The sequence below is a fragment of the Nycticebus coucang genome, chromosome 22, assembly GCF_027406575.1.
Source record: "Nycticebus coucang isolate mNycCou1 chromosome 22, mNycCou1.pri, whole genome shotgun sequence".
NCBI lineage: Eukaryota > Metazoa > Chordata > Mammalia > Primates > Lorisidae > Nycticebus > Nycticebus coucang.
In genome coordinates, this window is record NC_069801.1 from 37,017,983 (window position 1) to 37,090,071 (window position 72,089).

The following is a 72,089-nucleotide window of genomic DNA, read 5'->3' on the forward strand; positions in this document are numbered from 1 at the left end:
TAAATAGGGAATCTTTTACCCACTGAATGTTTTTAATTGGCTTGTCAAAGATCAAATAATGATAAATAGCTAGATTAATCTCTTGGTTCTCTATTCTGTTCCAGACATCTACTTCTCTGTTTTTGTGCCAATACCATGCTGTTTTTTTTTATTTGATTTTCTTTCTTTTTTTTTTTTTGTAGAGACAGAGTCTCACTTTATGGCCCTTGGTAGAGTGCTGTGGCCTCACACAGCTCACAGCAACCTCCAACTCCTGGGCTCAAGCGATTCTTTTGCCTCAGCCTCCCAAGCAGCTGGGACTACAGGCACCCGCCACAACGCCCGGCTATTTTTTTGGTTGCAGTTTGGCCGGGGCTGGGCTTGAACCCGCCACCCTCAGTATATGGGGCCAGCGCCCTACTGACGGAGCCACAGGTGCCGCCCACCATGCTGTTTTAATCACTTTCGATTTATAGTACAGTCTCATTTCTGGTACCATGATTCCTACTGCTGTGTTTTTATTGCTGAGTAATGTTTTGGCTATTCGATGTTTTTTCTGATCCCATATAAAATGAAGTATTATTTTTTCAAGATCTTTAAAATATGACAATGGAGCTTTAATAGGAATTGCATTAAAATTACACATTGCTTTGTGTAGTATAGACATTTTAACAATGTTGATTCTTCCCAGCCATGAGCATGGTATGTTTTTCTATTTCTTAACATCTTCAGCTATTTCTTTTCTTAAAGTTTCATAGTTCTCTTTGTAGAGATCTTTCATGTCCTTTGTTAGGTATACTCCCAAATATTTCATCTTCTTTGGCACTACTGTGAAAGGAATAGAGTCCTTGACTGCTTTTTTGGCTTGGTTATTGTTGGTATATATAAACGCTACAGATTTATGGGTGTTGGTTTTGTAGCCTGAGACATTGCTGTATTCCTTGATCACTCCTAAAAGTATTGTAGTAGAATCCCTAGTGTTTTCCAGATATACGATCATTTCATCTGCGAAGAGTGAAAGTTTGATCTCTTCTGACCTTATGTGGATACCCTTAATTGCCTTTTCTTCCCTAATGGCAATGGCTAAAACTTCCATTACAATGTTAAAGAGCAATGGGGACAATGGGCAACCTTGCCTGGTTCCTGATCTAAGTGGAAATGATTTCAATTAAACTCCATTCAATACGATATTGGCTGTGGGTTTGCTGTAGATGGCCTCTATTAGTTTAAGAAATGTCCTTTCTATACCAATTTTCTTAAGTGTGCTGATCATGAAGGGATGCTGGATATTATCAAAAGCTCTTTCTGCATCAATTGAAAGAATCATGTGGTCCTTATTTTTTAGTTTGTTTATGTGCTGAATTACATTTATAGATTTACGTATATTGAACCAGCCTTGAGACCCTGAGATAAATCCCACTTGGTCATTGTGTATAATATTTTGATGTGTTGTTGGATTCTGTTTGTTAGGATCCTATTGAGTATTTTAGCATCTATATTCATTAGTGATATTGGTCTATAATTTTCTTATCTTGTTGGGTCTTTCCCTGGTTTGGGGATCAAGGTGATGTTTGCTTCGTAGAATGTGTTGGGTAATATTCCTTCTTTTTCTATATTTTGGAAGAGGTTTAGTTATATAGGTACTAGTTCTTCTTTAAAGGTTTGGTAGAATTCTGATGTAAAGTCATCTGGTCCTGGGCTTTTCTTTTTAGGGAGATTTTGTATAGTTTATGCTATTTCAGAACTTGATATAGGCCTGTTCAACATTTCCACTTCATTCTGGCTAAGTCTTGGTAGGTGGCGTACTTCCAAGTATTGGTCGATTTCTTTCAGATTTTCATATTTCTGAGAGTAGAATTTCTTATAGTATTCATTAAGGATTTTTTGAATTTCTGAGGGGTCTGTTGTTATTTCATCATTACCATTTCTGATTGATGAAATTAGAGATTTTACTCTTTTTTTCCTGGTTAGGTTGGCCAAAGGTTTATCTATTTTATTGATCTTTTCAAAAAACCAACTTTTGGATTTATTGATCTATTGTATAATTCTTTTGTTTTCAATTTCATTTAGTTCTGCTCTGATTTTGGTTATTTCTTCTGCTGGGTTTGGGGTTGGAGTGTTCTTCCTTCTCCAGTTGCTCGAGACATCCCATTAAGTTATTAACTTCCTCTCTTTCTGTTTTCTTGAGGAAGGCTTGCAGTGCTATAAATTTCCCTCTTAGGACTGCCTTTGCAGTATCCCAGAGGTTCTGGTAATTCATGTCTTGATTATTGTTTTGTTCCAAAAATTTGGTGATGTCCTTCTTAATCTCATCTATAACCCATCTATCCTTCAGCATAAGGTTGGCTAGCTTCCATGTTTTTATATGGGTATGCAGGTTCCTGTTGTTATTGAGTTCATCTTTTATTCCATGATGGTCTGAGAAGATGCAAGGAATAATTTCTATTTTTTTAAATTTGCTGAGGTTAGATTTGTGGCCTAGGATGTGGTGGATTTTGGAGTATGTTCCATGGGCTGATGAGAAGAATGTGTATTCAGTTTGGTTGGGATGAAATATTCTGTAGATGTCTGTTAAGTCCAGATGTTGAATAGTTAAGTTTAAATCTAAAATTTCTTTGCTCAGCTTCTTTTTGGAGGATCTATCCAGCACTGCTAAAGAGGTGTTAAAATCTCCAACTACTATGGAAGTGGAGGAAATCAAGTTGCTCATGTCTGTTAGTTTCTCTTATGAATAGAGGTGCATTCTGGTTAGGTGCATAAATATTAATAATTGAAATATCACCGTATTGAATGTTACCTTTAACAAATATGAAGTGTCCATTATTATTCTTCCTTATTTCAATTGGTTTAAAGCCTATTGTGTCTGCAAATAGGGTTGCAACGCCTGCTTTTTTCTGCTTTCCATTGCCTGGAATATAGATGACCATCCCTTCACCTTGAGTCTATATTTGTCTTTTAATGTAAGGTGTGATTCTTGTATGCAGCAGATATCTGGCTTGAGTTTTTGTATCCAGTCAGCCAACCAGTGCCTCTTTAGAGGACAATTTAAACCATTCACATTAATTGAGAATATTGATAAGCCTTTCAAGACTCCAGTGGACATTTTTAATCCTTTTGCAACTGTGGAAGTTGGAATTTGATCAAAATTTTATCAAAATAATGTTGTTATTTTGTTTTAGGACATTAAAAGTCAATAACCATCCTCTTCTAGCTTGAAAGGTTTCAACAGAGGGATCTACAGTTGTTCTAATGTTCTTACCCTTATAGGTGATGGTTTTCTTTCATCTGGCTGCTTTCAGAATTTTCTCCTTCATATTAACTTTAGTAAAATTGATTATGATGTGTCTGAGGGTTATCTTATTTGGGTTCAGTCATGCTGGAGTTCTGAAACTGTCTGCTATCTATCTGAATTTCAGAATCTCTTGGCATGTCTGGAAAGTTCTCCTTCATAATCTCATGGAGAAGAGACTTGGTGCCTTGTGAAGCCAGTTTGTTGCTTTTGGGGATCCCTATAAGACGAATATTGATTTTCTTCAAATTATCCCAGAGCTCTCTGAGAGAGTGATCTGTTTTTGCCCTCCATTTCTCTTCCTCTTTGAGAGTTTGGGAGAGTTCAAAAGCTTTGTCTTCAACGTCAGAAATCCTTTCTTCTGCTTGCTCCATTCTGTTACTGAGGGATTCTACTGTGCTTCTCAGATCTTTGAGGGCTGCAACTTTTTCTCTCAATGTCTGAAAGTCTTTGGTCATTTGGTCTTTGAATTCGTTGAATTCTTGAGATGTCTTTTGGGTTACTGCTTGGAATTCTAATTTGATCTTATTTGCTATTCAGATTCTGAATTCGATTTCTGACATCTCATCTATTTGTGCATGGGATCTTGTGCTCTGTCTGCCTCATTGATCCTTGGGGTAGTTGATCTACTCTGATCATTCATATTGCCAGAGTTTTTCTGTTGATTTTGCCTTATGATTGTTTTTCACCATTGCCTCTGGCTGTCCTCAGAGTTGTGGAGGTGTCTCTCGAAGATTAGACCACAGCAAGCTCACTCTATTGTTGCTGGATGTTTGTAGGGAGTGACCCTGTGTAGTTCCTCTGGGGCTGCTGCAGCCAGGGAGTTCTGGTTGTGAAAACAGCTCTGGAGTGTGACACACCCAGATCCAGCAACAGGGCAGGAGGTTGTGTGCACGGTTCTGGGAGTGCCTGGCACGCAGTGACTTTGGCACAGAGAGCCCAATGCCCCAGCAGTCTCTGGCCAGGAGAAGGGCTCTGCGCAGAGGCAGGGAGGGCTCCAGAGTGCACATGGCTACCAGAGTCCCTGGCCAGATGATCAGGCTGGTGTTGAGGCAGGGAGGGTACAGGAGGGAGGATGCAGGGTTGTGCAGCTCCCGCAGTTCCTGCTCAGGGCATGTGGAGGCACGGCAGGCATAGATCGCAGGTCGGGGGTTGCGGCACAGCTCTTATGGAAATCCAGGCAGCGCCAAGCCCTGGAGTTTGAGGTTGCTAAGACCTGTGACACCACAGCACTCTACCCAAAGCAACAGCCCAAGGCTCCACTGTGCCAAAACCAGTCTTACTCTGCCCCTGAAGGTTAAGTCTGTAAGGCAGCTCAGTTTCCCCCTTTGGGCTGCTCAGTCACTAGGTTACTAGCTCCTGCCCATCCTTGCTCTGCGACCCTGAGGGCAGAGCTTGCCAGGTCAGTTCTCTCACAATGGCTTCCTGCAGCCCACAGCCAAACACTATTAGCTCCAGCCAGCTCAGCGGCTCAGTCTGGGGCCCGAGACATGCCCAAAGTTCTCCGCACTCCTTCTGAAGCTCTCCGCAAGGCAGTTCAATGAGTGCCAAGTCCAAAAACACCAAAACAGTTCATAGGTAAGGCCTTTCTGGTTTGCAGTCTCACTGCTCCTTGTACTTACGGCTGCCGGCGGGATTAGGTCAATCAAACACATGCAACCACTTGCCAGTTTTCCACTGTTTTTGTCCTCCTCTTGGGTCCAGAAGTTCCTTGCTGACTCCCTGTATCCTCAAAGGTATGATTATAGGCAGATCCCACCAGCCAGAGATGCCTGGAGTCTTATCTCCCCAGACTCACCATGGCCAGTTGCCGGGAAGCTATTACTTTGCCGACATCTTGCTCCAGCCTCCTCTTCTATTTTTTTTTTATTAAATCACAGCTGTGTACATTGATATAATCATGGGGCATCATTCGCTAGTTTCACAGACCGTTTACCAAGTTTCACATATACCCTTGTAAGATGCATGACTGGTGTAATCCCCCCAATCCCCTTCCATCCACCCACCTCTCCCATCCCTCCCCTCCCTTTCCCCCTTCCCCCTATTCTTAGGTTGTAACTGTGTTATAGCTCTCATGTGAAAACCCTAAATTAGTTTCATAGTAGGATGAGTACATTGGGTACTTTTTCTTCCATTCTTGAGATACTTTACTAAGAAAAATATGTTCCAGCTCCATCCACGTAAACATGAAAGAGGTAAAGTCTCCATCTTTCTTTAAGGCTGCATAATATTCCATGGTGTACCTATACCACAATTTATTAATCCATTCATGGATCGATGGGCACTTGGGCTTTTTCCATGACTTAGCAAATATGAATTGGGCTGCAATAAACATTCTGGTACAAATATCTTTGTTATGATGTGATTTTTGGTCTTCTGGGTATATGCCCAGTGGAAGGATTACAGGATTGAATGGCAGATCTATGTTTAGATCTCTAAGTGTTCTCCATATCTCTTTCCAAAAGGAATGTATTAATTTGAATTCCCAAAAACAGTGCAAAAGTGTTCTCTTTTCTCCACATCCACGCCAACATCTCTGGTCTTGGGATTTTGTGATATAGGCTAGTCTCACTGGAGTTAGATGGTATCCCAAAGTAGTTTTGATTTGCATTTTCTGATGATTAAAGATGATGAGCATTTTTTCATATGTCTGAAAGCTGCACGCCTGTCTTCTTCAGAGAAGTTTCTCTTTAAATCCCTTGCCCAGCCTACAATGGGATCCCTTGTTTGTTTCTTGCTAATGCGTTTGAGTTCTCTATGGATTCTGGTTATTAAACCTTTGTCGGAGACATAACCTGCAAATATCTTCTCCCATTCTGAGGGCTGTTTGCTTGCTTTACTTACTGTGTTCTTGGCTGTATAGAAGCTTTTTAGTCTGATCAAGTCTCAGTAGTGTATTTTTGAAGCAGCTTCAATTGCCTGGGTGTCCTCCTCATAAAATACTCGCCCAGACCGATTTCTTCAAGGGTTTTCCCTGCACTCTCTTCTAGTATTTTTATAGTTCCATGTCTTAAGTTCAAATCTTTGATCCAGTGAGAGTCTATCTTAGTTAATGGTGAAAGGTGTGGGTCCAGTTTCAGTCTTCTACAAGTTGCCAGCCAGTTCACCCAGCACCATTTGTTAAATAGGGAATCTTTCCCCCACTGAATGTTTTTAATTGGCTTGTCAAAGATCAAATAGCGGTAAGTAGCTGGATTCATCTCTTGGTTCTCTATTCTGTTCCAGACATCTACTTCTCTGTTTTTGTGCCAATACCATGCTGTTTTGATCACTATCGATTTGTAGTATAGTCTGAGGTCTTGTAGCGTAATTCCTCCTGCTTTGTTTATATTTCTGAGTAATGTCTTGGCTATTCAAGGTTTTTTCTGATTCCATATAAAACGAAGTATTGTTTTTTAAATCCTTAAAGCATGACAATGGAACTTTAATAGGGATTGCATTGAAATTATATATTGCTTTGGGTAGTATGGACATTTTGACAATGTTGATTCTTGCCACTCATGAGCATGGTATATTTTTCCATTTGTTAACATTTTCAGCTATTTCTTTTCTTAGAGTTTCATAGTTCTCTGTATAGAGATCTTTCACATCCTTGTTAGATAACTTCCCAAATATTTCATCTTCTTTGGCACTACTGTGAATGGGATAGAGTCCTTAACTGTTTTCTCAACTTGACTATTGTTGATATATATAAGGACTACCGATTTATGAATGTTGATTTTGTAACCTGAGACACTGCTGTATTCCTTGATCACTTCTAAGAGTTTTGTAGTAGAGTCCCCAGTGTTTTCCAGATATACTATTATATCATCTGCAAAGAGCGAAAGTTTGATCTCTTCTGACTCTATATGGATACCCTTGATCACCTTTTCTTCCCTACTTGTGGTGGCTATAACTTCCATTACAATGTTAAAAAGCAATGGAGACAATGGGCAGCCTTGTCTGGTTCCTGATTTGAGTGGAAATGATTCCAATTTAACTCCATTCAATATGATATTGGCTGTGGGTTTACTGTAGATGGTCTCTAACAGTTTAAAAAATGTCCCTTCTATACCAATTTTCTTAAGTGTTCTGATCATGAAGGGATGCTGGATAGTATCAAAAGCTTTTTCTGCATCGATTAAGAGAATCATATGGTCTTTGTTTTTTAATTTGTTTATGTGCTGAATTACATTGATAGATTTACGTATATTGAACCAGCCTTGAGACCCTGGGATAAAACCGACTTGATCATGATGTATAATTTGTTTGATGTGTTGCTGGATTCTGTTTGTTAGGATCTTGTTGAATATTTTTGCATGTATATTCATTAGTGATATTGGTCTATAATTTACTTTTCTTGTTGGGTCTTTTCCTGGTTTGGGGATCAGGGTGATGTTTGCTTTGTAGAACGTGTTATGTAGTCTTCCTTCTTTTTCTACCTTTTGAAACAGGTTGAGTAATATAGGTACTAATTCCTCTTTAAAAGTTTGGTAGAATTCTGATGTAAAACCATCTGGTCACGGGCTTTTCTTTTGGGGGAGGTTTTGTATGGTTGATGCTATTTCAGAACTTGATATGGGCCTGTTCAACATTTCCACTTGATTCTGGCTAAGTTTTGGAAGGTGACATGCTGCCAAGGATTGGTCAATTTCCTTCAGATTTTCATATTTCTGAGAATACAGTTTCTTGTAATATTCATTAAAAAATTTTTGGATTTCTGATGAGTCTGTTGTTATTTCGTCTTTGTTGTTTCGATTGATGAGATTAGAGAGTTTACTCTTTTTTTCCTGATTAGGTTGGCCAAAAATTTATCTATTTTATTGACCTTTTCTAAAAACCAGCTTTTTGATGTATTGATCTGTTGTATTACTCTTTTGTTTTCAGTTTCATTTAATTCTGCTCTAATTTTGGTTATTTCTTCTCCTCTACTGGGTTTGGCATTGGACTGTTCTTCCTTTTCTAGTTGCTTGAGATGTCCAATTAAGTTGTTAACTTCCTCTCTTTCCGTTCTCTTGATGAAGGCTTGCAGTGCTATAAATTTCCCTCTTAGAACTGCCCTCTTAGAACTGCCTTCTTAGAACTGCCTTTGCAGTGTCCCAGAGGTTCTGATAGTTCGTGTCTTCATTGTTGTTTTGTTCAAAAAAATTGACGATTTCTTTTTTAATCTCATTCTGACCCAATTATCATTCAGCTCAAGGTTATTTAACTTCCATGTTTTTAATGAGTATGCAGATTCCTGTTGTTACTCAGCTCAAGTTATATTCCATGGTGGTCCGAGAAGATGCATGGAATAATTTCTATTCCTTTAAATTTACTGAGGTTAGACTTGTGACCTAAGATCTGATGAATTTTGGAGTAAGTTCCATGGGCTGATGAGAAGTATGTGTATTCAGTTTTGTTTGGATGAAATGCTCTGTAGATGTCTGCTAAATCCAAATGTTGGATGGTTAGGTTTAAATCTAAAATTTCTTTGCTCAGCTTCTTGTTGGAGGATGGATCCAACACTGCCAAAGGAGTGTTGAAATCTCCAACTATTATGGAGCTGGAGGAAATCAAGTTGCTTATGTCTGTTAGCGTTTCTCTTATAAATTGAGGTGCATTCTGGTTGGGTGCATAGGTATTAATAATTGAGATCTCATCATATTATTGCCCTAAACAAATACGAAGTGACCATTTTTGCCCCTCCTTACTTTTTTTGGTTTAAAGCCTATTGTATCTCAAATAAAATTGCAACACCTGCTTTTGTCTGAATACCATTTGCCTGAAATATGGATGACTGTTCTTTCACCTTGGGTCTGTATTTGTCGTTTAAGTTAAGATGTGACTCTTGTGTGCAACAAATATCGGGCCTTAGTTTTTGTATCCAGTCAGGTAACCTATGCCTCTTTAGAGGACAATTTAAGCGTTCACATTAATGGAGAATATTGATAAGTCTGGTGAAGTTTTGGGTATCAAGTTTTTCAAAAGTCAAGTGGGCATTTTTAATCCTTACACCAGTGTGGAAATTGGCGTTTGATCCAATGTTTCTGAGTGAGTTTACTTTTGTGGTATAGGATTGGGTTGGTCCTTATGGAGGATAGGTCTGAGAATATCCTGAAGAGCTGGTTTGGTTAGGGCAAATTCCTTCAACATATGAATGTCATTAAAGTATTTAATTTCTCCATCATAAATGAAAATCAGTTTAGCTGGATACAAGATCCGGGGTTGAAAGTTATTTTGCTTTAGGAGATTAAAAGTCGGTGACCACACTCTTGTGTCTTGAAAAGTTTCAGCAGAGAGATCTGCACTCATTCTAATATTCTTCCCTTTGAAGGTAATGGTTTTCTTTCACCTGGCAGCTTTGAGGAATTTCTTCTTCATATTAACTTTAGTGAAGTTAATTATCATATGCCTGGGGGATGTCTTATTGGTGATGAGTCGTGCTGGGGTTCTGAAGTTGTCCGCTATCTGAATTTCAGAATCTGTAGGCATGTCTGGAAAATTCTCTTTCATAATTTCATGCAGAAGGGCCTCTGTGCCCAGCAAGGCCACTTCATCTGTTTCCAGAACTCCAATGATTCGGACATTCGCCTTCTTTGAATTATCCCAGAGCTCTCTAAGAGAATGATCGGTTTTTGCTCTCCTTTTGTCTTCCTCTTTGAGAGTTTGGGTGTGTTCAAAGGCTTTATCTTCAATGTCAGAAATCCTTTCTTCTGCTTGGTCCATTCTGTTGCTCAGGGATTCTATTGTATTTTTCACATCTTTGAGGGCTGCAAATTCTTGCTTCAGTGTGTCTAAGTCTTTGGTGGTTTTGTCTTTAAACTCATTAAATTCTTAAGACAACTTTTGAATTTCTCCTCTAATTCCTAATTCCACTTTGTTAATCTTGTCTGCAATCCAAATTCTGAATTTGATTTCTGACATCTCAGCCAGTTGTTTAAGAATGGGATCTTCACTTACATCTGCCATATCTTTCCTTGGTGGTGGTTGATCTATTCTGGTTATTCATGTTACCAGAGTTTTTCCACTGATTCTGCCCCTTGATTGTTTTACTCCCTTTGATTTTTTCCCCTGGGGCTTTGTTGAGGGCCTGTACAGTGTTGCGCCTGAGAAACTGGGGCCCTGTTTGGTGTGGTGGGGCTAAGTGGTTCTGTCTTGTTTTCAGCTGGTTTCTTTTCCACCCTAGTGAAACAGATACTCTGGATTGAAGTCTCAGCTGTGGAGAAATATCAGCAATTAAGTCACCCCACCCCCCCACTGGCAAACAATTGGAAAAGAAAAATCAAACCTTCCTACCACTGTGCACCCAGGGCACCACCTGATTTGTCCTCAGGCGATTGGTTCCGTTCAAAAAGTCCAAATCAATTGTCTCAGTCTGCACCTGTCTTGGGTGAGAGAGTTTAAGAGGTCTCTGGGAAGTGGATCGCAGGTGTGTGGTGTGGCTTGCTCCAGTGCTGCGTGGAGTCAGGAGGAGCCACCCAGCTAATAGATCAGTCTGGGAAGATTGCTGCCTCCTTCCCCACCTTGCACCACTGTCACACCTAGTCACTGATAGTTCTGCAGTTGGCTGACCCAGTTGCCTGTAGTGAACCGGTAATCCAGGAGTTTGCACCTGCCTGAATCACAAGGAAGTCTGCCAGGCCACTGCGCTCTGCCTCTCTCTAGCAGGATGAGGTGAGGCCTGACAACCTCAGGCACTTGATGAATGTTGGGGAGTTTTCAGTCAGGTCCAGTCTCGCCCCTGATTAATGTTACTGACAGAACAGAACAGAACAAGTCTGCGGTTCCCCTGCAGAAGAGAAGCTGAATTGAGTTCCAAATCAGCTTGTCTTTGCTCTTGTATTGTCTATAGGCTGACGATCCCCTGAGGGCCAGGTGCGTCTTAGGTTTAGTAAAGCGGACCTCTGGGTCAGCCCCCCCCCCTGGATTTTCCCTGGTTTGCAAGTTGGAGCTGCCTCAGGCAAATCCTATACTCAGAGTCTCTGATTGCCCAGGGAGATGGGGGTGTGGCTTCAGAATATTCGGTAGTGAACCATATTGCTAGCAAAGGAGGGCTGCTGTTTTATAGCTCAGGCAACCACTGCTCTGGTGTAGCTCCCTTCCAGCCAACCATCCTCTCTCCACTCCTGTACCCCAGAGTCTGCACCGACTGGCTGCAACCCAGCACTGTCTACACCCCTCAAGCAGTCGCCCAAGAGTCTGGACCCCTAGGGGACAGGCCTCCAGACCTTGGAGCAAGAGCAGAGGGGAGTGCAGGGAGCGCTGGGAGCGCTGGGAGCCTGGGGTTGTGGGCAGAGAACACACACAGCTTTACACAGTTTTATGCCTGGCCGTATTGTCACCAAAAGATGGCTGTCGCACTGTGCCTCAGGGAACTGCCACTCCAGTGCGGTCCCCTCTCTGCTGACCGGGACTGGCCTCTAGACCTCAGTGTGAGTGAAATTGAGTGCTGGGAGCTCAGAATTCCAGGTAGAGATTGTATACAGTTTATACAGTTTTATGCCTGGCAGGGGGACTCCATGGCACCCTAGTAGGGGAGGTAGGTTCAGTTTTTAGAGGGTCTCTCCCATGGAGTGAGGAGTACCTTTGAACTCTGCCTGATTGTTTGTGGGGCACTCTGAGCTGTTCTCATGGGGAAGGGGACTCCCGTCTGCTTGGCGATGGATTTTGTACCTTTTGTTTATATCCTTGTGGTCGCAGCTCGCCTAAGCGAGGTTGACGTGCATTCTTCAAGCTTCTCTCTTACTGTAGCTCAAATCCACCAGGTTACTTGCTGAATTTTTGTCCTTTAACTCTCCTACTGGACGGGACCCTCTGTGGAAAGCTGGCTTCAGTCAGCCATCTCATCTCCTCCCCCAGAAGTTGGAATTTGATCAATGTTTTCTGGGTGGGATTACTTTTGTTGTGGAAGATTACACTGGTCTTTATGGAAGATAGGTCTGAGAATATCCTGGAGAGCTGGTTTAGTTATGGCAAATTTCTTCAACATGTGAATATCATTGAAGTATTCAATTTCTCTGTCATAAATGAAACTCAGTTTAGCTGGGTATAGGATCTTGGGTTGAAGGTTATTTTGTTTTAGGAGATTAAAAGTTGATGACCATCCTCTTCTAGCTTGAAAGTTTCAGCAGAGAGATCTGCAGTTATTCTAATATCCTTCCCCTTGTAGGTAATGGTTTTCTTTCATCTGGCAGCTTTCAGAATTTTCTCCCTCATATTAACTTTAGTGAAATTGATTATGATGTGTCTGGGGGATGTCTTATTTGGATTGCATTGTGCTGGAGTTCTGAAACTGTCTGCTATCTTAATTTCAGAATCTCTTGGCATGTCTGGAAAGTTCTCCTTCATAATCTCATGGAGAAGAGACTCTGTGCCTTGTGAAGCCACTTTGTTGCTTTCGGGGATCCATATAAGATGAATATTGGTTTTCTTCGAATTATCCCAGAGCTCTCTGAGAGAGTGATCTGTTTTTGCCCTCCATTTCTCTTCCTCTTTGAGAGTTTGGGAGCATTTGAAAGCTTTGTCTTCAACGTCAGAAATCCTTTCTTCTGCTTGCTCCATTCTGTTACTGAGGGATTCTTCTGTGTTTCTCAGATCTTTGAGGGATGCAACTTCTTGTCTCAATGTGTCAAAATCTTTGGTTATTTGGTCTTTGAATTTGTTGAATTCTTGAGATATGTTTTGGGTTACTGCTTGGAATTCTAATTTGATCTTATTTGCTATCTAGATTCTGAATTCGATTTCTGACATCTCAGCTTTATTTATTTATTTTTTTTAGAGACAGAGTCTCACTTTATGGCCCTTGGTAGAGTGCCATGGCCTCGCAGCTCACAGCAATCTCCAGCTCCTGGGCTTAAGCGATTCTCTTGCCTCAGCCTCCCGAGTAGCTGGGACTACAGGTGCCCGCCATAGCGCCTGGCTATTTTTTAGTTGCAGTTTGGCCAGGGCTGTGTTTGAACCCCCCACCCGCGGCATATGGGGCCGGCGCCCTACTCACTGAGCCACAGGCGCCACCCTGACATCTCACCTTTTTGTTTGTGCATGGGATCTTGTGCTGTGTCTGCTTCATTGATCCTTGTGGGAGTTGATCTACTCTGATTATTCATATTGCCAGAGTTTTTCTGTTGATTTCGCCTTATGATTGTTTTTCACCGTTGCCTCTGGCTGTCCTCAGAGTTGGGGAGGTGTCTCTCTAAGATTAGACCCCAGCGGGATCACTCTATTGTTGCTGGATCTTTGTAGGGAGTGACCCTGTGTAGTTTCTCTGGGGCTTCCCCAGCTAGGGAGTTCTGGTTGTGGAAGCAGCTCCGGCGTGTGACACACCTGGATCCAGCAACAGGCAGGAGGTCGTGTGCACGGTTCTGGGAGTGTCTGGCACCCAGTGACTTTGGCACAGAGAGCCCAAGGCTTCAGCAGTCTCTGGCCAGGAGAAGGGCTCTGCACAGAGGCAGGGAGGGCTCCAGAGAGCACGCGGCTACCAGTATCCCTACAGTCCCAGCAAGAAGATCATTTGAGTCCAAGAGTTTGAGATTGCTGTGAGGTATTATGCCAGGCACCCTTCCCAAGGTGACAAAGTGAGAGTATATCTCAAAATATAAAATAAAATAAAATACCTCCTACAAAAATCCTCCAGTAATACCACACATAGTGAAGAAAGACTAGGTGCTCTCCCACTAAAATCATTACTAAAACAAGGATGTTTGCTCTTACTGCTCCTGTTTAAGACACTACCGTAAATCTTATCCAATGCAATAAGGCAAGAAAAGAGATTAGAAAGAAGACGTAAAACTGTCCTTGTCTCCCCTAGTTATCCATGTAAAACAAAACCAGAAAATTCTGGAACTGGAGACATAGCAAAGTAATATGGGACCTATCCCAAGACCTATGGTATGCAGCAAAAGTGATGCTTAGAGGGAAATTTATATCTGTAAGTGCCTATATTTAAAAAAGAAGAAAAGCCCAAGTGCCCATTGATCCATGAATGGATTAATAAACTACAGTATATGTACACCATGGAATAATATGCAGCCTTAAAAAAAATGGAGATTTTACTTCTTTCATGTTTACATGGATGGAGCTGGAACATATTCTTCTTAGTAAAGTATCTCAAGAATGGAAGAAAAAGTGTCCGGGTACTCAGCCCTACTATGAAACTAATTTATGGCTTTCATATGAAAGCTATAACCCAGTTATAACCTAAGAATAAGGGGAAGGGGGAGAGGAAGGGGAGGGAGGAGGGAGGATGGGTGGAGGAAGGGTGATTGGTGGGATTACACCTGCGGTGCATCTTACAAGGGTACATGTGAAACTTAGTAAATGTAGAATATAATTGTCTTAACACAATAACTGTCTTACAAATGTCTTAACACGATAACTAAGAAAATGCCAGGAAGGCTATGTCAACCAGTGTGATGAAAATGTGTCAAACTGTTTATAAAACCAGTGTAACCATGATCGCATTAATGTACACAGCTATTATTTAATATTACTAAAAAAATAAAAAGAAAAAATGAACAAGAAAAATAAATAAATAAATAAAAAGAAATATCTCAAATCAATACCCTCACCACTTTAAGGAAGGTGGAAAAGCAAACTAAACTGAAAGCAAGGAAAAAGGAAAGAAATAATAAAGATTTGAGTAAAAATAGAGAGTAGAGAGCGGATACTGACAACACTTGAGTTCACCACAGTAGCAATGGGAAGTGGCTATGAAATTATTACAGTAGTACAACAAATGGTACGAGGTGTGGTCTTTAAGTGTTTGCATGGGTTTCAGACAGCTGCAAACACATTTATGTTCTGCTTCTCAGAGGTGATGCCCAGATGACTTTGGAGGCGGAGCAAGATGGCAGCCGAGTAACAGCTTCCTTGCATCTGGGCACCATGAGTCTGGGGAGATAGGACTCCAGGCATCTCTGGCTGGTGGGAACTGCCTATCATCACTCCTATGAGGATGCAGGGAGTCAGCGAGAGACTTCTGGACCCCAAGAGGAGGACTAAAACAGTGGAAAACCGGCAAGTGGTCGCGTGTGTTCAATCCGTCTAAACCCGCCCAAAAATTCCATAGGCACAAGAACTTAAAGAGCAAAGGAAGTGAAAGGAAAATTAGGGCAAGGAACAGATAAAAGGAATCACTCATGAGGAAGAATCAGCAGAAAACTCCAGGCAACACGAAGAACCAGTCCAGAACAACCCCGCCAAGGGACCATGAGGTAGCTACTGCAGAGGATTCCACCTATACAGAAATGTTAGGAATGACAGACAGGGAATTTAGAATACACATGTTGAAAACAATGAAAGAAATGATGGAAACAATGAAGGAAACTGCTAATAAAGTGGAAAATAACCAAAAGGAAATCCAAAAACAGAATCAAATCAGAGATGAATGATATGAAGAATATAAAAAGGATATAGCAGAGCTGAAGGAAATGAAACAGTCAATCAGGGAACTTAAAGATGCAATGGAAAGTATCAGCAACAGGTTAGACCATGCAGAAGAAAGAATTTCAGAGGTAGAAGACAAAGTTCTTGAGATAACTCAGACAGTAAAGGAGGCAGAAAAGAAGAGAGAGAAAGCAGAACGTTCACTGTCAGAATTATGGGACTTTATGAAGCGTTCCAACATACGAGTTATAGGAATTCCAGAAGGGGAAGAAGAATGCCCCAGAGGAATGGAAGCCATACTAGAGAATATTATAAAAGAAAATTTCCCAAACATCACCAAAGATTCTGACACACTGCTTTCAGAGGGATATCGGACCCCGGGTAGCCTCAACTCTAACCGAGCTTCTCCAAGACACATTGTGATGGACCTGTCCAAAGTCAAGACAAAAGAAAAGATTCTGCAAGCTGCCAGGAGTAAGCGCCAGTTGACGTACAGGGGCAAATCCATCAGAGTGACCGCAGACTTCTCTAATGAAACTTTCCAAGCAAGAAGACAATGGTCATCTACCTTTAATCTACTTAAACAGAAGAATTTTCAGCCCAGAATTCTATACCCTGCTAAGCTAAGCTTCAAAACTGACGGAGAAATCAAATCATTTACGGATATACAAACATTGAGGAAATTCGCCACAACAAGACCAGCTCTACAGGAAATACTTCAACCTGTTCTGCACACTGACCACCACAATGGATCAGCAGCAAAGTAAGAACTCAGAAATCAAAGGACAGAACGTAACCTCCACACTGATGCAAAAGATAAAACTAAGCAATGGACTCTCACCAGATAAGACGAATAGAATACTACCATACTTATCAATTATCACCATAAATGTTAATGGCTTGAATTCCCCACTGAAGAGACATAGATTGGCTGACTGGATTAAAAAACACAAGCCATCCATTTGCTGTCTGCAAGAAACACACCTGGCTTCAAAAGACAAATTAAAGCTCCGAGTCAAGGGTTGGAAGACAATTTTTCAGGCAAATGGAATTCAGAAGAAAAGAGGAGTTGCAATCTTATTTTCAGATACATGTGGATTTAAAGCAACTAAAGTCAAAAAAGGCAAAGATGGTCACTTTATATTGGTCAAGGGAAAACTACAACAAGAAGACGTTTCAATTCTAAATATTTATGCACCCAATTTAAATGCTCCCAGATTCTTGAAGCAGACCTTACTCAGTCTGAGCAATATGATATCTGATAATACCATCATGACAGGGGACTTTAACACACCTCTTACAGAGCTGGACAGATCCTCTAAACAGAAATTAAACAAAGATGTAAGAGATTTAAATGAGACCCTAGAACAACTATGCTTGATAGACGCATATAGAACACTCCACCCCAAAGATAAAGAATATATATTCTTCTAATCACCCCATGGAACATTCTCCAAAATTGATCATATCCTGGGACACAAAACAAATATCAACAGAATCAAAAGAATTGAAATTTTACCTTGTATCTTTTCAGACCATAAGGCACTAAAGGTGGAACTCAACTCTAACAAAAATGCTCAACCCCAGCCAAAGGCATGGAAATTAAACAATCTTCTGTTGAATAACAGATGGGTGCAGGAAGAAATAAAACAGGAAATCATTAACTTCCTTGAGCATAACAACAATGAAGACACAAGCTACCAAAACCTGTGGGATACTGCAAAAGCAGTTTTGAGAGGAAAATTTATCACTTTAGATGCCTACATTCGAAAAAACAGAAAGAGAGCACATCAACAATCTCACAAGAGATCTTATGGAATTGGAAAAAGAAGAACAATCTAAGCCTAAACTCAGTAGAAGAAAAGAAATATCCAAAATCAAATCAGAGATCAATGAAATTGAAAACAAAAGAATCATTCAGAAAATTAATGAAACAAGGAGTTGGTTTTTTCAAAAAATAAATAAAATAGATAAACCATTGGCCAGACTAACTAGAAATAGAAAAGTAAAATCTCTAATAACCTCAATCAGAAATGATAAAGGGGAAATAACAACTGATCCCACAGCGATACAAGAGATCATCTCTGAATACTACCAGAAACTCTATGCCCAGAAATTTGACAATGTGAAGGAAATGAATCAATATTTGGAATCACACCCTCTCCCTAGACTTAGCCAGGAAGAAATAGACCTCCTGAACAGACCAATTTCAAGCACTGAGATCAAAGAAACAATAAAAAAGCTTCCAACTAAAAAATGCCCTGGTCCCGATGGCTTCACCCCAGAATTCTATCAAACCTTCAAGGAAGAGCTTATTCCTGTACTGCAGAAATTATTCCAAAAAACTGAGGAAGAAGGAATCTTCCCCAACACATTCTATGAAGCAAACATCACCCTGATACCAAAACCAGGAAAAGACCCAAACAAAAAGGAGAATTTCAGACCAATCTCACTCATGAATATAGATGGAAAAATTCTCAAGAAAATCCTAGCCAATAGATTACAGCTTATCATCAAAAAAGTCATTCATCATGATCAAGTAGGCTTCATCCCAGGGATGCAAGGCTGGTTTAACATATGCAAGTCCATAAACGTTATCCACCATATTAACAGAGGCAAAAATAAAGATCATATGATCCTCTCAATAGATGCAGAAAAAGCATTTGATAAAATCCAGCATCCTTTTCTAATTAGAACTCTGAAGAGTATAGGCATAGGTGGCACATTTCTAAAACTGATTGAAGCTATCTATGACAAACCCACAGCCAATATTTTACTGAATGGAGAAAAACTGAAAGCTTTTTGTCTTAGAACTGGAACCAGACAAGGTTGTCCTCTGTCACCTTTACTATTCAACATAGTGCTGGAAGTTCTAGCCAATACAATTAGGCAAGACAAGGAAATAAAGGGAATCCAAATGGGAGCAGAGGAGGTCAAACTCTCCCTCTTTGCTGATGACATGATCTTATACTTAGAGAACCCCAAAGACTCAACCACAAGACTCCTAGAAGTCATCAAAAAATACAGTAATGTTTCAGGATATAAAATCAATGTCCACAAGTCAGTAGCCTTTGTATACACCAATAACAGTCAAGATGAGAAGCTAATTAAGGACACAACTCCCTTCACCATAGTTTCAAAGAAAATGAAATACCTAGGAATATACCTAACGAAGGAAGTGAAGGACCTCTATAAAGAAAACTATGAACTCCTCAGAAAGGAAATAGCAGAGGATATTAACAAATGGAAGAACATACCATGCTCATGGATGGGAAGAATCAACATTGTTAAAATGTCTATACTTCCCAAAGCAATCTACCTATTCAATGCCATTCCTATCAAAGTACCTACATCGTACTTTCAAGATTTGGAAAAAATGATTCTGCGTTTTGTATGGAACCAGAAAAAACCCCGTATAGCTAAGGCAGTTCTTAGTAACAAAAATAAAGCTGGGGGCAGCAGCATACCAGATTTTAGTCTGTACTACAAAGCCATAGTGGTCAAGACAGCATGGTACTGGCACAAAAACAGAGACATAGACACTTGGAATCGAATTGAACACCAAGAAATGAAACTAACATCTTACAACCACCTAATCTTCGATAAACCAAACAAGAACTTACCTTGGGGGAAAGACTCCCTATTCAATAAATGGTGTTGGGAGAACTGGATGTCTACATGTAAAAGACTGAAACTGGACCCACACCTTTCCCCACTCACAAAAATTGATTCAAGATGGATAAAGGACTTAAATTTAAGGCATGAAACAATAAAAATCCTCCAAGAAAGCATAGGAAAAAAACTGGAAGATGTTGGCCTGGGGGAAGACTTCATGAAGAAGACTGCCATGGCAATTGCAACAACAACAAAAATAAACAAATGGGACTTCATTAAACTGAAAAGCTTCTGTACAGCTAAGGAGACAATAACCAAAGCAAAGAGACAACCTACACAATGGGAAAGGATATTTGCATATTTTCAATCAGACAAAAGCTTGATAACCAGGATCTATAGAGAACTCAAAGTAATCCACGTGAAAAAAGCCAACAATCCCTTATATCAATGGGCAAGAGAGATGAATAGAACTTTCTCTAAAGATGAGAGATGAATGGCTAACAAACACATGAAAAAATGTTCATCATCTCTATATATTAGAGAAATGCAAATCAAAACAACCCTGAGATATCATCTAACCCCAGTGAGAATGACCCACATCACAAAAATCTCAAAACTGCAGATGCTGGCGTGGATGTGGAGAGAAGGGAACACTTTTACACTGCTGGTGGGACTGCAAACTAGTACAACCTTTCTGGAAGGAAGTATGGAGAAACCTCAAAGCACTCAACCTAGACCTCCCATTCGATCCTGCAATCCCATTACTGGGCATCTACCCAGAAGGAAAGAAATCCTTTTATCATAAGGACACTTGTACTAGACTGTTTATTGCAGCTCAATTTACAATCGCCAAAATGTGGAAACAGCCTAAATGCCCACCAACCCAGGAATGGATTAACAAGCTGTGGTATATGTATACCATGGAATACTATTCAGCCATTAAAAAAAATGGAGACTTTACATCCTTTGTATTAACCTGGATGGAAGTGGAAGACATTATTCTTAGTAAAGCATCACAAGAATGGAGAAGCATGAATTATGTACTCAATCTTGATATGAGGACAATTAATGACAATTAAGGTTATGGGGGGGGAAGAAGAAAGAGGTATGGAGGGAGGAGGGTGAGGCCTTACTGTGTGTCACACTTTATGGAGGCAAGACATGATTGCAAGAGGGACTTTACCTAACAATTGCAATCAGTCTAACTGGCTTATTGTACCCTCAATGAATCCCCAAGAATAAAAAAAAAAAAATAGAGAGTAGAAAAAATTGAGAAAATGAGCAAAACCAAAAGTTTGTTGCTTTACAATAATATTAACAAACTTTTAGGTAGACTGACCAAAAAAAGAGCAGATCTAAAATATAAAAATTTAGACTGAAAGAGAGGATATTACCATAATTCTTACAGAAATAAAAAGGATTGTAAAAGAATACTATAAAAAATTTTAAGGCAACAAATTAGCCTATAAGATATGGACACATTTCTAGAAAGACATAAACTATCAGAACCAACTAAAAAAAAAAAAAAAACATAGAAGCTCGGAAAAGACCTATGCAGGTAAAGATATTGAATTAGTAACTTATGAACTTCTCAAAAGAAAAGCCCAGGATCAAATGGCTTCACGGGTGATTTGTACCAAATTGTTTGAAGAATCAATTCTTATAAAGAAAAAAGAAGAGAGGGTAATACTCAATTTGTTCTATAAGGCCAATACTATTCTCATACCAAAACCACATCAAAACATCATAAGAAAAGATGGTTACAGACTGATATCTCTCATAAATATAGACACAAAACTCCTCAACAAAATGCTAGAAAATGAAATCTGGCAACACAAAAAATTATTACACACCACAACCAACTGTGATTTATCCAAGGAATTGAAGGTTGATTCAATAATTTAAAATTAATCTATGTAAATAATATGTCAATATAATAAAAGGCAAAAGCCTTGTGATTATGGAAAAGGATACAAAAAACCATTTGACAAAATCAAACACTTTGATAATAAAAGCATTTGATGATTTAGGAATAAAAATGGACTTCCTCAACCCGATAAAGGTATCGATGAAAAACTTACAGCTAGATTATATTAAGTGAAGAAAAACTGAAAGCTTTCCCGTTAGGACTTGAAATAAGGCAAGAATGTCCACTCTCACCATTGCTATTCAACAGTATGCAGGAGTTCTTAATGAAGGCATGAACGTATCTCTGTTTGCACTATATAAAAATCCTAAGGAATCCATACACACTAAAAACTATTAGAGCTGATAAACAAAGTCAGCAAGTTTTCAGAATATGAGATCCATCAATATACAAATATCAGTTGTATTTCTGTACATTGCAATGAACATTTCAAATTTTTTTAAAAATCCACATACTCTAATAGCATCAAGGACAATAAAATACTTGGGAAAAATTCAACAAAAGTAGTGAAAGACTTGAACATTGAAAACAATTAAACATCAACGACCAAAATCAAAGATAACCTTAAAGAATAGAAAAACATCTCATGTATATGGATCAGAAGACTTAACGTTGTTTTTTTCCGTTTGTTTGTATTTGAGACAAAGTGACACTGTATGGCCCTGGGTAGAATCTCATGGCATCAGAGCTCACAACCTCCTCAAACTGTTGGGCTCAAGTGATCGTCTTGCCTCAGCCTTCCAAGTAGCTGGGACTACAGGTACACACCACCCACACCCAGCTAGCTTTTCTATTTTTAGAGACAGGGTTTCACTCTTGCTCAGGCTGGTCTCAAACTCCTGAGCTCAAGCAATCCACCTGCCTTGGCATCCCAGAGTCACCACGCCCAGCTGAAGACCTAACATTTAATTAGTGACTTATGAACTAATCAAGTTGGCAATATTATCCAAAAATATCTACAGATTCAACACATCCATATCAACATTCCAATTACATTTTTAGAAGAAGTTGGCAAGTTGTTTCTAAACTTCACATGAAAATTCAAGAGATCCAGAACAACCAACACAATCTTTAAAAAGAACAAAGTTAGAGAACTCACTCTTCTTGATTTCAAAACCTACTACAAGGCTATATTAATCAAGACTGTGTGTCACTGGCACAAGACCAGACATAAAGATAAATGAAATATAATTATAAGCCCAGGGACAAACATATACATCTATGGCAGAGTTGCAAAACTAATATACTGACATCATTAGAACAGAATCGAAAGTCTAGAAATAAACCCTTAGATATAACACATAAATCAGAAGCAACTATAGAAAAAATGAATAAATTGGACTGCATTGAAATTAGAATAATTTTTGTTTCAAAGAACAGTATATAAAAGGTGGAAAGATAACCTAAAGAATGGGAGAGAATATTGCAAATCATGTATATAAGGGTCTAGAATACATGAACAAGTATTCAAGTTATCTTATAACTCGATGATAAAAATATAATTCAAATTAAAAATGGGCAGAGGATTTCAATAGTCATTTCTCTAAAAAGGAGACACAAATGGTCAATAAGCACATGAAAAGAGGCTCAGTATCATCAGCTGTGAGAGAAATGTAAATTGAAACTCGAATGAGATACCAAAAGATGGACAATACCATGTGTTTTGGTAAGGATGTGAGAAACTGGAACCCTCATTCATTACTGGGAATGGAAAATGATATGGCCACTTGGAAAACAAGTGGCAGCTTCTCAAAAAGTTAAGCATAGTGTTAACATATGACCAGCAATTCCACTCTTACGTATGTAGGTCACTATAAAAGTTTTGAGGCAGACTGTGTTATGGGTTGTTATTTCTCTTCCAAGAAAGACAATGGGCACAATGAAAGGGTATATGGCACACCCCCTGGATGAAGAGCTCAACTACAACTTGAACTTTACCTTAGAAATACAAACAATGGGGCTCAGTGCCTGTGGCTCAGTGGCTAGGGTGACAGCCACATACACCAGAGCTGGCGGGTTTGAATCCAGCCCAGGCCTGCCAAATAACAATGACAACTACAAACAAAAAATAGCTGGGCATGGTGGCGGGTGCCTGTAGTTCCAGCTACTCAGGAGGCTGAGGCAAGAGAATCGCTTAAGCCCAAGAGTTTGAGGTTACTGTGAGCTGTGACACCACAGAACTCTACCGAGGGCAACACAGTGAGACTCTGTCTCAAAAAAGAAAAAGAAATACAAACAATGTAACATAAGTATTTGTACCCTCATATTAATTTGAAATTTTAGAAAAAGAACAAGAAGAAGAAACACACTTGAGAGCATTCTTTCTGAACTCTGGAAGTTTCAACTTCCTCAACTTATTGGTGTTTCTGAGAGGGCTTCATTTGTTTATATCTGTGTGGATTTTATATTTCTTGATTTTTGTGTTTCTCAAAACTTTTTTAATGACCCATAAATATACCTAAGAAAAATGAAAACCTATGTTCACACAGTTTTAGAGGGAGCATGTCCTGATGACACTTTGATTTCAGTCTTCTAGCCTCTAGAACTGAGAGAGAATACATTCCTATTGTTTCAAGACAGTTTGTGGTACTTTGTTATGATAGCCCTCGGGACTAATACAGTTGGGTGCAGGCCCTCTCTGAAAGCCCATGTGAGGGAGGCACTGCAGGGAAAACTACATTCCAATATTGTTCCTGTCTTGATTTTTCCAAGAATTTTTAGACTCCAAAATACCAAAAGATCTACTTTTAATGGAAATTTTATTTTATTTTATTTCATTTCATTTTATACAGAGTCTCACTCCATCAACCTGGATAGAGTGCCATGGTGTCATCCTACCTCACAGCAACCTCAAACTCTTGGACTCAAGAGATCCTCTTGCCTCAGCCTCCCAAGTAGTGGAGACTACGGGTGCCACCACACCCAGCTAGTTTTTCTATTTTAAGTAGAGATTAGGTCTCACTCTTGCACAGGCTGGTCTTGAACTCCTGAGCTCAAGCAATCCTTCCACCTCAGCCTCCCAGAGTGCTAGGATTACAGGCATGAGCCATCACATCCAGCCTGAATGGCAAATTTTATTAAAAACTTATTTCAGGAGTTTTTGAATATCCATAATGTATCAAGGTGTATAGGCTCTTTGATATGTTTAAAACAGCAGAAGGGAACCCTTCTTTGTCTCTCCTCTTAGTGAGTGGCAATGCTTGGCCATCCTTGGTCTGCAGCTACATCTCTCCAATCTCTGTCTTTGTCATCACATGGTGTTTTACTTGCACACCTGTCTTTGCATCATCTTCCCTTTTCTTGTAAAGACATCAGTCATTTTGAATTAAGGCCCCACTCTACTCCACTAGGGCCTAATCTTAATCAATTACATCTGAAATGATCTTATTTCCAAATAAGGTCTCATTCTGAGGTACCTGGAGTTAGAACTTCAACATATCTTTTGGGGAGACATAATCCAATCCACAACACTAGCTGTAGTTGGAATTTTTCATGTCTCTAGTCATTTGGCCTTCGGGGTCTCAGTGTCAATGTCTCCTCCTTTAGAAAGTCTGTCTCAGAACCCCCATGAGAATCTTCTTCTTTGTGTCCCCATAGCACAATCTGTGCCTTCATATATTCTGTTTTCTGTTTGAAATGCACCTCCTTCCTGTCTTCTGTCTGGTGAATTCCTAATCATTATCCAGAATTAAAGGTGAGGCTCCTTCTGTGAAATCTCCATGTTCCCCAAACTCAAGCACAAATAATCACTCCTCCTACCTCTATACTGTGGATATCTCCCAACACAGGCCTTATCACAATGTGCTCTGTTTCTCCTCCCTAGAACACAAGCTTCTTGAGGGCACAGATCATGGATCATTTATCCCTGCACAAAATTATTGAATTGACTCAAATGTACTAATAAGAGAGATAATGATGAAAAATTGATGAGGGCTTAAAGAGTACCATAATACCTACAACATGATCCACTAATCTCCCTCCAGTGGTTGTGTGTGATGCTGATCAACCCTGGCATACTTTCTCAGGGAACTGTCATATGGCTCAGAATCTATCACAGCCCATTGCTCAAGGCAATCATCACCAACCAGAGCTTGAAAACAAAGTGTTTTCCATCTCTGAGCAGCATTAGTATTTGACTCCAGTTGCAGGGATTTCACATTAGAGAAAGCTACTTCAAATTTCTTGTGTCATGTCTTCCTAGGGGCAGCTGCCCCTGTGATGCTTGGGATAGAGTCTGATCACATTATGACATATCTGCTGTGTGTCCTACCCATTCAAAGAGCAGAGTGGGATGGTTGAGGGAGAGAAGTTGTGGTCCCTGGTCACTCAAATTATGAAAACACACATTTGAAGGACAAGCAGAAGTTCAACCATCTGACATACATTGGGAAGCCAAGTCAAGTATAAACTATATGCACATTTACCATATCTGTTCTATGCTTGATCATATTTAACCCCTGCAACCCCTCTATACTTTTATTGCCCCATTTTACTGATGGGGAAACTGAAGCGCAAGGAGGCTGGTATCTTGTCCAGTATTACACCGTTAGCAAGTGGAAGAGCCAGGATTTTCCCTAGGCAGTGTTTGACTATCTATGGCAGTGATTCTCAACCTTCCTAATGCCACGGCCCTTTAATACAGTTCCTGTGGGTTGCAACCCACCAGTTGAGAACCGCTGGTCTAGGGCTTGGCTCACATGTGGAATATTTATCAGCTCTTTCATTTTGAGCTAGATTCTGTAAAGGATCTCACCATTATTTGGGGGAATATTACCTTCCCTAAAGGAAGTCACAGTCTTTGGGGCCACAAGATGTTAGGATGCAATGCCAGGACCCACCAGAGCATGGCAGAGAGGGTGAAGTGAGGTTCTCTGGGGGCTGAAGCAGACAGAAACCCTACCCTGACTATTTCCCCCACCCTAGAAAATCCCTATTTGTCCTTCACCATCTGTGGAGGCCTTCCCCAACATGCCTGGCCAGCCCTGACCCCTTGCACTTACTTCAACTGGTGCTCACACATCTATCTCTCCCATGTGATGTGCAATGCAGAGCAGGGAGAGGCTGTGGGGATCAAGGGCCATTAGTTTGGGAGGGCTGCTGTAGGGCTAGAGGATCTCCAGACACACAGGGCTCTTTAGAAAGCTGCCTGCTGTGTTCTCCCTGAGGATCAGCAGCAGAATTTTAAAGGACCACCAGCAGATTCCTGGCTCATCCCTCACAGAACCTGCACCAGGTGAGGAGGGCAGGGGCAGAAGCAGGTTGTCCTCGCATGCTGTTCCCCATCTCTCTGTCTCTGTCTGACTAGCACCTGCCTGACCCTTCTCTTTTTCATCACATCAAGCCCTTTGGAGCTGGGTGTCTGCTTTTGTTCCTGACCTCTGTCCTGCTCAGTTGTTATTGTCTCTCTCTGCAGCTGCCTGCCTGTCTCTTTGTCTCTTTCTCCCTCTTTATTGGTCTCATGGGTCCTCAGTTGCTATAAGAGAAGTGGAAGGAGGCAAAGACTGTTGCTATGGAGTGGAAACAGTTGGCTCTCCTCTGCATTCCCATGATCAGGCTTTGGATCCTTGGATGGAGGATATAGGACAAGGGATTGGTAGAAAATACAAAAGTAGGTATGACTACTTATAGGAGTTGAGGAAAGGACTGTTTGAGGGTTTAGATATTAGAACTGGGAAGAGCATGATGCTCTCATTGGAGAAGAAGAGGGCAGTAACCAGCAGGATACTGACATGCTGGCATTCCTCCCAGCCACAGCCCTTCCTAGGCCCTAGGATGGCTAGAAAAGAGATCCTAATGGACTTGAAGCCCCCATTTGTTGTTATGATCCTAGAGATGGAATGGTGAGGGGATGGCATGAAAAGTAAACTCTTACATTCAGTTATTTTCAAAGAAATAAGCAAAGGGACTTGGAGAGGCAAGAAGATTCACATGCCAAGCAGGTAGCAAGAAAATGCTCCCCCAAACAAAAACTTCAAGGGTTTTTTTTATAGAACCAGGAAAAATCCCTTCATACAAGGGGACATACAAAGTTAGTTAATTATAGATAGTAAGAAACAAAGAAGTTTTGCAACATTAGTGAATTGAGGAAACAATGGAAAGAAAAGCAGAAGCAATTATCATAAGATTATAAAGTAAAAAAGAAATGGTTATAATGCTTTGGAGGTAAACTTTAACTTCCCTATTTTATGCTGCTAATCTATATCTTAACCCTTAAGCAATTTCAACATTTGAGTCTTTTCCAGCACTTGACCCACAGATCTGCTTCTAAATTGCTGAACACTCCTGATCCCCCAGCAGTGTCCTGCAGGTACTGTGTTCACTACAGGGCAGTAATTGAGAATCCAGTCTGTTGCCAGCAGATCCTCAGGAATGTCAGCCCACACTAAACTCTAACCTACCCCCATTCATCTATTTTTGGTCCTTCTACTCTTCTCCCCTCATTTTCTCCATTCTGCCCCACATTCTGGTCAGTTTGCTGCAGGGATAGGAGTGAGTGGGGCACCTACTGCAGTGGTCCAGGCCTCAACTCCAAGTGACACTGGAAAATGAGAGGGCTGAGGAATGGCAAAGTCCTTAACTCTTCCAGCTGGAGTGGACCAGAAACCTTGCAGAAAAACAAATGAAACAAACAAACGAAAAGGAGACACTCTCTCCACCTGTGTCCCGATCTAGAAATCTCCTCATCTCATTCCTTCTCTCTACAGTTCGCTTCTCAGAACCCACTGCAGTCTGACTTCAGCCTTTACACAGAAACTTCTCCCATTCAAGCCACTTATTAGTTTGATTATGTATTTATTATTGAATATTTTTGCAATGCTTATTCCTCTTCCTTCCTTGTCCCCTCTGTCCTCCTCCCATCATGTGCAGGACTGGTCACAATACATCCTTGTCATGTGGTTACGTTTTTGCTTGATCCTCTCATAGGGTTAGGAGGCTCACTACTATTCAGAACAGTTAATACTGTTTGTGCACCACCCTCACCAGTGTAGGCTAGTTATACTAAGTCAAAACCAGCCTTCTTGGTGTAAATCCCAACTTTCCCTCCTAGGACCACCCAGAGTCAGGCTCCTCTGTGCTCCACTAGAAAGGCCTTCAGAGAGTTGGTTCCCCACTTCCTGAATGCCCCTTGCCATTCATTTCTGCAGGGGAGACATCCCTATTTACTGCAACTCTCACTCACATCATGTGGTTTTCAGACCCTTCTTCATAGCCTGTTTCAGGTTGTTCACATTCCCCTTAAAATGTGGCTCCAGGAGTGAGAATGACACTCCATGTCTGGTCTAGCTACTACAGATGGGGTGCCATCCCACCTCCTGTGATCTGCTGGGATCTGTCAGCAATAATGTAGTCTCACGTTGACTTTTTAAAAGTGTCTTGACATTGATTCAGTTTAAGTTCTCAATTATTTCCCAGCTGACAGCTGCCCTATCTGAGTGTAGTACATCTGGCTTTTTGAGCCAAGGGACGAGACGGGAGATACATTTGTGGCCATCAGTCTCTTGTTCTATCCAATTGAGACCTGAAATCTGAGTTTCAACCATCGAATCAGATCATCTTCTTCATTATGTTCATGAGCTATTGCAAAGAGAAAATGCATGAGACTGCCTGGTCTATATTAAGGTGACGTTGAGTTTTCTGGTGGTCACAGGTAAATGGTCTGTATCCCTTTCTTACCCACTCCCCTTCCATCTCTATTCCCATGGCAGTTGCCTTTCATGGTTTGTACTTAGTCCTATTGCTACATGCTTTCTTAGAGGGCCTGCCTCCTTCTGACTTTCCCTCAGAGTACACACATTCCAGATTCTTCCTCACCTTAGGAAAAACAAAGCCAAAGCAAAACACACTCTCTCACACTATGTCCCAATCTTGACATTTCCTCATCTCACTCTTCTCAATACATTGTAGCCTCCACTCCACAGCTCTCAGCCTCTGCCAGGTCAAGTCTCCCTCAAGCCTCAAGATCTACAATACTTTTTATACCATTTTCTTGTGAGGCTTGTCTTCAAAAAACATCCTTTCTTCTTACCCCTGTTCAGTCTAGCCTGACCTCAGACTTTATTACTTACACTTCTCAATTGCTCAAAGCTCTCCCTTGGTTATTGCCCTTTACACCTGCTGCTTTATCTGTTTCCAGAACTCTTCCTTGACTTCTTTGCTCGGCTAATTTCTGCTTGTCCTTTAAGAATTATATCTGGCATTCTGTTCTTGGAGAAGTCTGGCTCCAAAAGGCAGGCTCAGGTGCTCCTTTCATCGGCTCACAGGACATCCTATACTTACTCATATCACAGCACTTATCATGTGATGGTCATTCATTTTTCACTGAGTTCCTCACTGTGTGTACTCTTGGAGATCAGAGATTTTTATTTCTGGGCTTCCCTACTACTTAGCACAGAGCTATAACAAATAGCACATATTTCCATCATACTGCTAAGTGCACTGGAAAGTGGTTTGTGTATCTGTTCTTCTACTTATCCAACTAGACTGTGAGCTGATTGAGGATTAGGAATACACCTTATTTTTTTTTTTTTTTGAGAGATCAACAATTTCACTTTTATTTACAGAAAGTCAGCAATTCCAGAGAGCAGTAGGGATGTCTCCCCCAAGAGATCTTCCCTTCTCTTTCCCTTTGTTACTTTTATTCTCACAGTAAAAATAAACATCAGCAATGCTCTTACTCATAAGGTAAACAGATTCCCCGTCATAGGTTACAAAGTTATACAGTATCTTCCTATCTCAAAGCATTTTTACTCTAGACTAAATTTATAGTTAATCAACACTTTACTGGGTGCACAGAGTGCCTTGGGTCCTTGATGGGTACCATGGAGACCAGTTCCCCAACTTATCTACTACAGCAGGCCTTGGAAGTGAATAAACAATCCCCTGGTAGGAATACACCTTATTTTTACCCTTGTGAGTCCTTATTTCTCCAGCTCCTGGAACAGGATCTGATAGGCAGGAGTGCTTGATCAGTGTTTGTTGACCACTCAATGAGGGACACCAGGAGGAAGAGCGTGTGATGGGGCCTGGCAATACTGAGCTCCCTCTGTGTACTAGACATAGTGCCAGGTGCTTCATGCATATCCTGTATTACTTCTTACCAGAGATCTCCCTGACAGGTATTACATCCACTTCATAGGAGACTGGAGTTCAAGAAGGTTAAATTACATGAACAGGGACACAGTAGAAGCACTGAGACTTGAACTCAGGGCTCTGATTCCAAATATTCTGCTTCTCCTCTATAAAATACCACTTCTACAGCACCATCAACAAGGGAGTCAGTCAACTCAGGCACAGTCTTTATCCCCAGGCTTTCCATCAATCATAAGTCTCAAAGAGAGAAAGAGACTCCAAGAGATAGATTATTATTGGAAGGGCTATTCCTACCAGGTTGGAGGGATTCAGAGATGCCAACTCTGCTTTTAAGCAGAGAAAATAGCTGGTATTCTTCCTCAGAGAGTCAACTTTTAGAGTCAAGCAGAAAGAACTTTCCCTTCAGGTGAAAGACCAGGAAGAGGCAGAGTTGGCAAGTAACTTCCTCTAAAATGAAATTAGATAGGAGAAAAACTTCCATGACTCAAGAGTCAAGAAACACAGCCCTAGGTGAAATTTTCTAAGAACTTTTCACATCTGTGGAGCCATACATCTTCTCTACATTTCTAACTCACCCTGTCTGTTTCTCTATAATGAACAAAAGTTCAAGGCACCAGTGGAAAGGGTTTCAAATACTTATTTGCAGAGAAGAGAGAGGAAAGAACTTTAATTCTTCATCCTCCCACCAGTACTAGGAAGAAAACAACTGAGCAATGCACCATACGCATTAGTTCCTGAAGGAGAGAAAAGCAGATGGTCCTGCTGGGGCTGATGGAAAGGAAGGAAATGAGACATTGGGGGTTTGGAGAGATATTGTGGCCTGAGAAGCTGAATTTCCCATTAAGATTTCCCTCCCTTACCCAAATTTAGCTTCACTCCAGGTAGAGCTCAGTCTCTGAACTGACATTAATCCCAAATAGGATCTGAATAATCATAGGCATTTCTAGCAACCTAATGACCATGCTAACTGAATGTTAATTCTAAGCTGGGCCACTAACAGGTCTCATTGTCTTTTTGCAGCTGAAGGAGAATGCAAGACTTGCCATGGGAAAACCACAGCACTGTGTCTGAGTTCATCCTTCTGGCTTCTCCAGGAATTCCCAAATTAATGCAGCCCTCTTCAACATCTTCCTTTTCCTCTACCCTTCTACACTTGTAGGCAATGGGCTCATAGTCACCTTGATCCACCTTAACTCCCGCCTCCAGACACCCATGTACTTCTTCCTCAGCGTCCTTTCCATGATGGACATGAGCTATGTCACCACCACTGTGCCGCAGATGTTGGTGCATCAGCTTTGCCAAAAGAAAACTCTCCTATATTGGGTGTGTGGCCCAAATGTTCATCTTTCTGATGTTGGGCATCACTGAGGGCTGGCTGTTCTGTCATGGCCTATTATAGATATGTGGCCATCTGTTACCCACTCAGGTACAAGGTTGTCATGAGCCCATGGCTGTGTGGAGCCATGGTAGTCTTTTGTGGACTGTGGGGTGTCAGCTGTTCCCTGGTCTATACTATCTTCACAATGTGCCTGCCTATTGTGGCCCCAATGAGATTAACCATTTCTTCTGTGAGGTCCCTGCAGTTCTAAAGCTGGCCTGTGCAGAAACATCTCTTAATAACCGAGTAAATTTCATCCTGGGCTTCATCCTCCTCATGGTACCGCTTTCCCTCATTCTGCCCTCTTATGTCCACATCTTTGCCAGCATCTTGAGAATCTGCTCAGCCCATGGTCAACTCAAAGCCTTCTCCACCGGTGCATCCCACATCACTGTGGTCACCATGTTTTTATGGACCTGCCATGTTTATGTCCATGAACCCTGGGGCCAATGCCTCCTCCAAGTGGAACAAGAAACTGGCTTTGTTCTACAATGTCATCTCTGCCTTTCTCAACCCCATAACCTACAGCCTCAGAAACAAAGATGTGAAGAGCGCTTTCCTCAAAGTAACGGGCTGTGGCAGAGCCCCTGAGTGAGAACACTGGAGCAAAGAAAGCCACAACCAGGCCTGAACCCAGGGGGGTCTGTGGTTCTTTTACCCTGTTCTTTCCCATCACCCAATAAAAAGGCACAACCCATTGGCTGATGGTATGAAGGCAGGTACCTGGCATAGATTTGTTGATGCCTCTGGCAGCTGGCCTACCCTCAAACATCACAATACTCAACTGTGGACAGTTTCTGTTTCCCCACGGTGCAGCCAATGGTCTGACACAAACAAACATCATTAACATTTGCTGACTGATAAGTGCATGAAGATTGGGCACATTAAATCAACTCAGGATGGCTATGATGAGATGACTCCCAGAACCCTAGATCAGTGACCTTATTTTAACTCAATAAAAGTCATGAATAGGTCTACAGTAACATAGTCTTAGAAGAAAGGAAAAGTGATCTTAGTAATAGGGTTCAGGGATAGGTCATTTTCTAGGGTAGTCAGGGTACACAATCCAGCCTGTCCCTGGAGGGTGAGTCCCTGATGCAGTGAAGAGATATTCTGAGGAGTCTCTTGGTACACAAATAAAGCATTACACAAACCATATCACAGTAGCTAAGTAAGCTCATATTTTGTAGCCAGACTGTTTCTTTATCTGTAAAATTGAGATGCTAATAACAACAGCAAATCACTACCTACCTTGTAGGATTATTCTTTTTTTTTTTTTTTAAAACAGAGTCTCACTTTGTTGCCCTCAGTAGAGTGCTGTGGCATCAAAGCTAACAGCAACCTCAAACTCTTGGGCTCAAGTTATTCTCTTGCCTCAGTAGCTGGGATTACAGGCACCTGCCACAATGCCTGGCTATTTTTAGAGATGAGGTCTCGTTCTTGCTCAGGCTGGTCTCAAACCTATGAGCTCAGGCAATCTATTCACCTAGGCCTCCCAGAGTGTTGTTAGGATTACAGGCATGAGCCACTGCATCTGGCCTCCAGTGAAGTTCTTAAAACAGGGCCTAACACATTGAATGCTCTATATAAACACTGCTATTCTGTGATTCTCTTCCCTAGCACAATAACCAAGCAGCCGCTGATGCTATTTCAACTTACAGAAAGGGGCCATTCTGCTCTCTGGAAAGGGAAAGCTAACACTAGAAATGAAAATGTTGGCATTTGCACTTCAGTCTGTTATAGTTCTAGTTAGCTTGGGTCTATCACCAAGAAGCTCATGAACTCAGAGTCAGCAAAATGTTAAAAAATTATGATTGTGGGCCAGAGGCAAGATAGCTAACTGGAGCCAGATTTCCACAGAGGCTCCCGTCCAGAAGGAGGGTTAAAGGACAGAAATTTAGCAAGTAACCTGGTGGATTAAAGCTGCACCAAGAGAGAAGATTGAAGAATGCACAACAACCCTGTTGAGGTGAGCTGTGATCCCAAGGACACAAACAAAAGGTACAAAATCCATTGCCAAGTGGATGGGAGTCCCTCCCCCATGAGAACGGCTCAGAGTACCCCATAAACAAACAAACAGAGTTCAGAAGTCCTCCATTATATCCCCCGGGAGACACCCTCTAAAAACTGGACCTACTTCCCCTACTAGGGTGCCATGGCACTCTCCTGACAAGCAAAAAACTGTATAAAACTGTATATATTCTCTACCTGCAATTCTGAACTCCCAGTACTCCCCTCCACTCTCACTCTGAGGTCTGGAAGCCTGTCCCCCAGGAGTCCAGGTTCTTGGGTATTTTCTCAACAGGTGTAGACATGGCATGGACTGATGCTGGTCAGTGCTGATTCTGTGGCACGGGACTGAGGAGAGGACAGTCAGCTGAGAGGGAACCACACAGGAGTGGTGGTGCCCCGAGGCACAGAGCAGAAGCCATTTTTGGCAACAATAGGGTTCACCCCTGGATATTCTGGAATCACACCCCCTGTCTCTCTGGGCAACCAGAGGGGGCCAGGCATTTTCTCCGGTGGCAGCCACTGGCAGAACAGATCTGGGACCAAAACACTGGACCCCTGAGTAAAGTGTGTGCCTGAGGCAGTAATGGCCTGAGTGGAGCACAGGAACTAGAAAATGCACACACAGAGCCGGCAGATTCCCAGGGCAGGGCTGACCCAGAGGACCACTTTACTGAGCTTAAGACTCACCCAGCCCTCAGGGGATCATTAGCCCAGACAAAGGAAGACAAGCAGAGGCAAGAATACAAACTACAGCCGAGACCTGGAAGCGGCACAGCCAGGGCCTGAGACACAGGTTCTGTAAACACAAAACTGACAGCTAACCATGCTGTGAATACAAACTACAGCTGAGTCCAGGCAGTAGCATAGACAGGGCTTGAGGCACAGGTTCTGTGAACTCAAAACAGCTTCTCTTCTGCAGGGGAATTTAACTGGGACAAAAACAAATTCCACAAAGTTGTTCTGTTCTGTCAGTAACATCAATCAGGGGCAGGGCTGAAACTGAGTGAACATCCTCAGCCTCCATTAAGCACCCGAGGTTGTCAGGCCTCACCTCACCCTGCTGAATAGTGGCAGAGAGCATCAGCCTGGCTGAGGAAATACAAATCCCCTGTGACTCAGGCAGGAGAAAACTCCTGGAGTATCTGCTCATTGGAGGCAACTGGGTCCAGCCCTGCAGGGTTATCAGTGACTGGGTGTGACAGAGGTGCAAGATGGGGAAGGAGGCATCAACCTTCCCAGACTAATCTTGTTGGGTGGGTCCTCTAATTTTGTTGGGTGGGTCCTCCTGATCTCAAGGAGCACTGGAGCGAGTCATATTTGACTTGTCAGCAATCTAGTTGCCAGAGACCTTTTAAACTCTACCATCTGAGACAGGCACTGACTGAGACAATTGATTTGAACCCCTTGAACTGGGCCAGTTGCCCGAGGACTATCCAAGTGGTACTCTGGGTGTGTGGTTGTAGGAAGGTTTGATTTTCCTTTTCTAATTGTTGCCTGTCGGGGGGGGTGTGACTTAATTGCTGGTATTTCTCCACAGCTGAGATCTAAACCAAGAGTAACTGATTCACTAGGGTTAACAGAGACCAGCTGAAAACAAGACAGAGACACTTAGCCCCACCACACACAGCGGGTCTCCAGTTTCTCAGGCTGTAGCACTGTACAGGTCCTTGGCAAAGCTCCAGTGGAAAAGGTACAGACACCAGTCCCAGCTTTTGGGCAAAGGGCTGGTTAATCACTACTCCTGGAGCCCCCAACACAACTTTTCTTTATCCACTCATCTAGGCAAATAGTGTAAAATAATCATGGGGTGGAATCAGAGGAAAAACTCTGGTAACATGAATAACCAGAGTAAATCAACCCCCTAAGGAAAGATATGGCAGACATAACTGAAGATCCCATTCATAATCAGATGGCCGAGATGTCAGAAATCAAATTCAGAATTTGGATTGCAAACAAGATTAATAGAATGGAGGAAAATTTGGAATTAGAAACGCAAGAAGCAATTGAAAAGTTGTCTCAAGAATTCAACGAATTTAAAGACAAAATCACCAAAGATTTTGACACATTGAAGCAAGAATTTGCAGCCCTCAAAGATCTGAAAAATACAGTAAAATCCCTCAGTAACAGAGTAGAGCAAGCAGAAGAAAGAATTTCTGACATTGAAGACAAAGCTTTTGAATGCTCCCAAACTCTGAAAGAGGAAGAGAAATGGAGAGCAAAAACAGATCATTCTCTCAGAGAGCTCTGGGATAATCCAAAGAAGGCTAATATCCACCTCATTGAAATCCCTGAAAGTGATGAAGTGGCTTTGCAAGGTACACAGGCTCTATTTCATGAAATTATCAAAGAGAATTTTCCAGGTATGCAAAGATATTCTGAATTTCAGAACCCCAGCACAACTCAACTGAATAAGACATCCCCCAGGCACATCATAATTAACTTCACTAAAGTTAATATGAAGGAGAAAATTCTGAAAGCAGCCACATGTAAGAAAACCATAACCTACAAATATAAGAATGTTAGAATGACTGCAGATCTCTTGCCTGAAACCATCAAGCCAGAAGAGGGTGGTCATCGACTTTTAATCCCCTAAAGCAAAATAACTTTCAACCCAGGATGCTGTATCCAACTAAACAGAGTTTAATTTATGATGGAGAAATTAAATATTTTATGACATTCAAATGTTGAAGAAATTTGCCATAACTAAACCAGCTCTTCAGGATATTCTCAGATCTATCCTCCATAATGACCAGCCCAATCCTCTACCACAAAAGTAAACTCAGCCAGAAACTTTTGATCAAACTCCAACTTCCACAGAGGTGAAAGGATTAAAAATGTCGACTGGACTTTTGAAAACCATGATACCCAAAATTTTACCAGGCTTATCAATATTCTCCATTAATGTGAATGGCTTAAACTGTCCTCTAAAAAGGCACAGGTTGGCTGACTGGATACAAAAACTCAGGCCAGATATCTGCTGCATACAAGAATCTCATCTTACTTTAAAAGATAAATATAGACAGGTGAAAGGATGGTCATCCATATTTTAGGCAAATGGAAATCATAAAAAGCAGGTGTTCCAATTCTATTTGCAGATACAATAGGCTTTAAACCAACAAAAGTAAGAAAGGATAAGAATGGTCACTTCATATTTGTTAAGGGTAAAACTCAAGATGATGAGATTTCAATTATTAATATTTATGCAACCAACCAGAATGTGCCTCAATTTATAAGAGAAATGCTAACAGACATGAGCAAATAGATTTCCTTCAGATTGATAATAGTTGGAGGTTTTAACACTCCTTTGGCAGTGTTGGATAGATCCTCCAATGAGAAGCTGAGCAAAGAAATTTTAAATTTAAACCTAACCATCCAACATTTGGATTTAGCAGACATCTACAGAACATGTCATCACAAAAAAACTGAATACATATTCTTCTCATCAGCCCACAGAACATACTGCAAAATTAATCACATCTTAGGCCACAAGTCTAACATCAGTAAATTTAAAAGAATAGAAATTGGCAGCGCCTGTGGCTCAAGGAGTAGGGCGCCAGTCCCATATGCCAGAGTTGGCAGGTTCAAACCTAGCCCCAGCCAAAAACCAAAAAGAAAAAAGAAGAATATTGTTAAAAAAATAAAAGAAGGGGGCGAGACAAGATGGCAGACTGAACCCAGCTTTCAACAGAGGCTCCCGTCCAGAAGGAGAGTTAAGGGACAAGAATTTAGTAAGTATCCTGGTGGACTTGAGCCTCACCAAGAGAGAAGGTTGAAGAACGCACATCAACACCGCTGAGGCAAGCTGTGATCACAAGGACGCAAACAAAAGGTACAAAATCCACCACCAAGTGGACGGGAGTCCCCCTCCCCCATGGGACTGGCTCAAGAGCCCCACAATTAAACAAGCGGGCAGAAATTAAAGGCCTTCCCACTACACTCCACGGGAGAGACCTTCTAAAAACTGGACCTACCTCCTCTACTGGGGTGCCGTGGCGTTCTCCTGCCGGGCATAAAACTGAATAAAACTTTAAAAATCCTTTGCCGGCAACCCTGAATCCCTAACACTCCCCTCCCACCCACTGAAGTCTGGAGGCCTGTCCTCCAGAAGTTCGGATCCTTGAGTGATTTCTCAAGGGGAGTGGACAGTCCCCGAGTTACGACTGGTCAGCATTGACTCTGAGGCACGCGAGTGAGGAGAGGGCACGGGGCTGAGGGGGAGTCACGCCTTGGTGGCACTTCCCTGTGGTGTGGTGCAACAGCCCTCTCCGTGCATCAATACAGCCAGACATAAAACTGAATGAAACTCTAGCTTCCCCCCCCACTCTCACTCGGGGTCTGGGGACCTGTCCCCCAGGAGTTCGGATCCTTGGGTGATTTCTTGAGGGGAGCGCACAGTGACTGAGCCGCGACTGGTCAGCGCTGACTCTGAGACATGTGGGCGAGGAGAAAGCACTCTACTGAGGGGGAGTCACGCCTCGGCAGCACTTCCCTGCGGATTAGGTGCAGCAGCCCTCCCCGGGCAACATTACGGGGCCGGGCACAAAACTGAATAAAACTCTAGCTTCCCAGCTGAGAGCTGAGAGCCCCTACTCTCAGTCGGGGTCTGGAGGCCTATCCCCCAGGAGTTCGGATCCTTGGGTGATTTCTCGAGGAGAGTGCACAGTGCCCGAGCTGCGGCAGGTCAGCGCTGACTCTGAGACACGTGAGCAAGGAGAGGGCACTCTGCTGAGGGGAAATCAAGCCTTGGCGGCACTTCCCTGTGGTGCGGTGCAACAGCCCTCCCCGGGCGGGCGTAAAACTGAATGAAACTCTAGCTTCCCCCCCACTCCCAATTGGGGTCTGGGGGACTATCCCCAAGAGTTCGGATTCTTGGGGGATCTCTTGAGGGGTGTGGACCCAGCATAAACTGCAGCCGCTCAGTGCTGACTCTGGGGCATGAGACAGAGGAGAAAAGGGTTGGCTGAGTGCCCACACCAGAGCAGCAGTTCCCTGGAGGTAGATCAACAGCCGTTTTTTCTTTAACGGAAGAACGCTCACTTCTGGATATTCTGAGGCCACAACCCCTGTCTCCCTGGGCAACCAGAGGAGGCCACCGGTAAGCGGGGGATTTCCTGACATTGTTCACGAACCTGGGAAGCTTCCAGGGCAGGGCCGACTGAGAGAGGTGATCAGCAAACCTCCAGCAGCAAAGACGTTTGAACTCAGAACAGCCCATCTTCTGTAGGCGATTTCGGCAGGAACAGAGACAGAACCCCGCAAAGTTGTCTGTTCTGTTCTGTTCTGTTAGCAGCATCCATCAGGGACGGGGCTAAGCCTGAGTGAACACCTCCTTCCCATCACCTGCATCAAGCACTCAAAGATGTCAGGACCCATCTCCTCCTGTTAGATAGCGGCAGTGTGCGGGGGCCTGGCAGACTTCCTTGAGATTCAGGCAGGTGCAAACCCCTGGAGTGTCTGTTCACTGCAGGCAACTGGGTTAGCCATCTGCAGAGATACCAGTGACAGGGTCCGATGGAGGGGCAAAGTGGGGAAGGAGACGTCAACCTTCCCAGACTGCTCTGTTTCCTGGGTGGCTCCTCCTGACTCCACACTGCACTGGGGTGAGCTGTGTCAGAGGAGTCACCAGGCTCCTGTGATCCAGTTCCCAGAGACCTCTTGAACTCTCCCACCCGAGACAGGTGTTGATTGAGACAGTTGATTTGGACCTTTTGAACTGGGCTAATAGACTGAGGACTTTTCAGGCGGTGCCCTGGGTGTGCGGTTCTAGGAAGGTTTGATTCTCCTTTTCCAACTGGGCCCAGAGGTGGGCGGGCGGGATGACTTAATTGCTGATTTTTCCACACAGCTGAGACTTCAAGCCAGAGTAGAAGTTGCAATAGGATCGAACAGAAACCAGCTGAAAACAAGACAGAACCACTTTGATCCACCACACCAGACAGGGCTCCAGTTTCTCAGGTCACAACACTGTACGGCCCCTCGATAAAGCCCCAGGGGAAAAACCAAAGGGAGTAAAATAGCCATGGGGAGGAATCAGCGGAAAAACTCTGTTAACATGAATAACCAGAATAGATCAACCCCCCCAAGAAAAGATACGGCTGATGTGATTGAAGATCCCATTCACAAACTACTGGCTGAGATGTCAGAAATCGAATTCAGAATTTGGATTGCAGACAAGATTAATGAAATGGAATTAGGAATTCGAGGAGAAATTCAAAAATTGGCTCAAGAATTTAATGAATTTAAAGACAAAACCACAAAAGACTTAGACACACTGAAGCAAGAATTTACAGCCCTCAAAGATATGAAAAATACAGTAGAATCCCTCAGCAACAGAATGGAGCAAGCAGAAGAAAGGATTTGTGACATTGAAGATCAAGTCTTCGAACGCTCCCAATCTCTCAAAGAGGAAGAGAAATGGAGAGCAAAAACGGATCACTCACTCAGAGAGCTCTCAGATAATTCGAAAAAAAGCAATATAAGAATTATAGGGATTTCTGAGAACGATGAAGTGGCCTCCAAGGGCACAGAGGCCCTTCTGCATGAAATTATGAAAGAAAATTTTCCAGACATGCCTAGAGAATCTGAAATTCAGATAGCAGACAGCTTCAGAACCCCAGCACGATTCAACCCCAATAAGTCATCCCCCAGACATATCATAATTAGCTTCACTAAAGTTAACATGAAAGAGAAGATTCTCAAAGCAGTCTGGTGAAAGAAAACTATTACGTACAAAGGTTAGAATACTAGAATAACTGCAGATCACTCTGCTGAAACTTTTCAAGCCAGAAGAGGGTGGTCATCAACTTTTAATCTCCTAAAGCAAAATGACTTTCAACCCAGGATCTTGTATCCAGCCAAACTGAGTTTCATCTATGATGGAGAAATTAAATACTTCAATGACATTCATATGTTGAAAAAATTTGCCATTAAGTAAACCAGCTCTTCAGGATGTTCTCAGACCTATCCTCCACAATGACCAACCCAATCCTATACCACAAAAGAAAACTCACTAAGAAACTTCGCATCAAACTCCAACTTCCACACTGGCAAAAGGATTAAAAATGTCCACTGGACCTTTGAAAAACTCGATACCCAAAATTCCACCAGACTTATCAATACTCTCCATCAATGTGAATGGATTAAATTGTCCTCTAAAGAGGCATAGGTTAGCTGACTGGATACAAAAACTCAAGCCAGATATTTGTTGCATACAAGGGTCACATCTCAACTTAAAAGACAAATACAGACTCAGGGTGAAAGGATGGTCATCCATATTTCAGGCAAATGGTAATCAGAAAAAAGCAGGTGTTGCAATTTTATTTGCAGATACAGTAGGATTTACCATCAAAAGTAAGGAAGGACAAGAATGGTCACTTCATATTTGTTAAGGGTAATACTCAACATGATGAGATCTCAATTATTAATATCTATGCACCCAACCAGAATGCACCTCAATTTATAAGAGAAACTCTAACAGACATGAGTAACTTGATTTCCTCCAGCTCCATAATCGTCGGAGATTTCAACACTCCTTTGGCAGTGTTGGATCGATCCTCCAGCAAGAAGCTGAGCAAAGAAATCTTAGATTGAAACCTAACCATCCAATATTTAGATTTAGCAGACATCTACAGAACATTTCTTCCCAACAAAACTGAATACACATACTTCTCACCAGTCCACGGAACTTACTCCAAAATTGACCACATTTTAGGTCACAAGTCTAACCTCAGTAAATTTAAAGGAATAGAAATTATTCCATGCATCTTCTCAGACCATCATGGAATAAAACTTGAATTGAGTAACAACAGGAATCTGCATACTCATACAAAAACATGCAAGATAAATAACCTTATGCTGAATGATAGCTGGGTCAGAGATGAGATTAAGAAAGAAATCGCCAATTTTTTGGAACAAAGCGACAATGAAGACACAAACTATCAGAACCTCTGGGACACCGCAAAGGCAGTTCTAAGAGGGAAATTTATAGCACTGCAAGCCTTCCTCAAAAGAACGGAAAGAGAGGAAGTTAACAACTTAATGGGACATCTCAAGCAACTAGAAAAGGAAGAACATTCCAACCCCAAACCCAGTAGAAGAAAAGAAATAACCAAAATTAGAGCAGAATTAAATGAAATTGAAAACAAAAGAATAATACAACAGATCAATAAATCAAAAAGTTGGTTTTTTGAAAAGGTCAATAAAATAGATAAACCTCTGGCCAACCTAATCAGGAAAAAAAGAGTAAAATCTCTAATATCATCAATCAGAAACAACAAAGACGAAATAACAACAGACTCATCAGAAATCCAAAAAATCCTTAATGAATATTACAAGAAACTTTATTTTCAGAAATATGAAAATCTGAAGGAAATTGACCGATACTTGGAAGCACGCCACCTTCCAAGCCTTAACCAGAATCAAGTGGAAATGTTGAACAGACCCATATCAAGTTCAGAAATAGCATTAAGTATACAAAACCTCCCTAAAAAGAAAAGCCCGGGACCAGATGGTTTCACATCAGAATTCTACCAAACCTTTAAAGAGGAATTAGTACCTATATTAGTCAACCTATTCCAAAATGTAGAAAAACAAGGAAGACTACCCAACATGTTCTATGAAGCAAACATCACCCTGATCCCCAAACCGGGAAAAGACCCAACAAGAATAGAAAATTATAGACCAATATTACTAATGAATATAGATGCAAAAATATTCAACAAGATCCTAACAAACAGAATCCAGCAACACATCAAACAAATTGTACTTCATGACCAAGTTGGTTTTATCCCAGGGTGTCAAGGCTGGTTCAATACACGTAAATCTATAAATGTAATTCAGCACATAAACAAATTAAAAAACAAAGACCATATGATTCTCTCAATTGATGCAGAAAAAGCTTTTGATAATATCCAGCATCCCTTCATGATCAGAACACTCAAGAAAATTGGTCTAGAAGGGACTTTTCTTAAACTGATAGAGGCCATCTACAGCAAACCCACAGCCAATATCATATTGAATGGAGTTAAATTGGAATCATTTCCACTGACATCAGGAACCAGACAAGGCTGCCCATTGTCTCCATTGCTTTTCAACATTGTAATGGAAGTTTTAGCCACTGCAATTAGGGAAGAAAAGGCTATCAAGGGTATCCATATAGGGTCAGAAGAGATCAAACTTTCGCTCTTCACAGATGATATGATTGTATATCTGGAAAACACTAGGAACTCTACTACAAAACTCCTAGAAGTGATCAAGGAATACAGCAGCGTCTCAGGGTAGAAAATCAACATCCATAAATCGGTAGCCTTTATATACACCAACAACAGTCAAGTTGAAAAAGCAGTTAAGGACTCTATCCCATTCACAGTAGTGCCAAAGAAGATGAAATATTTGGGAATTTACCTAACAAAAGACGTGAAAGATCTCTATAAACACAACTATGAAACTCTAAGAAAAGAAATAGCTGAAAATATTAACAAATGGAAAAACATACCATGCTCATGGCTAGGAAGAATCAACATTATCAAAATGTCCATACTACCCAAAGCAATATATAATTTCAACACACTGCCTATTAAAGCTCCACTGTCATATTTTAAAGATCTTGAAAAAACATTACTTCGTTTTATATGGAATCAGAAAAAACCTCGAATAGCCAAGACATTACTCAGAAATAAAAACAAAACAGGAGGAATCACACTACCAGACCTCAGACTTTACTACAAATCGATAGTGATCAAAACAGCATGGTATTGGCACAAAAACAGAGAAGTAGATATCTGGAACAGAATAGAGAACCAAGAGATGAATCCAGCTACTTACCGCTATTTGATTTTTGACAAGCCATTTAAAAACATCCAGTGGGGAAAAGATTCCCTATTTAACAAATGGTGCTGGGTGAACTGGCTGGCAACCTGCAGAAGACTGAAATTGGACCCACACCTTTCACCATTAACTAAGATAGACTCTCATTGGATTAAAGATTTAAACTTAAAACATGAAACTATAAAAATACTAGAGGAGAATGCAGGGAAAACCCTTGAAGAAATTGGTCTGGGTGAGTATTTCATGAGGAGAACCCCCCGGGCAATTGAAGCAGCTTGAAAAATACACTACTTGGACTTGATCAAACTAAAAAGCTTCTGCACAGTAAGCAAAGCAAGCAGACAGCCCTCAGAATGGGAGAAGATATTTGCAGGGTATATCTCTGACAAAGGTTTAATAACCAGACTCCACAGAGAACTCAAACGCATCAGCAAGAAAAAAAGAAGGGATCCCATCGCAGGCTGGGCAAGGGATTTAAGAGAAACTTCTCTGAAGAAGACAGGTGCATGGCCTTCAGACATATGAAAAAATGCTCATCATCTTTAATTATCAGAGAAATGCAAATCAAAACGACCTTGAGATATCATCTAACTCCAATGAGAGTAGCCTATATCACAAAATCTCAAGACCAGGGATGTTGGCGTGGTTGCGGAGAAAAGGGAACACTTCTGCACTGCTGGTGGGAGTGCAAATTAATACATTCCTTTTGGAAAGATATATGGAGAACACTCAGAGATCTAAAAATAGATCTGCCATTCAATCCTGTAATTCCTCTGCTGGGCATATACCCAGAAGACCAAAAATCACAACATAACAAAGATATTTGTACCAGAATGTTTATTGCAGCCCAATTCATAATAGCTAAGTCATGGAAAAAGCCCAAGTGCCCATCGATCCACGAATGGATTAATAAATTGTGGTATATGTATACCATGGAATACTGTGCAGCCTTAAAGAAAGGTGGAGACTTTACCTCTTTCATGTTTACATGTATGGAGCTGGAACATATTCTTCTTAGTAAAGTATCTCAAGAATGGAAGAAAAAGTACCCAATGTACTCAGCCCTACTATGAAACTAATTTGGGGCTCTCACATGGAAGCTATAACCCAGTTACAATTTAACAATTGGGGGAAGTGGGAAAGGGGGGTGGGTGGGTAGAGGGAGGGGGATTGGTGGGATCACACCTGTGGTGCATCTTACAGGGGTATTTGCGAAACTTGGTAAATGTAGAATGTAAAGGTTTTGGCACAGTAACTGAGATAACGCTGGAAAGGCTATGTTAACCACTGTGATAAAAATGTGTCAAATGGTCTATGAAGCAAGTGTATGATGCCCCATGATCACATCAATGTATACAGTTATGATTTAATAAAAAAAAATGATATTATTTTCTTAATAATTTTGCAATGTACCATTACATCATGCACATTAGGTGAGGTCCCACTAAATACCCTCCCACCTCCCACCTTCACTGTTTCCTCTGCACTCTCTCCTCTCCCCTTATACTTTCTGGACAATAGTTATGTTTTACCATTTGTATGAATGTGTAGGTGCTTATATATTGATTTCATAGTAGTATTGAGTACATTGGATACGTCCCCCCACCCCATTCTTGAGATACTTTACTAAGAAGAATATGTTCCAGCTTCATCCAGGTAAACATAAAAAACGTGAAGTCACCATCTTTTTTATGGCTACATAGTATTCCATGGTGTACATATACCACAATTTGTTAATCCATTCATGAATCGATGGGCACTTGGGCTGTTTCTATGTCTTGGCAATTATGAAATGGGCTGCAATAAACATTCTGGTGTAAATGTCTTTGTTGTAAAATGATTTTTGATCATTTGGGTATATACCTAGTAGAGGAATTGCGGGATCAAATGGTAGGTCTACTTTTAGTTCCTTGAGTATTCTCCAAACTTCTTTCCAAAAAAGGTCATACTAGCTTGCATTCCCACCAGCAGTGTAGAAATGTTCCCTTCTCTGCATATCCAAGCCAATATCTGTAGTTTTGGGATTTTGTTATGTGGGCTAATCTTATTGGAGTTAGATGATATCTCAAAGAGGTTTTGATCATTTTCTTATCAGACCTCTGTGATGATTACTCTGAGAACAGTGCAAAGCCATGGAGGCCTGGCCACTAAGTGTTGCCACTATAGGGACCACCATGCTGGAGTAGGGGCTCCTTGTGCCTGGAATGCCAGTGGTGCTGGGACTTTCTCTCTGCACTGAGAAAGGCTCAGAGGCTCCAGAAGAACACACATTGCTCTCAGGCACCTGGGGTGAGGACTTTCCAGTAAGATAGTCAAAGTTTGTTAAATTTTCCACTAAACTAGGACAACTTGATATGAAGATTTCCAGGACCTCTGAGTACAAAAAAAGGTCTGTTGAATTAAATTCAGCCATTTGTTATTATTTTTTAAATTTCGGATTAATATGCAGGTACAAATGTTTAGGTTACATTGTTTTCATTTCTAAGGTAAAGTTCAAATTGTATTTGGGCCCTTCACCTAGACAGTGTGTGGAACACCTTCACATTGTACACACTAAATGAGATCCCGCCAATGGCCCTCCTCCATCCTCTCATCTCCCTTTTCCTCTCCTCTCTTCCTTGCTAGACTATACTGTTTTTCCTTTTTTGAGGGCATGTAATTGTTTATATATTGGTTTCGTATTAGTGTTGAGTACACTGGATGCTTTCCTCCCCATTCTTGAGATACTTTACTAAAAAGAACACATTTCAACTTCATCCAGATAAACACAAAAGATGTAAATTCTCCATCTTTTCTTAGCCATTTCTAGCCACTCTGCCTCTAGATAATCTTTCAATTCTGTCCTTTCTTCCCCAACTCTGCTAAGACTTTCTTTTTGCAGTCCACCAGCATCCCATGTTTGAGTTATTAAAATGGTCTGTTAACTGGTCTCTTCTTTCTATTCTTGATGTGCCACAGAATGACCTTCTAAATATAGGATGAATCACTTTTAATGTTACCACTTTTTATGGTAACATAAAAAATGAAATAAATTTGGCCATAGATATTGAGAAAATAAAAAAAAGTTCTCTTTCTAAGAATCTATCCTTAAAACCCCCAAAATTCAGCTAATGAGTTTTGCTCAGAGATGATCATTATACCACTACTTTTGACAGAATGAAATAGAAAAAGTAGGAGGATGATGTTTGGTCATCCACTCTAAACAATTTGTATCATGGGATGAGGCTCACGATATTCTGTAAAATATAAAAATAAAACAAGGCAGCCCACACTGTGAGGAAGAGAAGCTGAGCTTGGAGAAATGAAATGAAAACTGGAAGCAGACAATCCAAGGAGGAGGGCCCTGATAAATATCTGAGGCTTTCAGTTTGACACCCAGCGGGGACAGTGAGTAAGAGTGAATCAGAAATATACCCAGCAAATACAAAGAATGAAGTTCAGCTTTGAGTCAACCTAATACCCATTGGCTTAAGGTGATTTTTACCGCCTTAAGTAAAGGTGAATTCAGGAAGCAAGGAAGAGAGGAGAGGAAAAGGGAGAGTGGAGAAGGGAGGAGGGCCATTGATGGAATCTCATTTAGTTTGTACAATGTGAAGGTGTTCCATACACTCCCCAGGTGAAGGGCTCAACTACAACTTGAACTTTACTGAAGAAAATAAGCTTTTTCTGAAGAACTAAGCCTTATTTAGAGCCTTAGTTATCTCACAAGTTTTTAATATAGTGTTTGGAATTCAATAAAAAATTACCAGGAAAACTAAAAGACAAAATTAAGAGAAAACAGAGACAATACAAATGGAACTGCAAAAGATCTAGATGTTGGAGCTATCAGACAAGATTAAGTAACTGTGATTAAGTAATAAGATGGAGAATTTCAGCAGAGATTTAGAAACTAACAAAGAATAAAATTGAAACTTTGGAACTAAAAGTATAATAATTGAAATTAAGAATTATTACTGGGCTTAATAAAAGCTTAGACACAACTGAATAAAAACATAATAAGCTGGAAACCAAATCAAAAGAAAACATACAGGGCGGTGCTGTGGCTCAAGGAGTAGGGTGCTGGTCCTCTATGCTGGAGGTGGCAGGTTCAAACCCAACCCCAGCCAAAAACCACAAAAAAAAAAAAAAAAGAAAACATACAAACTGAAGCAGAATGAAATGAAAGCATTGAAAATAGAAGTGTATATTAGAAATATAAGTCCTGGTGAAAGGCTGTAGACCGGTATTTATATAGGTTCTCATTCATATAAAATGTCATGGAGACTCAAAAAGAAATACACAAAGACATTAAGAATCATTAATTCTGAGGGGAAGATCTGAGGTACATTTTAGATATTTCATGTTTTTCTGTATTTCCCAAATTTTCTAGAATTAGTGTGTATTATATTTTTAATGAGGAAAAGATTTGATTTCTCTTTCCCTTTCTAATCTATCCATGTGTATTTTAGCATTTCTTAGAATACAGTCTTAGTTTCTAGTTTTTTGGCTAATAAATGTTCTAAGAAGAAAGGAGTGTTATCCAACACATTTAATAAATATTGGTTAAATAGAGTTAGCCTGGGTATTTTTCTTGTTTTTAATTGTTTGCTTGTTTATTTATTCACGATTACCAAACCCCTCAGAGTCTTTAACATACTCTTGTGTATTGTGAAGCATAAGAAGAGATGAGAGTTGAGCCTACCTGAGCAAGAAATCTCTTCATCACAGAGTGCTTCATAGAACCAGAGTTCTAGGCAGTACTCCTTGGAAAGTACTTGTCTAGTGGGGGAGAAACCCTAAGTTCTCTCATGTGGCATCCCAGGCTCTGTCTGTCACATCTACTCTCTCCTGCCTGAGCTAACCTGCCTATTTTGCACATCCTTCGTGTCTCTATGCTTTTAACATCCCATGTCTTCTGTTTGGAACACCCCATCCCTGTTGCCCTGCCCTTGTTTCCAATTATTAAACTTCTACTCATGCTTCCAAAACCCAGAGGAAATAGAAACTCATCTGGGAAGTGTGGACCACCTCTTCCTCACCCTCTGAGAGCTTTGACTTGTCCCCAGCAGAGTCCTTAGCACCTTATGTCATCTTTTTCTTAGTTCTTGTCTCTTCCCCACTATACTGGGAATTAGATTATTCATGTCTGCATCCACAGGATGGGCATTAGACCAGGCACAGAATGAACATCAGTGAACATTTGATAAATAAATGAATGAGGCCAACACCATGGCTGTCTTTTCTTTGAGAGGACAACAAATATTTTTCAAGCAATAGTTACTCCTTCCTATTGTAAAGGCAGCTTGTGCTGATTGTAAAAATTTTAGAGAGTAGAGGAAAGTACAACTAAGAATAAAAGTCACATGTTATTATATTACTGTGTGATTTCCAATATTAACTTATTAAGAGATATCCTTTCAGGGTATTACAATGAATATATGCATGTTTTATAAAACTTTATACAACTTTTTACTTTTTTACCACTTAAAATTATATTTTTCAGTGATATTTAATGTTACTTCAAACATGATGTATAATATTACTTGCATAATAATACATAATGTTAACAAACTATATTTATAGATACTTCCAATAATTCTTCAATGAAAATCTTGTGCATAAGACTTGGTGTGTATTTTGTTTTTTCTTTTCTTTTCTTCTTCTTTTTTAATGAGATAGAGTCTCACTTTGTCACCCTTGGAAGAATGCTGTGATGTCATAGCTCACAGCAACCTCAAACTCTTAGGCCCAAATGATCCTCTTGCCTCAGCTTCCCAAGTAGCTGGGACTACAGGTGCCTTCCACAACACCCAGCTATTTTTAGAGATAGTGGTCTCACTCTTGCTCAGGCTGGTCTTGAACTCCAGAGCTCAGGCAATTCACCTGCTTTGGCCTCCCAGAGTGCTAGGATTACAGGTATGAGCTCCTGTGCCTGGCCTGCCTTATTTTTTCTTTAGGACAGAGTCCTAGAGGTGAAAGTTCTATACTCAAGTATATGAACATTGTAAACTTTTATGATATATATTTTTGCATGCTTTCCATTGGTTAATATTTTTATTAAATGAATTAATATATGTAACATTAAAAAACTGTATTTGATATATAAATATTCAATAAAAAACCATAATAATTAGTATTATTACTATTTAACAAGCATGTTGAGTACTTACTATGTGGAAGGTACTGCTCTGGGAAGGCAGAAACAGCCTTTTCCAGCAGTGAATGTGGTGTCAATTTCATTTCATCTTCATCTACACTGTAAGTCAATCACCATTTTTCCAATTTTGCTAGTTGGTGAAAAATGATATTATACTGATTCAATTCATATTTTTCAATAACAAAAGCAATTTATCTTTTAATGTAATGTGGCTAAGCAAAAATAAGAAAATGCCAGGAAGGCTATGTTGACCAGTGTGATGAAAATGTGTCAAACTGTTTATGAAACCAATGTATGGTGCCCCATGATTGCATTAGTGTACACAGCTATGATTTAAAATTAATAAAAAAGATGAATCCTTTTTTATCTCTTCCCCTTTTTAAAAAATGCCACCATTTCCACAGCAGTAAACCAGACAGTCACAGTCCCTGCTTCATGGAACTCAATGTCTAGCAGAGAACTAAGATGTCGAGCCATGAGCCTTCATTCTTATGACAGGGAAGAGCAAGATGCTTTGGAAGGCTCATCACTTTCAGCTGTTTTGGTGTCAAGCAAAGTCACCTTTGAGAAGCTGCCATTTAACCTAAGACTTGATGCAAAGGTGGGGAGGGGTGAGGAGAGAAGGCATAGCATATAAGGAAGCCCTGAGGTGCAAGACAGTCAGGGCAATGGCAGATGTCCAGGTTATGTGGAATGAGAAAAGGAGGAACAGAGTGATGGGTAATGAGTCTGGGAAGGTCAGTGATAGGTCACACCTAGGCTCAAGCCATCCCAACTTGTCTCCAATCTGCATTTCTGAAATTTGTTGCTCCTTTTGGGTCAAGAATCCTCCAATGTCAGTGCTCTTGCCATTCTCTCCAGCTCCCCTGATCATGTCTGTTTGATTTCCAGAGGCTCATGAACTTTTCTGAAGATTCAGCCACAGGGCATATACTCAAGCACATTCTCTTTGTTTCAATAAAAGACTTTAATGGCTCAGACACCCCCTCTTTTGTTAAGCTATGAGTCCCTAGTACAAAGAGAACTAAAGGACTGGTAAGCCTGGAAGTCATTTCATAAATTCTGGTTCTATTGGCCAAATAGTGGGCACCCTTGTAGTGTTGAGATGGGGGCTGAGGGGCAGGATGCACTGGTGTTGCTGGGATATATGAATGAATTTTTAGGGCAATGACTGTGCACCAAGAGTCTTGTTTCTCTGAGCCTCAGCTATCCTCCCAGGGACTCATTCTGGGATTCTACCCCAGCCAGTCACCTTGAGGAAGGCCCTTTTCACATCCTTGTTCCAGAGGCTGTAGATTATGGGATTGAGAAAGGCAGAGATGACATTGTAGAACAGAGCCACCTTCTTGTCCTCTTCTGCAGAGGCCTTAGAGCCAGGCTTCATGTACACGAGCATGGCTGGCACACAGAACATGGTGACCACAGTGATATGGGAGGCATAGGTGGAGAAAGCCTTCATCTGTCCCAGTGCTTAATGGATCTTCAAGATGGTAATGAAAATGTTGACATAAATTACAAGGATGATGGACAGGGGGATCAGGATGACACTAAAACCAAGAATGAAGTCTACTTGGTCATTGACTTAAATGTCTGCACACGCCAGCTTTAGGACTGCAGGGACTTCACAGAAGAAATGATTGATCTTGTTGGAGCCACAGTAGGGCAGACGCATGGCAAAGATGGTGTAGACAAGGGCAGAGACAGCACCCCAGAGTCCACAGAAAATGACCATTATCCTACATAGCCATGGGTGCATGATGACCTTGTACCTGAGTGGGTGGCAGATTGCCACATACCTGTCAATAGACATAATGGCAAAGAGCCCAGACTCAGTGATAGCCAGAACCAAGAAAATGTACATTTGGGCCACACATCTAGCAAAAGAAATAGTCTTCCTCTGACTGGCCAGATGTACCAATATCTGGGCCATGGTTGTAGTGGTGTAGCCCAGGTCCAGCATGGAAAGGACACCAATAAAGAAGTACATGGGAGTGTGGAGGTGTGAATCCAGGCAGACGAGGGTGGTGATTAAGCTGTTGTCCAGAATAATCAACAGGTAGATCATCAGAAAGGCCAAGAAGAGGAGAGGTGAGGTGCTGGGGCCAACGGAGAAGTCCAGAAGGATGAATTCAGTCACGAAGCACTAGATGGGCTCCTGCATCATGTTCTACCTTTCACTGAAAAAGAAAGGCACTGGTTCAGACAAGGAATTGGCTAAGGTATGCGCTGGAGCTGGGGTTACTGGTGGGGTTGGGTAGTGGTCAGTGTCCAGTTGAAAGACTTGGGACAAGACCCCCACTCTGTCCTGGGCTACAGTGACCCCCAATCAACCGCAAGAGATGACACTTGATGCAATCAGCAAAAGGGTTTTTATTCCAGCATGCTGGGGCTTAGCTCGTGACTCTCTCAGGAGCAGAGGAGTTAAGCCCCGAACAGCAGATTTTACAAGCTTATAAAGGCAAAAACCACAAAGTAGGCAGCAGTAGCAGACATAGCAGGGGCTTTAACCATAAAGTAGGGAGGAGGAGCAGACATAGCAGGGGCTTTCTAGATAAGAAGAACTCTGGTTCATTACTCAACTGTCTTAAGACAAGATTAACAGTTAAACATTTGCTTAACAGTTAAACATTTGCTTAGCCCTTTTATCTGCTTCAGCTTGGGGCTATCTCCTGGAACAGTTACAAAAGGTCACATTCTCATGGTAGGGGGTGAGAGGTGGTCACATTCCTATGGTAGGGGGTGAGAGGTGGTCACATTCTCATGGTAATACTTTCTTTCACAGTTATGATGAAGCACCATGATACCCACTGTTCCACAATAAGACAGCCTATTCTTGTCTGCTGCCACCACACCCAGGAAATTTATGAAGAGGAGAGTGTCATATCTAGTACTGGTTGTACCTATAAACCACCAGCAGTTCCTGAGCACAGCCTCAGGTGTCCTCAGCAGTGAGAAGGAAGCATTGAGCTGGTTTGTTTCTAATACCCTTTGGCTTCTTCCTCTTAGTGAGCACATGGTCTCCTTCCTGCAGCCAGGTGTTTAGATGTCCAGGCTCTATGCAGGTTGGCAGATTTTGGAGGCCTGTGACAGAGAAAGAGCCCACTTGGTCCTTTTGAAGACATTAATTTATTTTCCCACCTTAATTTTGCCCTCAATCTGTCCACCAGACAGGGCAGCTCTCTGACTATCCACCCACCCCATCAGGCCACTGTGTATTAACAGGAACACTGAGTTCTAAATCCTGGCTGTGTAATTGATGGATGAATGACCCTGAGAAAAGCAGTTACCCTTTGCCTCACCTTTTTGAGATTGCTTCCACAGTACAAGATGAGAACAATTGTGTCTTTGTTACAGGTTGGCTGCAAGGACTGACATGGCATGACAAACATCACACAACAGTCCTAACCTGTGGTAGATGCTCAATAAATGTTAACTGCATTTTCCCATGGTACTCCAGACGGAAGACTGGGATTCATATCCCAGCTGTGTCAGCAAACATCCTGAGAAGGCTTCCCTAACACTGATTCCCACTGCCACAGATGACCACCCTCTGCTCCTCCTCTAAACAAAAGCCAGCATCCCATTTATTTGTTTAACTTCTCACTGGCTCTTAGCTCTATCTCAGCCTAAACTCCCTCAGCCTCAGTTTCTTCATGGAAACAGGGAAAGGACACTCATTCTGAAGAGATGTCATATGCATTGTCAGTGCTCAGGGAATGGAGCAGTGTTAAGGTTCTCTCAGCATTACTCCCCCTCCTAGCACCAATGTATGCAACCTCTACTATGTGTCCCCCAATCTGCTTGTTCTCCCTGGAATTGCTGTAAATGTGTCTTCACAAGAACTTGTGTTTACACTCCATGCCCTACATGGCTTCTTGACTTTGACCAGAAGAACCACACAAAGTTTGAATCTCCCATGTACTGGGCACATTTCCAGATGTTCACAGATGTTATCTGATAACCAGCAGGTAACAACTACCTTTATTAAATCCCTGCCTTTCCCCAAAGAGCCTTTGTAGGCCGCATTGTCTCTCTAGGTTTGCCTCAGTTTTGCATCTGCACAAAACATAAAGGTACTTGGGCCAGGTGGTCTTGAAGGGAGAGAAGCCACATGGTGGGGTGGGCAGGGGATGGGCTCAGAGATAGCTGGCTCTCACTCAGCTTGCTGTGTGACTTGGGCTGTTAGCTCAATGCATCTATTTCCTCAGTTGTGAAAAAGGAATAAAAATGCCTATTTTGCAAGCCACTTTCTTCCTATGAAGAATCCACCCCAAAATGTCAGAATATTCTACATTGGGTCAAGAGTGAGAAAATATGCTACTATTTCTCACTTGTTATTTCCTACATGCAGCCAATGAATGGGATTTTTTTTTAGGATCTGATGTTTAAGAGTGTTTAACCTGGTTGAACCATGAAGGCAGACTGTAGGTGGGGGGTCGAGCTATTTCCCAACCAGTGAAGTGAGCTCTCAGATGCTGCTCCATGCCTTGGACTTGGGCTCCCTGAACTCTAGGGCTCCCTCATCCTCCTGAGAGTGTGCAATAATCTCCACAAAGCTGGGGAAATATGCCTGACTCTCAGGCACTCGAAGTAGACACTTCACATAGGAGGAAAAGGAGCAGAGTCTTTATCTGCCATGATTAGCTTGGCCTCTGTACCCCCATTGGGGCCAAAATATAGAATTCAGTTTTTGCCTGTGCTTTACAAAGTACTTGACACCCCTTCTCTCTTTAAGCCTCAGGATGACTCTGTGAGAAGTACAGGGTAAAGTTTGTCAGCTTCACCTTATGAATAGAGAAGCTGAGGCTCAGAGAGGGAATGGATGGGAGAAAAGAATTTTGTTCATTTTTCAGCACCAGCAGCAGCAATAGCAGCAGCAGCAGGGTTTCTCATGTGTAACAAGCCCAGAGCTACCCAGAGCTACCCAGAGCGCAACCAGTCTGAGACCCCAGTTTACTGTAATGTCCTGTCCATTTTTTCTTAGGAGAAAAAGGCAAATTACGAGGGTAAAGAACATTGTGTTGGGTTTAGTTTAATTATATGTCTATATGGATATAGATAAATACACGGGCATGCATAGACTAGCACATAGTAATCTGTCAGATCCATCCTGTCAGACCAGGCAGAAATTTGGGGACATCACTTTAGCTCCTGTCTTATCCGCCTATATCCTATCTGACCCCAGGTTCCATAGCTGCCTCCTCCAAAATTCCTTTCCCCCATCCGTGTCTCTAATCCCACTGCAATGTCCTGCTCAGACAGGAGGCAGCACTCTCAGTCCTCCCATGGGACCCCCTGCCCAGCCCATTCTTGGCACTGGCCTTCAGAGTGCTCTTTGTAAGACAAAAACCTGACAAGGTCACTCGCCCATGGCTCCCTTGTCTACAGGGAAAAGTCTAAGAGAGTTGGACCAACACCCTGGCTTTGCTCCTTAAAGCAAGACTAGTTCTGGTCCCCAGGCTCCAAGGCAGGCTAGTAGGCTTAACACCTTGCAGCGTGTCCAACTTGTGCTGACATTGTAAGGACTTTTTGCTTCCCTGTGATGTCAGATATCACAATAAGTATGCACAGACCTGTCTTTTCTTAATCAGTCTTCCTTCATGTTGGGGCATTTAACGTGTGGCCCAAGGCAACTCTTACTCCTCCAATGTGAAGCAGAAGGGGGGGAAAAAAAAGCTTGAGCAGCCCTGCTTTAGAGAGATTGGTTGCTGCCCAAGGGCTGACACAGAAAAGTCATAGGGGCCTCAGAGGCCATCACCGGAGAGGAAACATAGAAAGGATTTGGGCCAGGAAGGAGCGGAACTCCAGGTCACCGTGGGAGTTGAGACTAGGACTCAGGGTCCCTGGCTCCCAGATGGTCAGCTCCTTGGGCTCTGTCCCAGCTCAAGGCCAGCCCTACATAACTTGGAAATTCTATAGGTCAGACACATCCCATGAAGAAGCTGGGGTCCACTGTGGATGACCTTATTGTCTCCTGTTGTAACCTCTTTACTTAATACGGAGTCCTGCTCATGGTAAGACCCGATAAATACCTACTGACCTTTCCACTTCCTGAAAAACCCTGGAAGCGGGAGGCGGAGCAAGATGGCAGCCGAGTAACAGCTTCCTTGCATCTGGGCACCGTGAGTCTGGGGAGATAGGACTCCAGGCATCTCTGGCTGGTGGGATCTGCCTATCATCACCCCTGACAGGATACAGGGAGTCAACGAGAGACTTCTGGACCCCAAGAGGAGGACTAAAACAGTGGAAAACCGGCAAGTGGTTGCGTGTGTTCAATCCGTCTAAACCCGTCCGCAACTGTAAGTTCAGTAGCAGCGAGACTGCAAACCAGAAAGGCCTTACCTGTGATCTGTTTTGGTGTCTTTGGACTTGGCACTCAGCTGAACTGCCTTGGGGAGAGCCTGAGCGGGAGTGCGGAGAACTTTGGCCTTTGTCTAGGGCCCCAGTCTGAGCCGCTGAGTCAGACGGAGCTAATAGTGTTTGGCTCTGGGTCACAGGATCTGTGAGCGATTGTGAGCGATCTGCCCCGGCAAGCTCCGCCCTCAGGGTCGCAGAGCTGCAATTGGGTGGGAGCTGGTAACCGAGCGACCAAGTAGCCAAAGGACGGGGTGTGAGCCGCCTTGCAGCCCTAACCCTCGGGGGCAGAGGGAGACCAGTTTTGACACACAGGGTAAGTGGATAGCTACTTCAGCAGTGATTCCAGCGACAAGCATTTCCCTGGGAAAGCTTCTGCTCAGCAAGTGACCAAGCGCAAAGTGCCTTTTAAGTGGGCTGAAGAGAGATTTAGGGTGTCTACCTGCTGGGGTTTGAGAAACTAGCAGCCTCCAGTCGTATCAGAACTGTGATTAACATCTCATACCCCAGAAGACCACGTGTTGCCCAGACAATATTCAATAACATATACATACTGCTTTGTTTTTGGTTGTGTTTTTCTTTTTTTTTTGGTTGTTTTTTTTGTTTATTTTGATGTTGATTGTTGTTTTGTTTTTTAAGTTCAACCTTTTCCATACAGATCCTTTTTCTTTCTCAATTTTTCTAGTTTAATTATAATTTCCCATTGCTGCCTATTTCAATAATTAGAACTTCATTTTTGTTAGTGTTTCTACCGCTATTATTTGTTTTTTCCAGCCAATTTTATCCCGTAAAGTTTTCTGTTTGCTTGTTTTGGTTTGATTTGTAGCATTTTTGTCTTTCCTCTCTACTTGGTAGAGGTGGGGTACTGTGTCTGATCAGGTTAGCAAAGAGCTGCTGACCTCAAGGGAACCACCCAACTGGGCACCCACAGAAAGTGTTTTTTTTTTTTTAAGGTTGTATCACAGTACCCTACTGTACACCTATATTGCTCTGTCAACCTCTTTCTGTGCCTCTCTTCTTTTTGTCAATATTCCTTTTACCTACCCCCTCTCCTTTTTCTATTTTTCTTTTTTTTTCTTATCACTCGGTCCTCCTTTCTTTCATCACTTTTTTCCTCTTCAATCTTCTCACCCTTCCGGTCCTGTAACCCTTAGTCTACAGGCACGAGAACTTAAAGAGCAAGAGGAAGTCAAAGGAAAATTAGGGCAAGGAAACAGATAAAAGAAAACACTCATGAGGAAGAATCAGCAGAAAACTCCAGGCAACATGAAGAACTAGTCCAGAACAACCCCGCCAAGGGACCATGAGGTAGATACTGCAGAGGATTCCACCTATACAGAAATGTTAGGAATGACAGAAAGGGAATTTAGAATACACACGTTGAAAACAATGAAAGAAATGATGGAAACAATGAAGGAAACTGCAAATAAAGTGGAAAATAACCAAAAGGAAAATCAAAAACAGAATCAAATAAGAGATGAATGATATGAAGAATATAAAAAGGATATAGCAGAGCTGAAGGAAATGCAACAGTCAATCAGGGAACTTAAAGATGCAATGGAAAGTATCAGCAACAGGTTAGACCATGCAGAAGAAAGAATTTCAGAGGTAGAAGACAAAGTTTTTGAGATAACTCAGATAGTAAAAGAGGCAGAAAAGAAGAGAGAGAAAGCAGAACATTCACTGTCAGAATTATGGGACTTTATGAAGCGTTCCAACATACGAGTTATAGGAATTCCAGAAGGGGAAGAAGAATGCCCCAGAGGAATGGAAGCCATGCTAGAGAATATCACAAAAGAAAATTTCCCAAATATCACCAAAGATTCTGACACACTGCTTTCAGAGGGCTATCGGACCCCAGGTCACCTCAACTCTAACCGAGCTTCTCCAAGACACATTGTGATGAACCTGTCCAAAGTCAAGACAAAAGAAAAGATTCTGCAAGCTGCCAGGAGTAATCGCCAGTTGACCTACAGGGGCAAATCCATCAGAGTGACCGCAGACTTCTCTAATGAAACTTTCCAAGCAAGAAGACAATGGTCATCTACCTTTAATCTACGTAAACAGAACAATTTTCAGCCCAGAATTCTGTACCCTGCTAAGCTAAGCTTCAAAATTGACAGAGAAATCAAATCATTTATGGATATACAAACATTGAGGAAATTCGCCACAACAAGACCAGCTCTACAGGAAATACTTCAACCTGTTCTGCACACTGACCACCACAATGGATCAGCAGCAAAGTAAGAGCTCAGAAAATAAAGGACAGAACCTAACCTCCACACTGATGCAAAAGATAAAACTAAGCAATGGACTCTCACCAAATAAGATGAATAGAATACTACCACACTTATCAATTATCTCAATAAATGTTAATGGCTTGAATTCCCCACTGAAGAGACATAGATTGGTTGACTGGATTAAGAAACACAAGCCATCCATTTGCTGTCTGCAAGAAACACACCTGGCTTCAAAAGACAAATTAAAGCTCCGAGTCAAGGGTTGGAAGACAATTTTTCAGGCGAATGGAATTCAGAAGAAAAGAGGAGTTGCAATCTTATTTTCACATACATGTGGATTTAAAGCAACTAAAGTCAAAAAAGACAAAGATGGTCACTTTATATTGGTCAAGGGAAAAATACAACAAGAAGACATTTCAATTCTAAGTATCTATGCACCCAATTTAAATGCTCCCAGATTCTTGAAACAGACCTTACTCAGTCTCAGCAATATGATATCTGATAATACCATAATAACAGGGGACCCTAACACTCCTCTTAAAGAGCTGGACAGATCCTCTAAACAGAAATTAAACAAGGATATAAGAGATTTAAATGAGACCCTAGAACAACTGTGCTTGATAGACGCATATAGAACACTCCATCCCAAAGATTAAGAATATACATTCTTCTCATCACCCCATGGAACATTCTCCAAAATTGATCATATCCTGGGACACAAAACAAATATCAACAGAATCAAAAGAATTGAAATTTTACCTTGTATCTTCTCAGACCATAAGGCACTAAAGGTGGAACTCAACTCTAACGAAAATGCTTGACCCCACCCAAAGGCATGGAAATTAAACAATCTTCTGTTGAATAACCGATGGGCGCAGGAAGAAATGAAACAGGAAATCATTAACTTCCTTGAGCATAACAACAATGAAGACACAAGCTACCAAAACCTGTGGGATACTGCAAAAGCCGTTTTGAGAGGAAAATTCAGTGCTTTAGATGCCTACATTCGAAAAACAGAAAGAGAGCACATCAACAATCTCACAAGAGATCTTATGGAATTGGAAAAAGAAGAACAATCTAAGCCTAAACTCAGTAGAAGAAAAGAAATATCCAAAATCAAATCAGAGATCAAATAAATTGAAAACAAAAGAATCATTCAGAAAATTAATGAAACAAGGAGTTGGTTTTTTGAAAAAATAAATAAAATAGATAAACCATTGGCCAGACTAACGAGGAATAGAAAAGTAAAATCTCTAGTAACCTGAATCAGAAATGAAAAATGGGAAATAACAACTGATCCCACAGAGATACAAGAGATCATCTCTGAATACTACCAGAAACTCTATGCCCAGAAATTTGACAATGTGAAAGAAATGGATCAATATTTGGAATCACACCTTCTCCCTAGACTCAGCCAGGAAGAAATAGAGCTCCTGAACAGACCAATTTCAAGCACTGAGATCAAAGAAACAATAAAAAATCTTCCAACTAAAAAATGCCCTGGTCCAGATGGCTTCACTCCAGAATTCTATCAAACCTTCAAGGAAGAGCTTATTCCTATACTGCAGAAATTATTCCAAAAAATTGAGGAAGAGGGAATCTTCCCCAACACATTCTATGAAGCAAACATCACCCTGATACCAAAACCAGGAAAAGACCGAAACAAAAAGGAGTATTTCAGACCAATCTCACTCATGAACATAGACGTAAAAATTCTCAAGAAAATCCTAGCCAATAGATTACAGCTTATCATCAAAAAAGTCATTCATCATAATCAAGTAGGCTTCATCCCAGGGATGCAAGGCTGGTTTCACATACGCAAGTCTATAAACGTTATCCACCATATTAACAGAGGCAAAAATAAAGATCACATGATCCTCTCAATAGATGCAGAAAAGGCATTTGATAAAATCCAGCATCCTTTTCTAATTAGAACACTGAAGAGCATAGGCATAGGTGGCACACTTCTAAACTGATTGAGGCTATCTATGACAAACCCACAGCCAATATTTTACTGAATGGAGTAAAACTGAAAGCTTTTCGTCTTAGAACTGGAACCAGACAAGGTTCTCCTCTGTCACCTTTACTATTCAATGTAGTGCTGGAACTTCTAGCCAATACAATTAGGGAAGACAAGGAAATAAAGGGAATTCAAATGGGAGCAGAGGAGGTCAAACTCCCTCTTTGCTGACGACATGATCTTATACTTAGAGAACCCCAAAGACTCAACCACAAGACTCCTAGAAGTCATCAAAAAATACAGCAATGTTTCAGGATATAAAATCAATGTCCACAAGTCAGTAGCCTTTGTGTACACCAATAACAGTCAAGATGAGAAGCTAATTAAGGATACAACTCCCTTCACCATAGTTTCAAAGAAAATTAAATACCTCGGAGTATACCTTATGAAGGAGGTGAATGACCTCTATAAAGAAAACTATGAAATCCTCAGAAAGGAAATAGCAGAGGATATTAACAAATGGAAGAACATACCATGCTCATGGATGGGAAGAATCAACATTGTTAAAATGTCTATACTTCCCAAAGCAATCTACCTATTCAATGCCATTCATATCAAAATACCAACATCGTACTTTCAAGATTTGGAAAAAATGATTCTGCATTTTATATGGAACCGGAAAAAACCCCGTATAGCTAAGGCAGTTCTCTGTAACATAAATAAAGCTGGGGGCATCAGCATACCAGATTTTAGTCTGTACTACAAAGCCATAGTGCTGAAGAAAGCATGGTACTGGCACAAAAACAGAGACGTAGACACTTGGAATCGAATTGAAAACCAAGAAATGAAACTAACATTTTACAACCACCTAATCTTTGATAAACCAAACAAGAACATACCTTGGGGGAAAGACTCCCTATTCAATAAATGGTGTTGGGAGATTTGGATGTCTACATGTAAAAGACTGAAGCTGGACCCACACCTTTCCCCACTCACAAAAATTGGTTCAAGATGGATAAAGGACTTAAACTTAAGGCATGAAACAATAAAAATCCTCCAAGAAAGCATAGGAAAAACACTGGAAGATATTGGCCTGGAGAAAGACTTCATGAAGAAGACTGCCATGGCAATTGCAACAACAGCAAAAATAAACAAATGGGACTTCATTAAACTGAAAAGCTTCTGTACAGCTAAGGAGACAATAACCAAAGCAAAGAGACAACCTACACAATGGGAAAGGATATTTGCATATTTTCAATCAGACAAAAGCTTGATAACTAGGATCTATAGAGAACTCAAATTAATCCACATGAATAAAGCCAACAATCCCTTATATCAATGGGCAAGAGACATGAATAGAACTTTCTCTAAAGACGACAGACGAATGGCTAGCAAACACATGAAAAAATGTTCATCATCTCTATATATTAGAGAAATGCAAATCAAAACAACCCTGAGATATCATCTAACCTCAGTGAGAATGGCCCACATCACAAAATCTCAAAACTGTAAATGCTGGCGTGGATGTGGAGAGAAGGGAACACTTTTACACTGCTGGTGGGACTGCAAACTAGTACAACCTTTCTGGAAGGAAGTCTGGAGAAACCTCAAAGCACTCAACCTAGACCTCCCATTTGATCCTGCAATCCCATTACTGGGCATCTACCCAGAAGGAAAGAAATCCTTTTATCATAAGGACACTTGTACTAGACTGTTTATTGCAGCTCAATTTACAATCGCCAAAATGTGGAAACAGCCTAAATGCCCACCAACCCAGTAATGGATCAACAAGCTGTGTTATATGTATACCATGGAATACTATTCAGCCATTAAAAAAATGGAGACTTTACATCCTTCGTATTAACCTGGATGGAAGTGGAAGACATTATTCTTAGTAGAGCATCACAAGAATGGAGAAGCATGAATCCTATGTACTCAATTTTGATATGAGGGCAATTAATGACAATTATGGTTATGGGGTGGGAAACAGAGAGAGGGAAGGAGGGAGGTGGGTGGGGCCTTGGTGTGTGTCACACTTTATGGGGGCAAGACATGATTGCAAGAGGGACTTTACCTAACAATTGCAATCAGTGTAACCTGGCTTATTGTACCCTCAATGAATCTCCAACAATAAAAAAAAAAAAAAGAAAAAAAAAAGAAAAACCCTGGAAGCCAGAACCGAAGAGAGCGGAGTGATTAAATTCTCTTTCTCCGTATGCTTTTATCTCTTGTTCCTAGAGGCCAGGAAAGAATTACCTGTGTCTGGATGTCACAGGTCCCTCAGGAGAAACCAGGGAACAAAACAGTTGAGGGGAGGGTTGGAAGAATTGGTGCTGATTTCTATGAACCTTTCTATCATCCCTGTCCCAGCTAAGAACAATAATTCCATTAATAACAGTTTATGATGGGGCAGGCACCATACTGTGTGCTTTGCATTCATTATTTTATTTTATTGTCCTAACTAGGATGATGGGGAACGATTTATCAGCAAATAAAGTCACCGTCCAATCAGAGCAGACACCTGCCACAGGAAACAGGTGAAGCTGCACTGGGAGCCTGCATGTAGCCATTTGTGAGGTTGGCATTAGTACTGTATCCCCTTTACAGATAAAGACAGTGGTGACACATGTAGCCAGGGGCACAGCTGTGGCTGACACTGAGTCTGTACTCACAACCACGAGGCAGCACAGCCTCTCTGAGCATCTGTGACAGGAATGTGGCTGGGCCAACTGCCTCCAATACAGGTTCTGTCTGCACCACACCAGTTGCTATCTCTCTCTCTGCCTCCTCCAGGGCAGACGCTGAGGGAAAGGCACAGGAGGAGCCAAAGTCATGACCTAAAAGCAGGAGTGATGCTGGGCAGGCAGCTGATCACCCCCCACATATGCAGGGAGGAGACAATGCCAGCCTTGTTCTAAGGTGGATGATTTTGCTTTTTGTACAGGGGAATAGCACATGCTGGCTTCCCCAAGCTCATGTGCCCATGTCTGTCCCCTGCCCTCCACACCACGGTCTCCTTCCTAGCTCTCTGTGTGCAGAGAACAGGCATCTGGTGTGAGGTCAGAGGCCAGACAGGTGGTGCTAGAGCTGGCTTTTCTTTCATCTCCTCTGGCCCCTCCCACACGTCCTCCTCCTGACACATCCAGGCAGCTTCTGGAGTCCTCAGTGCTCTCTTAGAAGAGAAGAGGCTGACTTAGAGCATCAGGGTAAAGCAGGAGTACCCTAAGCTGAGGGACTGGGGTTCACTGCACCAGGGGACCGATGGGATAAGCAATGGGAGCCTGATGGGACCTAGAAAATCCTGGGGTAGGGAGAGTCTGAAGTGGAAGCTTCCACCCTAGGACAGCAAGGATGGACAAGAGTGCAGGCCAGATACCCACACTGAGCAGAAAGGAAACACAAAGGCAGAGTCAGGAAGTGTCGCGGACCGCCAGTCGATGGGCCTCAGTCTGAGGGTGCTCAGGGTGAACGGCACAGGTTGATTGAAATGTCGACGCAGGATGAATTGACAGACTGCTACACAAAGCAGCTGCACTTTATTGATTTTTAAGTCTGGTATTTATACATTTTCTTTACAGGGTTAAAACAATGTAATCATTACTTTGCTTATGTTTGTAAATTATCTTTGTGTCTCCAATTATCTTTGTGTTTCCATATGTGGTTTATCATGCACTATATGTTTTCAAGGTTTTTCTTTTTGGAGGGAGGTGGTTTATTTTTTCAAGGTTTTTGTTCTAGGGAAGTGGTTTCATTAGTAACACCTGGTTGCTTCCCCTTATCTAGGAATGTCAAGATTTGTGACTTCTCTTAGTTCTGTAATTGGTCTTAGTTTCTTATGATCTCTTTTAAAAACAGCTGAACATATTCTTTTATGTATAATGCTTGACTACTTCTATATATTTTTACTCTAATTAGTAACTATATTTTGATTCATAGTTAATTGCTTGTTAAACATTAAACTACTTTATTGATTTGTGTTACATATGAAAATTAGTGAAGTAAGATGTTTTTCTAAGTAAAGTTTTACTAATTAGTGAAGTCAGATGTTTTTCTAAGTAAAGTTTTACTGCAGGAGGTGTCATGTTGGAACATCTTGTTTGCCGTGCCTGCATTGTCTCAAGTCACTGACATTTATGGTAGGGACGTGCTGTTGTGCAGGCTCTCTTGGAGCCACTGAGTTCAGCACAGCTATACTTGCTGTGTTTAATTGTGGATCAGTAAGTCACTGTGTTTATTCTTAGTTTCTCAAGACAATCAGGCATTCAACTGAACAGACAGGTTTCAGAGCAAAGGTTTTTTAGGCTTTTATGCCGCACCTCGTGAGTCATTACGTTCAAACAAAGGCATGCTAGGCAACTTATGCGCTGCTGTCGCAAACCAGGAGGGCTGGGGGTTTCGCTCCAGGGAGCACATACCACCTACTCACGCATTTTATAATGCGGACAGCGCCACTTCACCCCGGCTAGATGCCGGGGGTGCGGCAAGGAAGAGCCAAGGTACACAGATGGACAGACAAGGAGGCAGAGGGCCACAGAGGCAGACAGGAGTCTCTGTAGACTGGAAAGGGATGGAAACAGAGAGAAGCTGTGGGGCAGAGAGAGGTCTGGAGCCTGGCCACAAGGAAGCCCTGGTGGCTGGGCTGAGGCATCTGCCACCTCCACATGCCCCTTCTGTAGGAGCACACCTTGCAAAACTCCCTGCACCCTGCAGCCTTCCTGAGCAGCCCCCCACCACCAACCTGGTCCTTCTCTGTAGAGTGAGAAGGGTAAGCCCCATCCCCTGTAGGGTTTCTGTGCCTGGGAGGGGCCTGCACCTAGATAGCCAGGCTAGGCAGGAGTCCTCAGTCAGCAGGCTCAGAATCTTCTCTGGGTTGCAGGCCCCTCACTGAGTCCTCAGCAACACCCACAAATCTGCTCTAGGCAACTTCGGAAATTCACCCAACCATGGGTCTGAAGGCTGTCTGAAGTCAGTTACGAGGACACCCAACTTCTCTGCAGCCTCTTTGGCAAGGATACTCCAGCTGCTATTCACACAGCCCAGGAGGCTCACTCTCTCAAGATAGCCCAGGAGGCTGTCACTCAGCCCTTTGTAAAATCCTTTCTTGTAGTAGCTAAAAGCAAGTACTGGTCCTTTTTTAGGTTGATGATGAGGTCTCTAAAGCTCCTCCTGTGTTCTACTCCTCCACCTTCGGCCTCCAACCACACCCTTCTCTTCCAGCATCTCCAGCCTGCTTCACAAGGCAGCAGCCCTCACCTGCCCTTACCTTTCCTTAGGAAGGTAAGTGGGGGTGCCTGTGTGTCCTGTTCTTTAATAAGCCCTTCTCCTCCTGATTCCACCCATAATTCCCAAGCTGGATCTTTGCCTCCACTCAGCAGCTCCAGCAGATGCTTCCCACTGACAGCCACAGGGGTCACCCCACCCTCTGCTCAGTAGCTAAGGGCTCCCTAGTATAATCCCTCAGGGAGTGAGTGGTGTAGCAAAAGACCAAGGGATTTATAGTGAGACAGACTTGCAAAGGGTACTGACACCAATGGCGTCCCAGAGCCTTCCTTTCCTCTATAAAATAGAGCCATGTTTCTTGTATCATAATCATCCTAGCAATTATTTGGGTTTGTTTGAGCAGTCATTGTGGGTTAGATGTTTTATATGTACTAAATCCTTGCAGCATTATTATCCCCATTTTACAGATTCAGAAATGGCAGCTTAGAGTATTAAGCAGCCTATGTGAAGTGGGGATTATGAATAGTTTTGTCTGATCACACAGGCTGTACTCCTCACCAGTACCAAGCCCAGCATCATGATCCAGGGCAAGGCAGACCAGCGACAAGGAGCCATGAAGACTCTTGGGTGGGAAAGACAGAGTTCCATATAGAAGTGTCCACGAGGAGGAGGTGGTCTAATACTGGACTCCAGACACAAGAGCAGCAATTTCTGAGGGCAGTAGGGTCTGGGGATTTGGATAAATGCATGTTACCCTGGGAATCTGGAGGGAAAAGGGAAATATGACCAATATTGATTGAACACTTGCTGTGTGCTGGCCACCTCATGTGCATCATCCCATTTCATTTTCTCACAATGCTGTGCTCTGGGAGAGAAGTACATTATTTCTACTTTATATGTGAGGACACTGAAGATGAGAGAGATGGGATGACTTACCCAAAGTGAGTGCCTGCCCTCATATTTTCTGACACCTACAGAATGACTCCCCAAAGTTGGACCTGAGTCCTTCTGGGAATCAGAGCTGTTCCTGAAATCTCTACCTGACCTGCAAGGTCATGGACACTGAGGGGAAGACAGGGAATCCTGATTCTGAGTCCAGAGGCTATTTCACTGTGGATTCCTTATACCTAGGATGCTCTCCACTAGGTTATTCCCTGTTCCTGAATTACAAAAGTAATCTATGCTCATCAAGAAAATTAATAAATGCTGACAGGTAGAAGGAAAGAAAAATTACACTTTAGTTTTACATAGCAATGAAACTTTTCACTATGACTACTTGATGTTTCTCTGTAATTTTTTTCAAATGCCAAAATGATAGTGGACACAGATGTAATGTCTGGAGTTAGGTAAACCCTCTTGAGACCCTGAGGAAAAGTCTCAGAGAATCACAGTTGTCTCTTACTGGTATTATTCAGTTGTGAACTAATATAAATAGCTGCTTATTTGAAGACTTTTTGTTATGTTAAAAAATTTCTATAGGGGAGAGGGGGCAAGGTGGCTGACTGGAATCAGCCTCCTAAAGAAGCCCCTGTCTGGAGGGAAGGATAACATACCCAATTAAGAAAGTACCCAATTAAGCTGAAGACTGGGAGCCGAGCCAAGAGAGACATGAAATAACTGCAGGCCACCTCTGCTGAGGCAAGCTGTGACTCAAAGAAAGCAATCTTCAGTTAAAACTTCACTAGCTATAACCCAGTTATAACCTAAGAATAGGGAGAAAGGGGAAAGGGAGGGGAGGGAGGGGGAAGGAGGGGGAAGGAGGGGGATTAATGGGATTACACCTGCAGTGCATCTTACAAGGGTATATGTGAATCCTAGTAAATGTGGAATGTAAAGGTCTTAGCACAATAACTAAGAAAATGCTGCAAAAGCTATGTTAACTAGTGTGATGAAAATGCGTCAAACGATCTATGAACCAAGTGTATGGTGCCCCACGATCATACTAATGTACACAGCTATGGTTTAATGAAAAAAAAAAAAAAGACTTCACTAGAGTCACTGATCTGCCAGGATCGGACAAGAACCAGCTGAATACAAAACAGAGCCACCAAACCCCACCATACCAAACAGGTGTCCTCAGCCTCAGACTGTATACTGTACAGGTCCTTTGCAAAGCTAAAGGGGGAAAAGCTGCAGTCATCAGTCCCAGATCCTTAACAAAGGGGTGGTTAACCACAACTCCAGGAAACTCCAATCCAATTTCACCTTACCTGACTACCTAGACTACAGTGAAAAATAATCATGAGGTGGAATCAGTGGAAAAACTCTGGCAACATGAACAATCAGAGTGGATCAACACCCCGAGGAAACAATAAAGCAGATATAGCACAAGATCCCATTCACAAACAAATGGGTGAGATGTCAGAAATCGAGTTCAGAGTTTGGATAGCAAATAAGATCAACAGAATGGAGGAAATGATGGAATTAGAATTCAAAGCAGAAATTCAAAAGATGTCTCAAGAATTCAACGAATTTAAAGACAAAATGACCAAAGATTTTGACACATTGAAGCAAGATTTTGCAGCCTTCAAAGATCTAAAAAATACAGTAGAATCCCTCAGTAACAGAATGCAGCAGGCAGAAGAAAGGATCTCTGAATTGAATACAAAGGTTTTGAATGCTTCCAAATGGTCAAAGAGGAAAAAAAGTGGAGAACAAAAACGGATCATTCTCTCAGAGAGCTCTAGGATAATTCTAAGAGATTTAATATTCGCCTTATAGGAATACCTGAAAGTGATGAGGTTGCTGTGAAGGATACAGATGCTTCGCTTCATGAAATAATTAAAGAGAACTTTCCAGAAATGCCAAGAGATTATGAAATTCAGATAGCAGACAGTTTTAGAACACTGGCACAACTCAACCCAAATAAAAATTCTCATAGACACATTATAATTAACTTTGCTAAAGTTAATATGAAGGAGAAAATTCTTCAAGCTGTAAGACATAAGAAAACCATAACACACAAGGGGAAAAACATTAGAATGACTGCAGATCTCTCTGCTGAAAACTTTCAAGCCAGAAGAGGGTGGTAATCAACATTTAATCTCCTTAAACAAATAATGTTCAACCCAGGATCCTGTATCCAGCTAAACTGAGTTTCATCTATGATGGAGAAAATAATACTTTAATGACATCCACATGTTGAAGAAATTCATACATCCATATGAATCCACATGCCATAAGTAAACCAGCTTTTCAGGATATTCTGAGGCCTATCCTCCATAATGAACAACACAATCCTCCACCACCAAAGTAAACTTACTCAGAAATGTTTGATTGAATTTCAACTTACATAGTGGCAAAAGGATTAAAAATGTCCACTGGACTTTCAAAAAATTCAATACCTAAAACTATATGGCTTAACATTACTCTCAATTAATGTAAATGGCTTAAATTGCCCTCTAAGGAGACACAGGTTGGCTGACCAGATACAAAAACTCAGGCTAGACATCTGCTGCATTAAAGAATCTCACCTTACCTTAAAAGATAAACATAGACTCAGGGTGAAGGGATGGTCGTCTATAATACAAGCAAATGGAAATCAGAAAAAAGCAGGTGTTGCAATTTTATTCGCAGATACAATAGGCTTTAAACAAATTAAAGTAAGAAAAGATAATGATGTTTATTTATTATTTGTTAAGGGCAACACTCAACATGATGAGATTTCAATTATCAACATTTATGCACCCAACCAGAATGTGCCTCAATTTATAAGAGAAACTCTAACTTATATGAGGAACTTGATTTCCTCCAGCACCATAATTGTTGGAGACTTTAACACTCCTCTGGCAGTGTTGGATAGATCCTCAAAAAAGAAGCTAAGCAAAGAAATTTTAGAACTGAACTTAACCTCTACCTATAATAGACATCTACAGAACATTTCATCCTAATAAAACTGAATACACATTGTTCTCATGAGCCCATGGATCATCCTCCAAAATTGTTCACATCTTAGGTCACAAATATAACCTCAGCAAATTTAAAGGTATAGAAATCATTCCTTGCATTTTCTCAGACCACCACGGAATAAAAGTTGAACTCAGTAACAACAGTAATCTCCACATGCATACAAAAAAATGGAAACTAAATAACCTCATGCTAAATGATAGCTGAGTCATAGAAGAGATTAAGAAGGAAATTGCCAAATTTTTGGAACAAAACAATAATGAAGAAATGAACTATCAGAACGTCTGGGATACAGCAAAGGCAGTCCTAAGATGAGAATTTATAGCATTGCAAACCTTCTTCAAGAGAACAGAAAGAGAGGAAGTCAATAACTTAATGGGTCATCTCAAGCAACTGGAAAAGGAAGAACTTTTCAACCCTAAACTCAGCAGAAGAAAAGAAATAACTAAAATTAGAGCAGAACTTAATGAAATTGAAAACAAAAGAATCATACAACAGATCAACCAAAGAGTTGGTTTTTTGAAAAGGTCAATGAAATAGATAAACCGTTAGCTAACCTAACCAGAAGTAAAAAAGTAAAATCCCTAATTTCATCAATCAGAAATGATAAAGGCAAAGGGGAAGGAGACAAGATGGCAGACTGAAGCCAGCTTTCCACAGAGGCTCCCATCCAGAAGGAGAATTAAGGGATGAAAATTTAGCAAGTAACCTGGTGGATTTGACCTGCACCAAGAAAGAAGGTTGAAGAACGCACATCAACCCCACTGAGGTGAGCTGCAATCACAAGGATGCAAACAAAAGGTACAAAATCCATCACCAAGCAGACGGGAGTTCCCCCTCCCCCCATGAGACTGGCTCAAGAGCCCCACAAACAAACAAACTGGCAGAAATCAAAGGCCCTTCCACTACATTCCATGGGAGAGATCTTCTAAAAACTGGACTTACCTTACTTACTAGGGTGCCATGGTGTTCTGCCAGGCATAAAACTGTATAAAACTGTAAATATCCTTTACCTGCAACCCTGAACTCCCAGCACTCCCCTCCACTCACACTGAGGTCTGGAGGCCTGTCCCCAGGAGTTTGGATTCTTGGGTGATTTCTCGAGGGGTGTGGGCAGTGCCCGAGCTGTGGCTGGTCAGTGCTGACCCTGGGGCACAGGAGCGAGGAGAGAACAGTTGGCTGAGGGGGAGCCACACCAGGGCAGCACTTCCCTGAGGCATGTTGCAGCAGCCCTCCTTAGGCAGCAATGCGGCCAGGCATAAAACTGACTGAAACTGTGTATCTTCCCTGCTTGCAATGCTGAGCTCCCAGCTCTCTCCTCCACTCTTGCTCTGGGGTCTGGGGGCCTGTCCCCAGAAGTCTGGATTCTTGGGTGATTTCTCATGGGGTGTGGACAGTGCCTGAGCTGCACTGACTCTTGGGCGCAGGAGCGAGGAGAGGACGGTTGGCTAGAAGGGAACCGCTCCAGAGTGGCAGTTCCCTGGGACGCAGAGCCGTGGCTGTCTTCTGGCAGTGGTGCAGACAGGCATAAAACTGTGTGGAACTGTGTGTGCTTGCTACCTGCAGCTCTGGGCTCCCAGCACCCTTCTTCGCCCTCAAACTGAGATCTGGAGGCCTGTCCCCCAGGAGTCTGGATTTTTGGATGCTCTCTCGAGGGGTGTGGACAGAGCATAACCTGCGGCTGGTCAGTGGTGACTCTGGGGCACGAGAGCGAGGAGAGAAGGGTCGGCTGGGTGCGAGCCTCACCAGAGCGGCAGTTCCTGGAGGTGGATCAACAGCTGTTCTTTTTAAACAGCAAAACGGCTCACTCCTGGATATTCTGAAGTCACACCCCCTGTCTCCCTGGGCAACCAGAGGAGGCCACCCGTGAGTAAAGGATTTGCCTGAGGCTACTCACAAACCCGGGAAGCTTCCAGGGCAGGGCTGACTCAGAGTGGTAACTGAATACAAACCTCCAGCAGCAAAGACAGGACGTTGGAACTCAGAACAGCTTCTCTTCTGCAGGCGATTTTAGCAGGAACAGAGACAGAATCCCGCAAAGCTGTTCTGTTCTGTTCTGTCAGTAACATCAATTAGGGGTGGGGCTGTGCCTGAGTGAACACCCCGTGACCTTCATCAAGCGCCTGAGGATGTCAGGACTCACCTCCTCCTGCTAGATAGTGGCAGAGTGCAGAGGCCAGGCAGATTTCCTTGCGATTCAGGCAGATGCAAACCCCTGGAGTATCTGTTCACTACAGGCAACTGGGTCAGCCATCTGCAGTGATATCAGTGACTGGGTCCGAAAGAGGGGCAAGGTGGGGAAGGAGGCATCAACCTTCCCAGACTGATATATTTGCTAGGCGGCTCCTCCTGACTCCACGCAGCACTGGAGTAAGCCATATCAGAGTAGTCACCAGACCCCTGTGCCCCAGCTCCCAGAGACCTCTTGAACTCTCCCACCTGAGACAGGTGTGGACTGAGACAATTGATTTGGACCTTTTGAACTGAACCAATAGACTGAGGACTTTTCAGGTGGTGCCCTGGGTGTTCGGTTGTAAGAAGGTTTGATTTTCCCTTTCCAATTGGTGCCAGAGGTGGGCAGGGTGACTTAATTGCTGGTTTTTCTCCACAGCTGAGACTTCAACGCAGAGTAAATGTTTCACTAGGGTCGAACAGAAACCAGTTGAAAACAAGACAGAACCACTCAGCCCCACCACACCATACAGGGCTCAAGTTTCTCAGGCCACAACACTGTACAGGCCCTGGACAAAGCCCCAGGGGAAAACCAAAGGGAGTAAAACAACCATGGGGTGGAATCAGCAGAAAAACTCTG

At 41.9% G+C, this 72,089-nt stretch overlaps 2 pseudogenes; one reads left to right on the forward strand and one right to left on the reverse strand.

Annotated features, from left to right (window-relative positions):
• The first annotated feature begins 31,275 nt into the window (after positions 1-31,275).
• On the forward strand, positions 31,276-32,218 carry LOC128574693 (putative olfactory receptor 2B3; annotated as a pseudogene).
• An 18,601-nt stretch (positions 32,219-50,819) lies between these two features.
• On the reverse strand, positions 50,820-52,798 carry LOC128574694 (olfactory receptor 2D2-like; annotated as a pseudogene).
• Positions 52,799-72,089: the final 19,291 nt, after the last annotated feature.